Genomic DNA, 72089 nt, shown 5'->3' on the forward strand with positions numbered 1-72089 from the left:
ACTTCAGTTTGGTTTTAGCAATAATAGTAGTGCTGGTGTACCTGAGAAACAAAATTAATTCTGGAGTTGTTTTATTCAAATTACTGTTGTCCCTGAGATGCTTCGAGTAGAATTAATTCTGGTTGTTTGCTCCTAGAGCAGACCTGCCATATTGGATTAAAGAGTAAAGTCCGGAAGAGCAACACTTTATGGATTTCTTTATCGAAGCGAGAAGTGACTGCATGGTGCGGGTTGTCACTTCTTGCTTCTCTTAAATTGAGCGGCCTCAGCCATTGGATCTTTGTAGATTGTCACGGATGGGAAGTCACTTTCGCTTTGTCTAGGATTTCAGGGAGTGTTCCAGCCTTCCCTGTTGTTACATGCTTTGAAGTGTCGAGTTGCAAGCAACTGAGGAACCATTGAAGTTGCTTTTTCTGTGGATTTCTTGGAATTCCTTTGGAATGGAAGATCATAAGTCTTGCTCTTGAACAGTTGAAAATGCAAGTCCATATATATCGAAGCGTCAGCTGAGTTGCTGCGAGTCTCAAGCCATTATAGATTTATGCTGTTGCTCAAAAGTGAGAAGCTCACTCGCAAATGATGGGAATGATAACAGTTGCTACTAGTGAGGTTTGGGAATCTGGGGTTATCTGATCTGTATGCTGCGGTAAGATATGCGCTCATGGCATATACTTGGATAGCTTGACCGGTACATAAGCGCCTCATAGAACCTATCTATGTTTATAGGAATAGTAAAGAAACATCTGTATGCATTTGCTTGACCAACCCTGAATGTAAGGACTTACCAAGAGACCTTACATGCATATTTTTTCATTATCGTCTTTCTTCCCCTCCTTGGTCATATATTATGCTCTCTTTATTCATGCAAATTGTCAAGAAGTCTCTTAATGTACATGTGAAGTATTTATGTCAGATGGTTGTGTATTTCTCAGATGGGAGCCTCCCTCTTCAAGGTACGAAATGCCGAGGATGCAAGGCTTTCTTTTGGAGGGTGCGATACCGGTTATCCCTCTCTATATATACCTATAATATTATACATATGTAAAGAAGCTTTGCGTTTGGCGTAAGTTTGAATATTAATAAAAAAGCAAGTAGAGAAATTCTGACATTTAAACCTCAGTCTTACGTTGTAAATGTGATTATATACCCAAATTCTTTACTTGGATGCTGGTCAAGAAATTACTGGATGGTATTGACAAGACCTTCTTGTCCAAGAAGGAAAACCAAAAACTGGTTTTCAGTTATCTGCCAGTTTAGAAAGCTGATGCTACCTTTTTTATATTACACCAAATCAAGGGATAAGATGTTTCTCAACGTCTTCCCTCAATACTTGGCCTATTTTGAGTTCTTAGACTGATGTCAAAACTTATTAGCTTCCCAAGTTCCCTACTGAAAACGGGTGTGCAAAAGTTTTAGCAATGGATCATCCAAATCAGTTTTTGTGATTTGATTATAAAATAGGCACTGCTTTCTCATGTTTAATCAGCCCTTGGATGCTGTCCAAAACGCATAGATTTGTTATTGATATTAGAAGATTGACAATCATGTGATTAAGCCTCTAAACACACGAACTCTTCCAATGGCTGCAGAACCACGGAAGTGAACTGTCGAGCATGTGGTGACACATATGACATATAGCCTCAAAGTCTTGAAGTAGAGGTCAAGTAACCTGTAGATAAACAAAAAAATGGAAAAGAAATAAAAGGAAGAAAGTAAAGTAAAGTAAAAGTCTTTGCTAGTCAAAGGATCCTCGTAAACAGCTAAACCCCATTACTGTATCGGGGTTCCACCATCTAGTCTAGTCCATGGAAGACCACGAACAAAGCGTACCACCGACAGTTTTCGAAGGGCACCGCATTAGGCTATTTGAGAAGATTGTTGACAATCTTGGGTCTTAAACTCATTTCAATAATGTTAATCACGTTTTGAAACGAATTTAATAATGGTTGAATCAAAGACAAATCTTTAAGTGACAAGATTGTCGGTTCAGACATCAAATCCTTCCGTCCTTGGGAGCCATTACCAATATACGGAATCCAACTCAATGACATAATAATTCTTATTCCCACTTTGTTTTGTGTATCATTTTTAAGAAGGAAAGTGAATAGAAAAGAGGCCATGGACATTGATACCTACCCGAGAACAAGAGAAAGATTGTGATTATGATGCATTGATACCATCACCAACTTTGTATATCTCCATTAAGAAAATGTTAATAAAAGAAGATGGAAAATGAAAACAAATAACTCCACTGCAATTCAATGTGCAGAGAAATGCAAATTGCATTATTTGCTTTCTTCTTTCTTAGAAGAACACAAAATTTTGATGCGTTGATGAGTAAATTTATGGTGAGGACCTACTAAATATCTAGTTGTTGGTTCTTGATTTGCTATTTGCTATATGTAATACACCGGCCCAGCTTTGATTTCAGAAAGTAAGGAAAAGGTGATCAAGACATTACTATTAATCAGAAAAATAAAATAAAATGTTAAGCTTTTGTGTTACTTTGTGGTTATAGTCAAGAAGTACATAAAAACACTAGCATTATTAATCCTTTAGTCATGTCAATATGAGTGGTTTTGATTTGGCCTTTAGGCTTATGGAAGTGAAACTACCAGCATGTAATAATGAGCCATAGAGTAACTGCAGAGCATACAGAAGTATAAGGAGAAATTTTGATCGGCCAATCTTTTCTGTAAAATATATTTTGTACAGCTTGTCTTTGAGTATCTTAGTTTGGAACCGGGATGCAGTAGTTACTAACAGGCAGCTCCTCGTCCCCTTTTGTTTCCTTAACTTTCGTCACTCGAGGAAGGTTATTTTTTAATCCAATTTTCCCTTGCACTTTTTTTTTTTGACGGTGTATCTTTTCATTGTGAAAAAAACTGTTCGTTTTTTTTATCCTCTAATCAAAACACGCTGTTTGTTAGATCAAACGTCACAATTGTTTTTAATCAAACATCACAATTGTTTTTCAATCAAAGAAAAGTAACATTGTACTATATTTTTGAGTTCTTTAAAGAGGTGGAAAAGGCTTGTTATTAATTTAATTCAATGACTTTTTTTTTTCCAAAGTGGATATTTCATTATTTATTTTTTTGTAATGCAATTTTCATTAATGGAGATCATGATTACATGGATCTCGAGCACGTCGAATTCAAAAAGTAACAAGAAACAACACGCTTGTACGTAGCGGTACATGATTGAAAACTCCAACAAGGAAAAGAGAAGGAATTCCAAATACTGACCTACTACAAGAATGTAAGAACCGATTGAATCAGAGAGAAGATGGTCTTCATAATATTTATAGACCATTTGATAAATCGTCTTCCTCTTGAAGTAATGCTCCAACGGTATAAGAGTAATCTACAAATTTGTTGACCAGCGAATCGAGAGTAACGTGAATCCGGCGACGCACTCGAACAAACATATAATCAAGATCAAGTAACCATTAAAATAAAAGAAAATCACCATGAAGGTGAAGACAAAAATCACCCTAAAGGTGAAGACAAAAATCACCATAAAGGTGAAGAAAAGAAGACATGCAAAACCAAATTAAAACCCTAATATGAAATCCTGTTATTCTAAAACTAAAACATAAAAAAGAAACTAAGACTTGCTCAGATCTAGCCCCAAATAGACTAGATCTGAGCAAGAAGATGAAGTTGAGTTTTTTTTTTTTTTTTCTCTGGAAAAGTGGAGAGAGGGGGATGTTTCATAGATGATTAAAAGAAACCATCGTAGGAGAAGGAGGTCGTAGAAATAAAATGAAAAAAAAAATATAATGTCTACAACAATTCCACGATTTTACCAACAAATGTCAAAACATATTTCTGGCCAAAGTTTTTTGTTTTTTTTGTTTTTTTTTTGTTTTTTTTGGGAAGAGTAAGATTAATATTTTATTAAAGAGAAAAAAAATGTAATAAGACTAGAAGGTCCCTATTTTTGTATGTGTACAAAGTTTACATGTTATCAATGATTACTTACGAGTGTGTGATTAGTGATCTAAAAGGTAAGTCCCAGAACCATTTTTCTTCGCCGCTCTATTGGTATATCATTGCTTTCACTTCATTAATTATAACTCCTTCTGTTCTGGGTGATTTGTTTGCCATAATTCTGCGATTTCTTTCATCCTAAATGGCTCTGACAATAGCAAAAATGATTATAGGACATATTTGTCTTCCCCTGCTACGACCTCTTCTGAATTTCCATGCATGTAGATGAGCTTTAAGAAATCTAGTTTGAACCCATCTAACGTTGAATCCACCTAAGAAGTAACACCAGATTTTGTGCGAATAGTTGCAGTGGAGGAGAAGATGATTGGCAGTTTCTGGAGCTTGATTGCAGAGAGGCAACAGTTAATATGTTGTATGTTGCAGCCTCTTCTGACAAGGTTATTAGTGGTTGGTATTGCATTTTGATCTGCCATCCACATGAAGATCTGTATTTTTGGAGGCACATATTTCACCCATATGCACTGGGAAGGGGGAAGATTATCTGGAATTGGTTCTTGTTCTATAAGCCAGTTGTAGCAGTTTTTGGTAGAAAATCCTCCTGCAAGGTTGCATTTTAGAACGTCATCCTGATCAATGAGAAGAGGAGGAGATCCTAACCATTCAAAAAGCTGCATCATTTCCAACATCTCTGAATGATTTGGATTTCTTCTAAGTTTGATGTTCCAAGAATTATTTTCAACCATATCATGTATACTTGCATCCTTATGTGTAGAAATTTTGAAGAATTTTGGAAATCTGACCTTCAAAGTTTGATTGTCTTTCCATTTATCCCACCAGAAATATATGTCTCTGACACTTTTGATTTCTAGTGTAGAGGAATCTTCACTCACAAACTTTTGAAGTTGTATTCCCTTCCAAATACCCCTGCCATGAGGAAGATTAGAATCTTTCACCATCAAATGTGAGGTTTTCCCTTTCATTTTAGCATGGATGATCTTTCTCTACAAGTGATGCTTTTCAGTAGTGAATCTCCAAATCCATTTTGACAAAAGAGCTTTGTTGGTTTGTCCGAGGTTTCCGATGCCTAGACCACCAGCATTCTTGGGTCTACACATTCTGTTCCAAGCCGCCTAACTAATTTTTCTTTTGATTGCAGAAGAACACCATACAAAATCTCTCATAATTTGATTGAGTTTCTCATCCACTTGAACTGTCATGGGGAAAAGAGACATGAAATATATGGGTAAAGGAATTCTATCCAAAGTTAGAATTTCTTCTTTATATTATATATCCATTTTATTTTCATGTTAAAAACTAGCTGTTGAACTACATGTAATTTCTAGAATCATCAAGTAGTCTGGTGGTTCTCAAGCTTACTCCCATGGGGAGGTTTGGGATCGAATCCCTGTAATGGCATAAATCCTAAGCTAACATATCTAAGTGTAGTTCTAGGAGCCACTGCTCTATCCTATCAACAAAAAAGAAAAAAGAAACTCAATGTAATTTAAATGCATGGCATTGCTTCAAAAAATGAGTAATATATACTATATTGCATTCTTATTTCCGGTGTGTCAAATAGACCCTAGCTTCTTCCCACAATGCCAAACACCAGATGTTCTGCTCCTCCTACTACATTGATGCGAGTATATTTAAATCCAATATGGGTACCTCCATAATTCGATTTTTTAGTCCAATGCCTCCAGTTTTAGTGGTGTAGCACAAAGAGATATCATAATTTATCTTCACAATGTTCTCAGTAGGAGGTTCCTATTTTGGGTTTCTACGATTTTTTTTTTAACTTCCCCAAAATTCATGTTCAATGCCATTAAAGAATTGAATTCTACAAGAAAGACATGATTTTTGTTGAAGTTATCTCAGGATCTATGGAGTTGTTTGAATATTGTCAAAAATATTTCCTTCCAAAAAAACTACGCTATTGTGGTCATCTTAGCTCTAATTTTGTCATCAAATGAGTCTTGATCTAACCATGACATAATACAGTCACCAGGTGTACTAGAAGAAAATCTAAATCCAACAACTCGAAGCTAGACCACTTTAGAATATGGGCAATCCAGAATAATTCGCCTAAAAGTCTCTAAATGGTACTTGTATCTACACAACATTGATTATCTAGAGAAATGTCTTGACAATATTTCTCTAAAAGGAAGAATATCCTTCAATCACTTTAAAGTAAACAATCTTATTCTTGGAATTGTGTTCAAGGTGATTCTTGAGATTGATAGGATGATTTCACAGAGAAACGTCAATTTATAGTTCTTGTCCAGGTCAATTTGTTTTGATTGTTACAAGAATTCTCACATTTAAGATCTTCTGAGTTATATTCATATAAAAAGGATGAAGGACCAAATTTTGTTTCCATACATATGATTTTCATAGTCAATAAATTCTGACATATAAAGAAACTAAATGTATCGGTTGCAGTATCTATTGGTGTATGAGGATTGTCAAGATTAAGAACTCATTTATCTTCCCATATTAGAATTTGCTTGCTATAACCTAGAGACCAACAACTGATTTTGTGTTAGTGAAGTCAAATTCACTATTTATGCTCTTCCAGATCCATGTAAAACCCTTTCTTTTTGATAATGAAACGGTGATTTTTTTTTTTCTTTTTTGAAATACTTTGCCTTCAAGGATGAGACTCGGCAGTTATTTAGATATGCACAAACCCTCCAAACATATTTTACGAGAAGAGCATAGCAAATAAATTTAAATCTCTCAATTCAGACCTCCATCATTAGTATTTTCGAGTAAACTAGACTGAAAAGTTAGAAAACGACCTTTTTATCTTCATCCCACTAAAATCACATTTAGATTGAATGTAACTTGTTTGAAATAGTTTTTGCTAACTTGAATGGACGCATTTGATATTGAGAAAGGGTATTAATAATAGACTCCATCATAACTGACCTCCCAAGAGAGCATTTTCCCTTACATTTTGTTTATTTTTTGCATGTTCTCAATTAAGCTATTGTAAAACATTTTCTTTTTTTTTTGTTAATGATTGATGAGTTACCCAAGTACTTATTAGTTGAGTCCATCTTATTAACCTGAAGAATATGAGTAATTTTCCTGCAATCATCGCGAATTAGATTTCTCGTAGTTTATGAGTTATCACGAAAAATTATTTATTTTGTATAACAAAAGCACTAGCTTGTAACCCCACAAGACACAAGTTATTTTGTTCCTGTTATGGTATAAGAAAAGAAGCTGATAAAAGGCAAACAATGCATAGTAGGTAGTTTGTAGTATAATTTAGAATTTCGGCACCAACAAGAGTCCTGGTCCAGATGGTTTTACTATGTAATTACGCAAGTCTACTTGGGATGTTATCAGGGAGGTTTAATGAAGGTGGTTAAGGAGTTTGAAACTAAATGCACCCTGGGTTGGAGATTAGCTTTCATCAACATTACTTTATAACCAAAATATGACAATGTTGTTTGTTTGCACAATTATAGACTGATCTGTCTTATTGAAATATTAAAGTTAATTAGTTTTTCCTTGATTTTAGATTACCAACAGACATTTTCGCATGGAGGAAAGTTAATGATGGCCTTTTAAATAATTGCTTCTGAGCTCGTTGATTCAATGTTGAAACCGGTCTCATTTAGCATTGTATAACGTTAACTAAAATTGGAATTATAATGACATTAATTTAGTTAGATTTGGCTTTGGTAATGTTTGAAGTAGTTGGATATAATGGTGTGTCAGTGGTTATAAATGAGAAAATACTAAAATATTTTGGAGTCAGAAAGGTATTAATTAAATGGGAAAACCCAATCCAAAGTATTTTAACTCGCTCCAAGGTCCTACTCGGCAGGGATCTTTGAGCAATGAGTTCGTAATTGGAACTCGTCTCAACTTGGCCTAATACTCTGATGAACTTGTTAAAGGCTTAAAGTCCGTTGATCATAGATATTGCTACTAACATAACTGATATCTAATTAAAATCAAAATTTTAATATTATCATGTATTGATTTTACAACACCAAATTAAAACTATGTATAAGTTCAACATTAAAGTAACAAAAAATAAATTGGAACGGGATCAACCAAAAAATCTCATAAAGTCGGCCTTGGGCACTGATTTAATCACTCAAATTTTAATTCAGCTTGGAATCGAAAATCACCAAAATCATTTAGCGAGTAGCAATTAATTGCTTGGAAATCGGCCTTGGAGACATGTTTTAACTACTCTGTCCCAATCTCACATTTTCATTTGTGGAAATTTTAATGATGAAAATGGTTGTTGTTAATGATCTTATTCATGGTTTTAAAATATCTCATAATGACATTGTAATCAACCTCCTCAAATTTGCTGATGACCTGATTATTTTTCTTGATAATTACGAAGTGCAAGTTAGGATTTACAGCGCCATTCCTCTTGGGTTTGAACTGATTTTGCATGTGAATTTGTGGGACTTGGGAATATACGTGAAGGAAAAAGGTGTGCTGAAGTGTTTGTTTAAAACATCACTCAACAGCTTATAAATTATCTGAGTTTTCCTTTAGGCGATAGTTTAAGTCCAAAAGTGTTTGGAATGATATTTTGCAGAAATTTCAGCATAAATTATCGTCATGAAAAATAACTTACTTATCAAAGGAATGAAGATTGGTTATAATTAACAATGTTTTGTTTACATTTTCCAATTTAGTAACATTCACTATTCCAGATGCATATTTTTGTTAATATAGAGAGAGATAAAATAATGAAGATATATTTACGGGGGTTCTTCTAATGCTTATCAAAAAGAGAAATTGAGCGGCTTGGGCTAAACCTACCATTCCAAAACATTAATGTGGTCTTGGAGTTAGTAAATTAAAAGTGGTTGATAAGGCCTTACACTCTAAGGGTATGGAAATATGAAAGTAAGAAAAAAAGTTATATGGAGATAAATCATTTAGCGGAATTTTAGTATGTGTGATGGTGTTATTGTTCCTAACAACTCTTATATGTCAGTGGGTTCTAGCTTATAAATTGTTATCTTAAGTTAAAGGAGTTTGTCATCCGTAATACCGAATTTGAAATTTAAAATGACACAGTCGTTCTTTTTTGGAAAGATAAGCGGATATGTAATTGTCGATCGCAAATTTATTTTTCTTCTCTTTTTAAGATTTTAAGTTGAAGTATGGTGTTGTTAAGGATACAATTGCGAAAAATGATGTTTGAGCCTTAAATAACAGGAATCTTAACGAAGTTGAGTTGGGTGAAGTTTTAAACTTATTACAACTCATTGATGAACCATCTAACCATATTTCTGATAGTCCTGGATTTCCTGTGGTAATTTTTCTGTTAATAATGGCTACTTAGCTCTAGACGTTGATGGTTATCTCAGATTTTCTCACAAACAACTTTGGAATCATAAAGTACCTTTAAAGTTCTGTTTTCTTCTTTGGACACTGTTGGATGACCAAAGGGAGTCTTTATATATATTCCCACTTGAGAGCTAAAATGTGAATGGATGCTACTTTTTTTAATTATTGTTTTTAATTGATTCACTTGGATAAGAATTGATTGTTTTTATCCCAAAATTGATTTGATAAACAGAGAATTATAACCCCATCTATTGTTAAACACCATCACTTCGATCAAAACTCGAATTGGTCGTCAATTATTTCGACCTAAAAAACTTAAAAACAACCCGTGGTCTGTCTGAGTTTACTCGGTTTAATTCAATTCGATCAAATTGGATCTAAATTGATCATATTTTCATAAAATTTATTAGATAATCAAAACTTTAGGGACTCCAATAATGTATAAACTCCATTGGGTCGAAAGAATACCATCAATTTTATCTTCAGTTGCTTCAAATCAAAACAAAACTGAAACAATATGGTATAAGAAAAAACTGTTATATAAAACAAAGACATTTAGTAACAGATATATAGATTCCCAATTTGATATTCCTTCTAAAGTAGAAGATTTCAGTAAAAGTTAAATTGGATCGGATTCGATAAAATCTTCGGTCGGTCTCCACCTGCGCAGTAATCTAGTATATAACGGGGCTACCATTATGGAATATCTTTTCGGAGCTGACAAGGTGCAAAATGCTAACTGCTTCTTGGGATCTACTAATGTCGAGAGAATTGAGCATACTTTCTTGTGTTGCAACTACTCTTTTGAGGTTTGCTCTTAATCTTTTGATACTGTCAAGTTTATTTGGGTCTTACTTGATAAAATTAAGAGAACATACTCATTGGAAATGGGGAAAAAAGAAGATAAGGAGAAGAATCAAGAAAATCTGGACTTTATTGTTATTTGTTCAGATTTTTTTTTTAATAATTCGTAATCGGTGGTTGTGTAGCTATCTGAAAATAAGTATCGGTTTTGTGCAGTTAGCAGATGTAGTTAGTAAGGATAGTTTAGTATAAATTAGGAAAGTGTATTAACTAGGCCCTATCAGCGAGTAGATTATGATATCGCTCTCCTCGGATCATTTTTGCTCATCATTTTCCTTCTTCTTCACTGGATGACCAACAACCCTATCAAGTTAGTCAGGCTTATTCCCTAAAAAATAAAAAAATAAAAATTAATAAGGTTTATTCCTTCCATATTATTACGTAAAAGATATTTCTCAACTGTGTCATTAGAATGCCACATATCTTAAATTATAACAGTTCATAGGTTGAAATATTTTATGCGAATTAACATAATCAACCAATTTGATTTCTAAGAGCAAGTCCAATGGGACTAGTCTGATTTGATGGTTTGTTTCTCCATGTGAACGGGAAAATTGACTTTTGGGCAGTGGAAAACAGGTAAACGGATGGGAAAAATTTAACCATGAGTCCCTTTTTAATATTTGTTTATGATTTTGTGGGATCCATTTAATAAATTAAGTTATATAATCAGATAGTGTGACCAGGTACTAAATTATATAATATAATTTAATAATCAACTAAACTAACTTAAAAATATTAAAAAAATAGTCCCCGACTCTAGTTGAGTCTATGTTAGGATCAAGTTGATGTGGTCGTCCGAGGTTTAGCCGGGGTTTGGTTCAGGTTGGTATAGTCGTTCCTAGTTGATGTGGTTGTCTCAGTTTGAGACACTCATCTCAACCTGACGTCTTAACCTGAGACGGGATAGATGAACCTTTTGTTTGAGGGTTTATCCATCTATTTTGAGTGTTTGTCAATCTCAATATCAATGTAAAATAGACAAATCTGTTCGTTTTGCAGTCCTATTGGAGTTGCTCTAATTAATTTTAATCACAGTTTATTTACCTACGTAAAGGTTTCATAAAAAAACCCAATCGAAGGGAATGACAAACCCAAATCTTAACTTAAGGTTTTAAGGTTTTCTTTACGACCTCTTCTTTTACATCAGTAAAAAGCAAAAAACGTAATGTAGAAGTAGAAGTAGAAGAGCAAGGTGTATTCAACAGCTTCGGGAAGCCATCATTGATCCCAAATCAAGCATGAAAAGATCAAAGGTTTCTCTTACGACCTCTTCTTTTACATCAGTAAAAACAAAAGCGTAATGTAAAAGTGGAAGAGCAAGGTGTATTCAACGGCTTTAGAAAGCCATTGTTGTTCAAAAATCAAGCATGAAAAGATGATGATGATTAGAAATAGTACATAAATGAATTGAAAAATGATGAAAAAGAGGAAACTATTGTTTTTCTTTTGGATTTGATTTAGATTTAGTTTTTTTATTTATTTTAGATTTGTTGGCCGTCCGAGGCAACTTATGGCTTCCATGGTGAAGTTTCTGTTGGTCGGGGAATGAATGCGAGCTTTATATGACCAAATGAATGTACTTATAAAAGGAAGTTCTGTGCGAGTTTAGAAAATATTTTGAACAAGGACATATTAGTGAGTCGCCTAATATTTTTGTAGTCTTCCGACCATATTTTGCTCTCTCTAACAAAAATTATTTGTTATTCGATGGAAATGGTGGAAGAGAAAAATGATAGGATGCTTAGTTCAAATGAACTATTAATCCTGATATTTTGAGTTATTTTTCTCTTTCAATACTCATTTATAACTGAATGTTGTCATTAAAGCTTCTCCAATGGTTGTTGAATGTATTTTCGAGGTGTCTACATAAATAAAACATCCTCATTCCAATTTTCCCTTAAGTTTAGGTGAAAAAAGTAATTTATCTCCAATGGTGTTGTTTGTAATAAATATTTTATTAAATTTGAATTTTATATTTAGTAATATTAAGATTTTGTTAGAGCTAAAAATGATTATTTAGTATATTATAATTAATTTTAGTTAAGCAAAAGCATACTAGGATAGCTTGACATTGTCAAGATGAATGTATAAAACTAAACATTCACATTGACAATGTCTAACAAAAATTAAGCCATATCATATTCACATTGATTTAAGAAGTTGGGGTTGGAGAAGAATTTTAGAAAAATGAATGTCTTTCCTATGTGGAAAAATCGTGGATTGAGACATTTATCTTCACATACATTCCATTGGAGAAGCTCTTAGTAAGGATGACCATTTGCCTCACCCAAACACATTCCCGTGGGTACCCCCCTCCAGTTTGGGTAGGGTTTTACCTGCACAAATAGGGATGGGTTCGGGTATGGGTAATACCCGAAACGTAAGTTATGGGGATGGGACGGGATTCAAAGTCCCCGCCCCGTCCCTTTCATATTATAGGGGTTCGGACTTTTGTCAAGAATTTGTGTCGTATTTGTTTAGATTTATGATTCATCAATTAGCAATTATTCTCCAGTTGTCACATTCTTGATCGTTCTTGATTATTCATCACTTTCACTTTATTATAGTGATTATACACGTTCTCTAAAAGTTAAAATAGCAAAAAACCGAAACAGATTGTGAAAATGTGGATGAAGATAGAATGAGGCGGGAAAAAAGTAATAGTCATTTACATATTCTTTATGTTACTTTTAAGATGATTTTTTGAATTTAAGATTTTAGAATGCATTGTTTTTACGTTATTGTTTGAGTCATATTAATTTAAGTTTCTGAGGTATTTTGGTTATAACAAAAATCCTCATCAAAAGAATGAACCCTTTTCTTGACAATTTGATAGAAAAACTCATTCTACCTTCATCCTTGGGAGGCAGATTTTAGATAATGTTGTTGTTGTCAAAGAGCTTATCCACTCTATGAACAACTCCAATTCTATTTTAGGCTCCTTTGCCCTCAAACTGGATATGAGCAAAGCCTACGATAGAGTGGTTGAGTACAGTATTACATAGTTTTAGTATCAATGGTCATTGCCATAACTAGGGGTGTACATCGGGTCGGGCAGGCCATCCCAAGCCCGATTATAGCACAGACGGGCCGGATGGACTTGTAGTCTTTACTACCCATTAAGTTTAACAGGCCGGGCCGGACAATAGCAAAAATTTAATGCCCATGGCCCGTCCATACCCGTGAAACAATACAGGCCAGGCCAGGTCGGGCCGGGAAGGCCTCAGGTACAAAAAATAATTCAAAAAATTTAAAAGTATATAGGTTTGTCTTTTTCGCTTGATAAATAATGATATATTTGTAACTCGTTCAAATGATTGTTCAAGCAATTCATAATCATTACTGTGAATGTAATTCAAAATTTTCTCGAATCTCAATAAATTGTCCAAATTTGAAATTTAAGTTCTTGAGAAATCCATCACATTAGTAGAAAACTTTATTCTAGGCTATTGGCAATCAGGTAGGTCGGGTAACTAAACAGGCTACCGGACGGGCTAACAGGCTGGACTCCAATATTTGAACAAAAACCCTGGCCCGCCCAATTATAATTATCGGGCAGGCCGGGCAGGCTCATGACAGGCTATCGGGCGCCCATGGTCTCCTTCGTACCCGGGCAGTACATGGCAGGTCGCAGGCTTCCGGGCATTCTGTACACCCCTGGCCATAACCTCATCATGCAATGCGTTAAAACAACGTCTTTTCCATTCTTCTTAATGGTCATCCCGAAGGTTTTTCCTTGGTGATATAGGTATTCGACAAGTTTGTCCACTCTCGCGATATCTTTTTGTCCTTTGCTCACAAAGTTTATCTAGTATTATGCAGATAATGGAGAAAGATGGTCTTTATGCAGGATACATATTCCATGCATGGGATCCATCTTGTTGATGATGTCATACTTTTTGGTTCTCTAAACAACTCGACCATTGGCTCCATCACCACAATTATATAACAGTATTACAACTAGTCAGGTCAAAAGGTTAATTACAACAAATCAGTTGTATTCTTCAGCAAAGGAGTGCCAGAGGAAAAACAAGATGAAGATATTGCGGAATTGAGAGTTACTAAGACGAGAAATGAGGATAAATACTTGGGCATTCAGATTTTGAAGCAAGGAAATAGATGTGCATCCCACAAGTTCCTAATCGAGAAGTTTGATAACAAGTTAACAGGGTGGGAAAGACAATTCTTATCTGATGCAGGAACGGTTGTCCTTATTCAATCGGTATTGGCTCTTCTACCTATTTATTTTATGGATTCAAGTATGATACCAAAAATTATGCTCAATTAACTAACTCAGACCATCAGAATTTTTTGGTGGGGTCATTCTAATGATTTGAGAAAGATGTATTTTCTGAAATGGGATTGGTTTATCACGAGCAAAGATAAAGGAGGACTGGGGTTGAGATCTCTTGAGAAACTTAACAAAGCACTTATTTCCAAACTTGCTTGGAGATTTCCACATGACAGTTTATCTTTATGGAGTCGTTTTTCAAGAGCACAATACCTCAGAAATTCATCATTCTGGAGTGCCAAGAAACCACAAAAGTGCTCTAATACATGGGCTGCAATATTAGATAGTAGAACCCATCTCAAGAAAGGTTGCTTGTGGCTTGTTGGTAATGGTAATTCTATAAGAATCTGGACAGATCCATGGGTGCCTACTATTACTTGATATTAATTTTGATTGTTGTTGTAGTAATGAGGTTCAAACTCTCGGACTTGTGAAGGTTAAATTTAAAGATTTAATAAAATTATATACAAAAATATTAACAAAGTGGGCGAGAGGTAACCAAGACACTAGAATCCACTATTACACATGAAAGGTGTCAAATATTTCATAACTCTAATTATCCTTTTAATCCTTTATTTCTTAATCCACAAATAATCAAACATATTCTCAAAAATTAATTGTATCCCTTAAGCATAGATTATCTAACCAAATCATAACCTATCTAATTGAATCACAACTAATGAAGAAAATTATGTAAACTTTTAAGAACTCTGCAAAAGCAGTGATTGAGTGAATTATAATTAAATATTAGAGAAAATGAAATAGTTACCCATTGTTCATGTGTGAACAGCTTCATCCATTGCCTTGGTTACGAGAGAATTAGTCGCTCATCATGTTGGAAAACCTCTCAAAGAATTTCATTGATACTCAAAAATGGTTTACAAATGATGAGAATATGAGAAATACAATAAAACCGGGTTTGTAACAATTATATTTGTTACAAACCAGAGAACTACGACCCTCAGTGACAAAATAAGACTGCTGCAGCTGTGTTGCAAACGCTGTAGAAAATAAGTCTGCCTGATGTACGATCCACATGTGTGAGTCGTTATTACTGTAGGAAAACGACTGCTGGTGCAGGTCCGTTCTTCGTGTTCTTCAGTGTTCTTCAATGGCAGCAGCAGCAGCAGGTGGTCTCTCTGCAAATTCGATTTTTTTGACTCCATGGTGCTCTAAAATTCTCCCAATCTCTCCCTTCCGATTCTTTATGATCCCCTCAACATATTTATACTCCTTAGCCCCATTTAATTACGCCAAAATTCTCAATATTCTTCATTAAACTCGGCAATTAAAGAAAATATTTTCCGGATATTTTTTCTTCATCCGAGCATCTACAGCTGTCCAACCTTCCTTATTTTCCTTCTACACGGTCCAGAGTGTTGCTAGAGTCATCATACACGAGCAGAACACGCATAAATCTTCAAAAACTCGTGAATTATTCTTCTCATGCACGGGCTGCCCTGTTTTCTTGTCACGGATTTTCCAGCCAATTTTGATCGAAACAAACACCCATACCAGCTTTGTTAGGACATATCACAACTACCCATTAAGTTTCAGCCCTTTAGTCTACCCAGAAATCCTTCAAATTTCGATCGAAAAATTCACCAGAGAGCTGCCCTTTTTCCCCGCCAATTTTTAAGTTCAAACGAAGAAGGTGGTGTCCCCCTAACCAGCTGTGGGGTGCGAATAGCAGCTGCCTTTTTGGGGGTGCCCCTTAGCCAAATCTGGGCTCCTTATAACAAGTGTCCTCCGGGGGTGTTCCGAGTGATTTTTCGAGCCGATTTTTCCAACAATATTTATTTTCCAAAAATACCTAAAAATACACAAAACACCATAATAAGGACGAAAACGAGTACCAACAATACGAAACATTGAGGACAAATTAGACACATAAATGCGTCTATCATTACTGGATTCACTTCTATTATCAATGTTACTGCGGTAAATACCCCACAGATGGTGCATGAATTAATCACTGAAGATTGCAGGTGAAATTCAGAACTGATTACCCAAGTTTTGATGCTTATACAACAACTCAGATCATGGGCATCTACATCAACAAGAGAACTAATGACAAATTGATCTGGACCTGCACAACTCTTCACCGCCAAATCTTATTAGGTTCTTCTCAATTCAATCACTGGTGATACTTCTTATCTTAATGATAACAGTTTCCCTTGGAGGAAATTTTGGGCAGTTAAGAAACTGGTCCCTAAGATGCACAATTTTATGTGGAGGTTATTGCATGATGGATTGGGAGTATTAGATAAAGTGGGCAGATTTGTAGAAGACATTTCAACTAAGTGTCATATATGCAGTAATACTCCTGAGACGGCGAGTCATTTATTTCTTCAATGCCCTCTTACCCAAGCAATCATGTTTGCATCTCCTATTGATTTAAGAATAGACAACAACACTGAGGTAACTCTTAAATCACTGGTCTCTAGTTGGTTATCTTATAGTGATGATGATTACTACTTTTTTCACGGGCTCCTGTCTACTCTGGAGTGTACAGAAAGCCAGGAATGACTTAGTTTTTGAGAAGAAAAATGTTCAGGTTAATGCAGTGCTTCGAAAAGGGCTTTACTGGTTTAACATCTATTACAATAATGAGGTGGGACATGATTCTTCGTTGCCTGGCTCTCAGAACACTTCTCTAGATATTGCCATCATCAATTGGACGCCTCCACCTATGTACTCATATCAACATTGATGCCTATTAAAAATTGATTTTCGTCTAATGCTTCTGTTGTAAGAGATCACAAAGGCTCTTTCCAGAGTGCAAGCACTGCCATATATCCCTATCTGGACCCTCTATTTGTTGAAGCAAACATTTTCATCCTTGCTGTTAAATTTGCTGTTAGATTGGGTTTTCAAAACATCGTAATTGAAAGTGACTTTTCATCAATTGTTAAGATCCTGAATGGAGAAACTACAACAGTCCCCTAGAGAGTTATCAACAAAATTGCCAAAATGAAGGTCGTCCGTGTGAAGCAAATGATGTTGCTCACACACTCGCTCAATATGCCGTTAAGCACCATGTCCGAGACGTTTGGATATCTTCCACGCCACCCCTCTGCATCTCCAGTCTGCTTGAGGCTGAAGCTTTGTCCTAACTTTTCTTTCTTTTAGCTTCGCTGCTTGTTGTTTTTTATACAAGCTACAAAAAAAGAAAAAACTCAATGTTATGGGTAATCAATGAAAAATCCGTTCCATATGATTATTTCCCATACCTGTTTTGCCCTATTTCGTATTGGTAACGGGATGGATATGGGTATTCTTTTTACGAACGGGGGTGCCTGGGATTGGCATACCCCCATGACCATCCCTAGCTCTTAGTTCCTAATACGATTGTAATCTCTCCTTTATCACTGTTTTAGGGAGTAATCCCTAACAAAGTCATGCCCCTGCGCTTATAAAAGAAAATTTTACGGCAAAGAAAATACCAACCACGTTTTGGACAAGTTACACCTTCTTATTATATCCTAATTCTCACATCATCAACAAACATATGATGTAATGTAATGCTAATTAACATGTTGTAATAAATTAAACTCAAACAGAAACGTCTTTGTACAAGTGGTATCACGTAAAAGCCAAGTGGGAAGAGAGAGAATAAGAAAAGGAAACACCACCGACAAAAACTTCTGAAGCACTGTCCTCTCAAAAAGCCTAACCATGGTTATACTTAACCAGTTCACCTAATCCCGTCAGTGGTTTAAGTAACGGCGTCAAACAGCCCTCGTGAATATTAAAATCATGGAAGGAAGGAGAAACATCGCCGTCAAATGTCTCCGTTACTTCTCCTGGAATTATTTCTTACTTGCGATTTAGGGTTTCAGAAGAAATGTATATGGTTGGTGCTTTTTATTTAAGCCTACCCTTCCAGACAACTACAGCTCAGCTTGTTAAAGTAGACGCGACGACAACTCCCCCAGGTCCCATTGCCCTTAAACCCTAAAAGCCATTTTCTATGGAGCTTTTCTATGTCTCCGTAAAAATGTTTGTTGAATGGATTATATTTTTGTTACCGATTAAGGCCAACTACTTCATGATCTCAGACACAGACTCAGATCACAGCTCTCATTTAAACCCCCGAAACACCAACCAGAACTAAACTAAAGCAGTGGACTTAATAATGTGGACCCCACAACCCAGCCTGGTCTGAAAGGACTGCTTCGATATGACTTCACCTTCCTCTTTCCAGTTCCGCGTTTGGTTAGTCCCACAGTTTGCCAGGTAAGCAAATGCCGTCTAAATACAGCGGATTTCACGACTCACTACCAAACGCAATATAATATTCGCTTTCAAGTCCGCGTTTCTCATATAACCAAAACAAGCCAATGCCATTAAAACGAGAGAAACCAGAAATTCAGAGAGAAAAAAGAAATAAAAATCAAAGCCTTAACTCCTCCCTTTCAATAGTAAAAAAACCTGCTGTAAACAGGGGAGAGAAGTATAATAAAGCAGCTATCTCTCTTTGATACTTTGTTCTTCATTTCTCTCTTTGTTCTGAGGTTGTCTCTCTTAAATCGCCATGGACTCACAGATCTATGGCGTTTCTAAGCTTATCTTCATCATCTATATTGTCATCTCTGTGATATCTGTTATATTTTGTTCTGCATTACCAACAGAGAAATCAAGTAATGTTGTTGTTGTGAAATCAAATTCAACAAGTAGTCCAATCAGCTCAAATTCAGTGCTAGTAGCATTACTAGACTCACATTACACAGAACTGGCTGAACTAGTGGAAAAAGCATTACTCTTACAGAAACTTGAAGAAGCAGTTGGTAAACACAATATTACAATCTTTGCACCAAGAAATGAAGCTTTGGAAAGAGATCTTGACCCTGAGTTTAAGAGGTTTTTACTTGAGCCTGGTAATTTAAGATCTTTACAAACATTGTTGATGTTTCATATCATTCCTCAAAGAATCGGTTCTACTCAGTGGCCTCAATCTGTTGACTCATCATCAGTTGCTCACAAAACTTTGTCCAAGCAGCATGTAATCTTATCGTCAGATGATAAGGATTCCAGCAAGAAAGTTGATCTAGCGACTGTAATTCGTCCTGATGATGTGATTCGACCTGATGGTGTGATTCATGGAATCGAACGGTTGTTGATTCCTCGATCTGTTCAAGAGGATTTTAACCGGAGAAGAAATCTTAGATCTATTTCGGCTGTAATTCCAGAAGGAGCACCAGAAGTTGATCCAAGAACACATCGGCTGAAGAAACCAGTATCATCACCGGCACCTGCCGGTTCACCACCGGCTTTACCGATTTATGATGCTATGGCTCCAGGACCATCTCTTGCACCAGCTCCGGCACCTGGACCTGGTGGTCCTCGTCACCATTTTAATGGTGACTCTCAGGTTAAAGATTTTATCCAAACTCTTTTGCATTACGGTGGTTACAATGAAATGGCCGATATCTTGGTAAATTTAACGTCTCTAGCTACTGAAATGGGAAAATTAGTGTCAGAGGGTTATGTGATTACTGTATTAGCACCAAATGATGATGCCATGGCTAAGTTGACAACAGATCAATTGAGTGAACCCGGTGCACCAGAACAGATAATGTATTATCATATTATACCTGAATACCAAACTGAAGAGAGTATGTACAATGCCGTGAGAAGATTTGGGAAAGTCAGTTATGATACCTTGCGGTTGCCGCATAAAGTTGTTGCACAGGAAGCTGATGGATCAGTTAAGTTTGGTAATGGTGATGAATCTGCTTATTTGTTTGATCCTGATATTTATACGGATGGTCGGATATCGGTTCAAGGGATTGATAATGTGTTGTTCCCATTGAACGAGGAAACTAAACAAGTATCTGAAACTAAAACTGTTCAATCATCGTCGTCTAAGGTTGCTGTTAAGCCTAGAAGAGGTAATAATTTCTTAATTTTCTGATTTAATTTCTTTTTAGTTTGTTTCATTTTATTCGTTTCTTTTCAATTATCATCGTTTTTGTGAATTTGATAGGTATCCGGTTTAGTTTGTTTGAATTATGTTATTTATGATGTTTTAGAGTGTGATTATGATGCAAATTTGGGACTAGGTTAAGGTTAATTCTGTCGGTGGGTGGGTCTGATGAGCGTCACGGGTATAAATTAGCAAGTCATTTTCGTACACTCTGTGCTGGTTGGATAATTGCTTTTTGGCTGTCTTCCTTGTGTATTGATAGTGAGGTGTTTAGTGAATCAAGGAATTCATGATTAGCTGTTATAGTCTTTAGAGCATCTGAATGTCCAATTATCTCCCTCAAATTGGAATTACTAAATTATGACTGAAGTTCAACGCTTAGATCATGTGCAAGAAATTATGGGTGTTCTGAATTTAGACTTGTGAAAACATTAGACTAGTACCGGGCTTGGTAACTAATTGTCTTCCTAGGAAAACCGAAAATGAATAGTTGTTCTTGAGTTGCTTATCGGATTGTTTCCAGTCAATTATGACTAGTAGAAACCATGGTTACTGGCTTGTTTTCATTTTGTGTTGGTATCTTTGGGCGTTGTTGGCGTTTCATGCCCATATATTTTTTAAATCTAGTCTATACATCAGATAGAGGTACCATACTCAGTAGTAGAATCATAAGATAAGAGGAATAGGGACTATAAGGCGACTACTGACATTTGATATTCGTTCATGATTATATCAAGGATTGCCGAGTACATGGAAAGTGACTTGTGTTAATATCATGCTTATGGTTGATATGTGGTAGTTATTGCAATGGTTGTATGGGAGGCTTACTGTTTAACCCTCCTTAAAAGCAGCATACTCTTGAAACCTACGACTTAGAAATCTATTAAATATATCTCTTGAAAAGCTTGATTAGAGTATTGGTCTGTGGACACGGGTTGGAAAACAGGACAGCTTAGACACGCATAGAATACCTCTCTGACTCAATTATCAAATGAAGTTAGTAATTCATGTGGAGTAATAGATTGATTTAATAGTATTTAGAGGACATCCGATGAAATTGTAATCGTCCGCGGGGAAGTGTAATTAGTAAATAGAATTGAAGATAGAAAATTGATCTGATAAAGCTAAGAGGGTAAAGAAGTGATACTAGATGCCCGTAAATCCAGTTACGAAGATGCTGGGAAGGAGAAGGTTGTCTTAGTTTTGGGGTATATTGGAGAAAGAATATACACTACAATACTTCCCAATTGTTTACCTTTTCTTTTTCTGTTGATTTTTTTAATGATTTGATACTTTCATTTGTTTTGTATTTTCTCTTGTGATTATTCAATTTTATTAGAATAACATATGCTTTACAGTTGGCTATATAATTCAACTATTATTGTAAGGAAGAGACAACGAAACCGCCTTATGATTTGATTATTTATATTATTAGGGTCATAGTTGATTAATGATTATTGATTGTTATGGTTAACAAATTTTTTAATGGTTTTTCCTTTGTGAATTTTATGTGTTGCAGATAAGCTATTGGAAGTAGCATGTGGAATGTTAGGCGCCTTCTGCCCGTAAAAGCCTTTTCCTTACACTAAACCAATCTGGAAGGTAAATACAAAATTACCATTACTGGTTTAACCTTTCTTATTTGAATGCTTATGGTAGTTTCTGGAACAGTTGGGGTTGCATACATATTTAATGATGTCTATGCTTACTTAATTAAATGTAGATTGGCGACACAATACGGGAGAATCAGATTGATGTATAAATACTCCAGTCAGTGCATGGTTGAAGAAATATATATATAGGGTTTGTTCTTGATCTCTTTCTTTCTTCTTACTTCACCGCAAAAAGCATACTTAAGAAGAACGAGTTCAAAGTGCGGGGGTTGGCGATATAAGCAATTTTACTAGGATTTTGCATGGCAGAATCACATTGCCAACAAAGGAAGTAAAAAGAAGAAAGAAGAGATGGTGTTTAGTAGGCAGTTTACAGAACATATTAAGTACATAAGATATTTTTTTATTTTTTACTTTTCATTATTTTTAAAAAATTTATGTATGGAAGAATGAGGAGAATGTAACAATAAAGAAGAAGATATACATTTGGGAGGAGAGGGGGGTAAATTTTGTGTGGTAGTGTGGAAGAGAGGTAGGGTTTGTTGTCTATCCATGCATCTCTTTCCAACACAAGATGATAAATGCAATAAAGGAAACAGTACATCAGAAGTTTGGAGAACCAAAAAACAACAAAAAGAGAACAAAAAAAACAGATGGAATAAAAAAGATGATCTTTTGTGCTTGTATATTTCTTTGTCATTTGCACATTTGTAATTACATGGTGATATTTCATACCAACTGTGTTCTTGTCCTTGTAGAACTTAATTATCATTTTGTTTTTATTTTCTTGTGGGTTGTTTTTGTTTTCCCCGAAAAAAAAAAGCTGTCAAAACGAAAAGAAAAATCTTTTCTATTTTTTTCACTGCCGTTGGACTTGTCAAATACCGATGTCCCTTGTCAAGGTGGGAAGAAAACAAATTCTCTTAATTCATGGTCGGTTTTGGTTCGGTTTTTAGCCAAACCAAAACCAATACTATTGGTTTCTAAAAATCTAAATCAAACCAATCCATCAACTATTGGTTCGGTTTTCAAATGGTTCCAATTGGTTTCGGTTTGTCCTAGTGGATTTGGTTAACCAATAATTATGTAAAACCAAAAAAAAAAAAACACAAATTTACAGATATAAAAATCATAGTTGCGGATAATATTGGTTTACACAAATTTACAGACAAAGAAAAATAAAAAAAATATCAAGAATAGTTAAAGCTTACTCCAATTCTAAAGATCAAAAGAAGATATATAATATATCTTAATTTAGTTATTGACAAATAAAAAAGAAGGAAGACGGGAAGAAAAAAGTCGAGTAACAGCGGCCGTAGTTTGGGGTGGAGAAGGGAGGCGACTGAGAGAAGGAGAAAGAGAAAGAGGGAGAGTATCATAATGAAATATTAGATTTAGGGTTTCCATTTATCCTCTAAATCAATGGGTAGAATCTAATACTTGTAAATCAACGGTAGAAATTAAGTTTAAAAATTAGTTTTCCAATGGTTTTTGGTTCGGTTTTAGAGGTCAAACCAATCCAAAACCAGCACTATCGATTTTCCACTTTCTACACCGTAACCAATCCATTAGGAAATGGTTCGGTTTGGTTTCTTTCTAATTGGTCTGGTTTGGTCCGGTTCCAGCGAAAAATCGAAACCATATTCAGCCCTATCTATCACGGTATACTGTTTTCTCATATGGTCCCGACGTCTAGAAATGAGCTAATTTTCAGACAAAGGAATATAACACCCGAAGACATCTTACCGAAAGCCCTAAAAAAACAATATGAACTTGAGTAGGCAAAGAAAGTGGCAGTCCCCCCTGTAAATTATTTAGCTCATGGCTTGACCATGAAGACTGTAACAAAATCATTCTTGAGTGCCGAAAAAGAAGGTTGTATTACTCTTCTGCTTTCATCACCGTTAGAAAGTTAAAGGATGTCAAACTTTATGTCAAGGTATGTGACAAATAGGTGTATGAAAACATCAAAACTAATAATGAAAATTGCAAGAATTACTTAGATTGGTTGTCCAAGAATTACTTTCGAAGTGATAGGGGAAGATTCTTAACAATGCTAGGAAAAATTTCAGTGCGTGGTATGGCATTGAAAAGAAGTTCCAGAAAATTAAAAGCAGTGACTAGAACTATCATGATTGAAGATATAAACACAAAATACTTTCATATATCAACCAAAAATAACATTTGAATAAATATGATAGAGATCATCAAGGATGACAATGGTAACTGGATTACTGATATCAAGGAATTGCTTGTTGCTTTACCAACCACTTCACAAGAATAGATACAACTGAAACTGGCGTCTTAAACCCTGACAGAATCAACCTCATAACAACTAGTATTACCCAGCAAGAAAATGACATTCTAAATAGGATTTTGACCCCCTGAAATCAAATCCACAATATTCATTATGATCTGTGACAAATTTCTAGGACATGATGCCCCTCCCTAGACCCCACCCCCCACAAACCAAACTTCTTTTAAGCCAATTAGGATATAGATGGTGAGAACTTGGTCAAAATGGTTCAGGATTTTTCTCTTCTGGCCATCTCCCAAAAAAAATAATTCAACTTTCGTATCCCTTATACCCATCTTTGCGGGTAAAAACGACCTGCGAGAGTTCCTGGTAAAAAGTGGTGGAGGAGACAAGTGCTCGCTGAAGCAGGTGATCGAAGTTCCAAATCCCATGAACCTTTATAAAAATGTACTGCACGGGAGTACTTTGAGTTCGAGAGACTAATCTGTAGGACCCTGGCCTAATCCAACATAATGGTCGTTCCAGGTTCAATTTGGTCACAAGAGGAGGAGAAGGGTCAGTCTGTAGGGAGGGAAGCTGAGACTGTGTGGAGCCCAATGGAGATTGATCTGTTGGTGATGTGATGTGTTGAGGTGATGTGATGTGTTGAAGTGATGTGAGGATGATTCTCTATGTAGACGAGAGAAATCTACTGAAAGTGTTTGATAACTTGACAATGATGAGTCTTACTCGAAAGTCGTTGTTAATCTTATCAAAACATAGGTTTCAGAAACCCATTTATTGCAGTACATCAATCTCCTGTAAGTTGTGACAGTCGAAGGTAATAAAACAATGGGGAAGTGGGATATCATATCGAAACCATTTCCACGGTGCATAGAAGAAACCTACTTATTGCAGCACATCAATCTCCTGTAAGTGGTGATTGTTGAAGGTAGTGGAAGAATGGGGAAGTGGGAGATCGTGTCGAAACCATTTCCATGTTGCATGGAAGACTTGGTTGATCGATCATCCACTTTCCATTTTATCCTTTAACTGCCTTCATGACTTACCACAACTCTCATCGTGGATGTACCTCACATCGTGCGTGATGTAGGCCGCCGACTAAAACCCTAGTGATATCCCCTCATGTGACATGAATTGATGTCTGATGTGTGAGTCTGCTTTACAGACGTGTGGTTAATCTTTGACCTAAGACTACGAGTCTTATGAACTGAACATACAAAGTTCAAGGTTATAATGGATGAAGCATGGAATGTTGGAATATCAACATGATCTACAGACCATGGATGTTGAATTAGGTCATTGATGACCATGGCATATCCTTATGATAGTTGAAGCAGTAATGATAGTTGAATGACTTGGATATGGTTTGATAAAATTGTTGGATCGATCATAAACCATTATGTTGATGCACTGATCACTTATGAAAATAATCATTACTGCATGATCATAGAAGATATTTCTGGATCCCTGTGTCATGGGTCAGACGAATGACGAGGAAAGATTACAATATTAAAATAATGGTCGACTAATTAATCAAACGTTGGTTGATGAACCAATAATGATAGTTGGATCAGTGTGAAATTCTCAAATATTGATAGCTGAATCAACATGAGAAATACTGCGACTCAAATATTGATAGCCGAACCAATATGAGGAATATTTCTCTGAGAAGTTAAATATTGATAGTTGAATTAATATTTTCAGAAATGGTGGTTCTGAATCTTGTTGGCCGTGACCCATTGCTAGCTGAAGAAATTAGGGTATTGACAGATGGAGCATTGATGATCAGAGAAGATACTGCTAGTCAGAGCAAATACTGCTAGATCCATGAATAATTTGTAGTAAGTGTTAGAGCACTGCTCGGTCGAACTTGAAAGCGTTGATATCTCAATCTTGTTTGTCAAGTTTAGTTGCCAAAACTATAAGTATTGATTTCTAGTATAGTTGTAGCTATGTCTCGGATTAGGATAGATTGTGTAATTGAGCTTTATACTTCACGACGTTCATCGATTGAAGACGAAGAGCTACTAAGGGGAGCTTGTGGAACTTCATTAACAAAAGGTATGTGGAGACTTGAACTCATCTATCACTCAGAAGTTTTTTTCTATTTTGTCTCCTATTGAAACAAAAGTCGTACATATATATAGACTTTATACTATACACATTTGATATTTCGAGCCGAGTTTAAGAAATATGTATTCGTAAGCTTTCGCTTAACTAAGTTCATCTTTATTCTTGACGAAAGTCAAAGGATGATCATGTGAAAATCGCCTGGTAACATCTTACATGATTTTTGTGAGACAGTCATTTGATGTAGACTCGGAATGTTTCGTATTGATCTATTGATCACTTGAAAAATTTCTTTGAAGCTAATAGTTTGTATGAGACAACTATTCTCGTCTTCCAAGGATGTTTCAATGATTAACATGGAGTTTATAACGATTAACCATTGATTGGATATAACACAGTATGTGTACTTGTATGCTAACTGTTGCAAGTTATTCCAAGTCCGGGAACCATAGTATGCATACCCGTATGCGTACTGTTTGATAGCTGAAGTCCGGGAACTTAATATGCAAACCCGTATGCGTACCGGCTTAAAAGTTCAAGTCCGGGAATTCAACTGAGTTTGGTCATGTACTGGTAGAGCATAGCTCGGCTGAACCCACCAAGCGTTGGTATGTCAAGTTTGGTTGTCATATTTTAGTGAACCAAAACTCATTTAAAGAGTCACTTGATTATGTACTAGAGTCAACTTCGTATAGATTAGCTAGAAAGTTATTAGGATATGAGACATACAAGTATTACTCGAAGATTTGAAGAATGTGAAGAATTAAAGATCTACAACGATGACATCATCCTTCCTTTTGAGGTTAGTCATATTTTGACTTGAACTGTTTCATTCCTAATGTATCTTTCAAGTCGTGCTATATTGAAAACATAACTCCGAAGCTGTGAATGATTATACTCTAGTTAGACGTAGTATTAAGGAATTATAATACAAAGTATAACGCCTATCTTTTGAACTTCGTATATAAGACATCGACATAATCGTATGAATGTTATTGTGATTATGTGTATGGGTATGGGTGAAGATTTCGTCCTAGGAAATCATGTTTTACATTCTTTTAATGGAAGTACATTCATAAACTTGTTTTGTGAATCGAAAGGGAAATCGTTAGGTTTATTGGTATTGCCATTCATTGCAAATCTTTGGATTACCAATATGTGTGTTTAGTATAACCGCTCATAACTTGTTTATGTATCTTGGTAAAACTATTCACATTGCCTGACTTATGTATCAGTATGACTTTTATTAGTAAAGCCAATCTTAAGTAATCACCTGAGATGGTATGATCGATATTTGTAATTGGTGTGACCATTCCTAGTCATTGGGTAACCGATCCTAGAACTTGGTGGGACTAATCACAAGATGTATAATCGATCCTTATAGTAGGTTAACAAGGTTTAGTAATTGGTGTAACCGATCTTATAACTTGTGCAACCGATCACAAGCAAGTACCATAAATAGTGGTAACCGATCCTGGTACTTAGTTAGCCATCTTGTGGAAACTAGTGTAACCGATCCTAGTAGACACTTGGAGGTAGAACCGAACTTCTATTTGGTAGAACCATTAAACCCATTAATGGTGATTAAATGTTTTTGATTAATCACATAGTTCTTGAAAATCAGATGAACCAATTCTAAACTCGTTTGGAAGTGCGGCAAATCGTGTCCAAGATTGTAAATATGAAAAAGGATTAACAAAGTAAAGATGTAGACATACCTTGAACATGTGCAGTAATTCCTATCTATTATTGTTCAAAGATATTCCTTAATAACTAAAGGAGAATCCCGGATCGAAATAAATTGAGAATCTTTTAATTTTATATGCTTTTAATTTCCAGCAATTAAATGCATATCTTTAGGAAATAAAAATTGGTAATGTGCATTTCCTAATTGAAGATTTTCTACTGAGATTTCGGTCAATATTTGGACAGAGCGTTTCCAGGAATTATGAAAACCGATTTTGGCTTTATTGCATATCTTTGAGAATATTCAGTTTTGGAAATTCCTTGGTGTCCAAACTTCCTTGGTCTATATATATTGAAGCTTGCATTTCGAGAAAACATATCCTCAGACCCAGCAAAAGTGCAAAACTACCTAGTTGTGTTGTTACTGGTGGAGCCGTCTATTCAGAGAGGAAAGTAACCTAATTAGGCGAAATCTCTTACGACCGCTCGTTTTAGAGACTTCTTTGGGATTGAGAAGCTCCACGAGTACCGTTGGTGGGAAACTAGATAATTGAAGTTTATTATTAGTTTTCGATTGATTTGACTGACTAACGGTTTTTGAACTTTGGTTGCACCTAGTTTGTTTATGCTTGAGAATCTTCTCTTCTGATATAAGATTCACTCAAACTAGATCGAAGTATCGACGGGGATCTTTAGACTGTTTGTAGATCTAAAGACGTCTTGTGATAGTCCATCGTTAACAGACTTCGTTCTGTGTGTGATTGATCACAAGATATTCAAGTTGTTTCTCTGCAGGTGTTTATTGAAGATCTAAGAAGATTCGAATATAAAGAAGATTTCTTATTTGAGTTAATAATCTTTGGTGTGCACAAAACTTGATTGGTTGGGGATCCAACTATAATCGGTTTATCTTTTGATAGATTGGATTGATTAGTTGAGTAGATCGGCATCAATACATTTCTTTGTGATTAATAGTATTGATTGCATAGTCTAAGCAATTACTTTGGTGGTTGTTGAATAGATTGATCTAAGAACCCGACAAAGGAGTTTATTAGGATAAACGAAAGAGCCTTTTGTCAAACTCATATCACTTTGTTTGAAAAGAGTTGAAACTGAACATATTTGTTGTTCTTTTACTGTTTGGAATACGAACCAAAGGAATTGTTCCAAGTGCGTAACTTATTACAAGTTGGAGGCGCTGGGATACTGAGGGAACTAGGAGAACTATAGATTTAGTTGCTTGGTCTCAACTATACGAAGTTCGTTTAGATTTTGTATAGCGGATTAATTCTGAGAGTATTCAATTATGGACAAGGTCCCGGGGTTTTTCTGCATTTGCGTTTTCCTCATTAACAAAATCTTGATGTGTCTTTTATTTATCTATTTCCGCAATTATAATTGTTTTTATTATAATTAGAAGTAAAATACACAAACGTTCATTCCTAATTACTTGTAGCAATCCTATAGTGTTTGGTTAAGTCCGAACCTATTATCAAGTAATCATACTTCATTGTTGTATTGTCTCGATCTTATATCCATAGTCAATCACGCAAGTTAGCTTGTTGTCGTATTGTCTCAATCTCGTATCCATAGATGATCACACGAAGTGTGAACCGATTGGTTGTATTGTCTCGACTCAGTCCATAGACAATCACTTTCGGATAAAGGACTTATAGGTGGAAAAGTTTTAGATTGAGGTATATTTGGGTACCCTCATCTTTTCATGTACGACAGTATGCATACCCGTTTGCATACTGGCGAACCCAGAACAAGTCCGACTACTTAGGTATGTGTACCCGTTTGCATACTTGAGTGGTTTAGGTTCTAAAATCGGTTTGAACATGAACAACTACATTTATATAATAACGAATTCACTCTTTTTCAAACCGTGGCTATAATGTTCATGAATTAATTCAAGTGAATCAAAATCGATTTTGCTTCAATTGTGTCTTGTATACTTCTATGAGAATATAAACAATTGAACAACTCTAGAACTAGTTTCATTTGTGTTATTTGAACTAGTTGTGATTAAGATGAACAAGGTTGATATAAAAGTGTTCATATGGCCAACTTCGTTTAACTATTGTTGAGCCAATTATGTGTACACGTTTAGGTACGGTTACCCGTATCTAAATGAAGGCACATTTCATTTGTGTATAACAAGCTAAGTTGGATCTAACGGTTGAAAGATATTAGCTTGACTCTAATCAGGTTTCCATCTAACGGTGAATATTGAATGTTTTATTGCCAAGGTAGCACTGATTGCAAACCCTAATTTGAAGACTATATAAGGGAGAATTCTAGCAACTGGGAAAGCTAATCCCTACACGTCCTATGTGATACTAGTTGCGACTAGAGTCGATTCTCTTTTAACCTAGGTTTTTCCTAAAACCATCATAGGTTAACGACTTAAAGACTTCATTGGGATTTTGAACCCAGACCCAACTATTTTCTATGTAGTTGTGTGTTATGATCTTACTTTATTCTTCGTATTGAGTACTATCGTCTCTAAGATTTTCTCGAGATTTAATCTCCGATATGTAAGATAAAAAGTAGTCACACACATCTTCGTCTCATCGTTTGTGATTCCATAATATTTTGTTTCGCTACCATACGATTAAGATTATTGTGAGGTGATTGATATTACTAGGTTGTTTTTCGGGAATATAAGTCTGGTATATCAATTGGTTCCTGTTCACCTTGATTTATCAAAAGACGGAACAAAAAACTCGTAGGTATTTCTGTAAGAGATAAATTTATCTATTTAATAGACTTTTCTGTGTGAGACAGATTTGTTTATCAAGTCTTCGACTTTGGGTCGTAGCAACTCATAGTTGTGGGTGAGATCGGCTAAGGTAATCAAGTGTGCAGAATCCGGCATGGTTCAAAAGGCGTAAGGAACGCGACTGTACCTTAATCAGTATAAGATTGGCAGTGGAAGATTCAGAAATCGACACTGAGGGGGGATACTTTTTTTTTTTTGAAGAAACATGTAAACTTTGGTGGACTAAACCCTAGATATAGATGGGCTAAAACCTATTTATAGGATAAAATCAAAGATTTTTATGTAGTTAATAGAAATTTAAGGGGGATAGAGCAGGGTGAGTGAACCCTTGGCTCCACCACTGGGTGGTGGTGGATAAAGAATAGTATCATGCGGTTTTGTGGTGGTGATGCGTATTGGTGAGAAATAATATACTATGTTAAGTCTGTGACGCCACAAAACGTGTAATATTTTGAAAAATAAAATGTGTTGATCGTTCTAATGTTAAAATGATCTCGGTTAAAACGCATGACAATTAAAAAAATTGGAATCAATTGTCATGTTATTTAATAACTGCAGACAAACGACACGAATTAAAATCAGAACATATGAAATTACATATTCTTGAGTCGTGCCGTTACGGCATGGGTTATATTCTAGTAATAATAATAAAATAAGGAAAGGGGAGGGCTAGCTAGCCGTGTGGGTCCACCCTCACGGTTCCTTTATTATTTTATTTTTTTTCCCTTTCCTTCTTTGATCAGATTTTCAATCCTAGTCTTCCATGTATTTGGATGCTCCTTTGAGCATTGTTACTAAATACCGTGCCTCTTGCTCGAAGCTTACTCGAGGGTGCCCCAATGCCCGACAGGTGAGTATGCATTACTATTCCATGGAATTCGACCGAGAAAAGTCATGAATCCTGAGTAAATGAATATTAGGGTTTCATTAGTATATTTTCTCTAGGAATTCAACTGATGAATACATCATTAGAACTAATTAATTGGTTACTCTGCACTAGCATACCGCATGTTTAGGAACCTTTAGATATGATGTGATCAGCATCATATATGATTCTAGGTTAATTCAGACACCAGAGATGAATACCGAATTCAACAAATGTGCTGAGTCTTTCAGCCTTAATCATGAAATATATAGAATATTAAAAGTTTTCCTTGGAAACCCTAATATCACTGTCGTATATTATTACTGTCATGATATCACAGAACTGCTCCTTGTGAAGATATAAATTTCTTATGATTCCGATACCAGTCAGAGATACATAATTTCCGTTGTGATTTTACGAATATGACCTTCGTCAAAAATCCACCATCAACAACCCAAGACTGAAAACCATCCATCCCCAATCACTTTAGGAACATTAGTTTGTGCAACACCGCCTAAAATATTATCTCTGAGCTCATATCCCAAAGAATGAAACCTTTATTATACAAAATTATATCCATTTACCGGTCTGCTTTCTTTCCTGGAATAAAAATTCCTAACAATGTTGTTATTTCTCATGAGATAATTCATAATACAAGATACAAGATCTAAAGCTGTAAGAAAGCGGAAAATGACAGCATAAACATAAAATTTGATATGGAAAAGGCTTTCGGTAGGGTGGACTGGAGTTTCTTAATTGCTGTCATGAAAGAAATAAGATTCAATTAAAAATGGTGCAACAAAATTTATCAATGTATATCTACTCCTAAGTTTGTTGTCCTGATAAATAGTATTACAGGAAAGTTCTTTGCACCTTCTAAGGAGCTCAGGAAAGGGGATCATTTATCTCTTTACCTCTTTCTCTTCTGTATGGAAGCTCTTTCCAAAATTCTCATGCATGCTGAGAATATGAGTCTTAATAGGTATTAAAATATGTAAACAAATCCCCTTAATTAGTCACCTTCTGCAAGGCTAATAAAATGGAGGCCTAAACATTGTGGATATCTTCTCAGTGCTACTTTTGAGAAACTTATGAACTTCAACAAATTTGGAGTTTTCTTCAGTAACAAAAAATTGATGAGGACATCAATCTCTCTATAAGCAACAAAATGGAAGTTAAAACGATTGTTATGGATACTGAATTCTATATGAGCTCCCCACTATTTACTTATAGAAAGTAAGATTCGATCCTTGAGTTGCGATATAATAGTAAATTATATAAATATCACGGCTATTGATATATTGATAAAATTTACCAAAGGTAAGTCGATGTAATTTCATAACGAAGGGAGTTAAAAATCACACTAATTATCGACTGTCTTTGGCTGGGATGAGACTATGATGGTCGGATGTAACATTTGGCTCTCAAAATGTTATCTATCCATCCAAGTTCAAAATCCCATGCTCACCAACCAACTTATCATACATTTTGAGGTGCGCATACCCGCACAGACGCATGGATTCACCCGTGTTACATGATATCATGTTCTTTATTTATTTTTCTAGTAGAGATGCAGTTACATGAAATATAAATGATAAAATTATATGTAAGGGTTAATATATCTGCAGTTTTTTTACACATGGACATCTATGAATGAGTTATTTCAGTCAGTTTCTTTGCTTTAAAAAATATTACAGGTATTTGAGTTTTCTTAATGATAACTTATTTTATTTTACTTTTCATTTTTTTTGAATTTTTTTCGGTTTCTTAAAATGAAATAATTTTTTTGTTTTCTTATATAATTTTTTTCCTCCTATAAAATGAAAATGAAGTTTCTTATTGTTATGTTGTTCTTAGTCCTATACACAAGTTTGAAATTTTATTTTTTAAAAGAAGTTAAAGAAATTGGAGACTTGATCATGATACAAGGGTTCATGAATCTATCTTGTTAGTTTTATCTTGAGTAAAGATGCTCAATCTCACAACTTGTTTGTAAAACCCTACATTTTGGCAGTAGTAAAAGACTATTTACTTGGTACTGATGGAGAACGAATGCTTCCTAAGTTATTGAAGAATTATAAATATTTTGGTTATGTTTGGATATTTAGTTCTAGGATTTTCATTAGGACTCATCGTGTTGTGTTGTTTTCCTTCGTCAAGGTTTTATCCCTTTTTGGTTTAGGTTTCTCTTGTCAAGGTTTTTAATAAGGCAACACATGCATGTCCAACAACTTTTGATGGTTTTATCATTTACTTTCTATTGTCTGCCTATTACTTGCAATAGTAATGTCGTAACCATGGCTGTTAATACCTTAAGTTAGCTTCTTCAATGAATTACTGATTTACAAAGAAAAAAAGCAAAAAGAAAAATGCAGGTGGGATGATGAATAGTGTCTATGAGTCGGGCATGGTGAACAACCAAATTTTTGAGGTGAAGAAACGAAAAACATTTTTATCAATCCAAAAACATGTAGAGGAAAACCAATAAGAAAACCTGCACATTGACAAATATTATGTCATTCAGTGTTGCAATTTCTAAAAGCATGTTTGGCACCATAAAATTATATTTCCCAAATTGCAGTCGTTTAAAAAAAATAAATTTGTAAAAGTTTTGGGATGATAACAACATCTTACATGAGAGGTTATTTGGAAGGCTGCATGGACATTCGCGTAGGACTCATCATATTTAGTAAAGTTTTTATTTGCCTAAATGTACGGGATGGTTTTTTCTTTTTTTCCACCTCCCGACTGGTATAGGATTGATCTCCAAACTTACGGCTGACTTTTCAATTTAGTTAAACCAAAAAATTATTTCTTTTGTAGTATTCCAAACACCGCCACTAAGCTCGCTCGGCTGTACAAGAAAAACATTAGGCAATCCATCTCAGATTCGATGAGCTGCCCTTGTTCCTTTGTTAACGCGCCGTAGTGATGAGGAGGTACCAAATAGTCTACAAGTGGTTTTGTTGGACCATAAAATTAATTAGGTTGCATAATAATTGTATGAAGCACATGGCCGCAGAGGAAAGTTATGAAATGAAATAAGAAAAGAAAGGTCAGTATCAAAGCTGGTGGAAGGAATTTGACAAATTGCAGCTACTAGCTAATAATATAATAATAGCTGGACATAGCTTAGCTAAAAGACAAACAAATAGGACTTGAGAATATCACCGTGCATTACAGTTTTACTTACTTGTAGCTTACAATATCACCGTGCTTGTACTAATTATCGTTCATTCAGGTTTTAGTCAAAACATAAATGAATATAGGAAAAGGATCAAAAAAATTTCCAAATATTCGGCTCCTCGTTATGTTTTACGCATATTTCTTAGCATTGCTGCACATCCGTGATTATGGTCTCAAATCCATTTGAAACCCAACAATGACAATCGAATTGCCTAACAAGAAACATGGCCGCAAAACTTCCAACTTGATGCAGAAAATCATGAACTAAAGAACAATTCGACATGGAAAGTGTGCAATGAATGGCCTGCCTGTATGAGGCTCCATTACGAAAAACCAAAAGAACTGAAAAAGGCCATATTTATAGAGCAGGATCTAGTTCCAACTTACACCGCTAAACAAAAACTAAACGCAAAAGGAAATTTTAAAGGAAGAGGGAGGCAGCACCGAGTTGCAAGCCTTTACAGCTATCTCCGGAAAAAACAAAACTTGGCGGCAGCGATGAAATGCTACACAGACCAATAAGCTTTTCATCTCTTTCTCATCTCATCTCTTTCTCATCTCATCTCTTTCTCTTGGACGCAGAAGCAGCTGCAGCACTACCACCAGCATTACGACTACCTTTCTTTGCAGATGCAGAAGCAGATGCTGCTTTTGATTTGCTAGCAGGAGCTTTCTTTCCACTTGACTTACCAGTGTTCTTTAAATCAAGCTGTACTTGGATTCCTGATAAGTTGTCGAATTTAAAATTTAATTAAGACAAACTTAAAACAGGATGTAATATCGAGAAAAAAATACGCTTCTACTCGAATTTGCCCACCTTTCTTGCTATTACTTTGGAGATCCAGCTGCAGCTTTTTCTCACCATTATCAGGTCCATCTGAAAAAAGTACACAACATATCAGCCTTGTGGAGAAGTACACGACATATCACCCTTGCCATTAATAACAAAAGGTCCACCTGTAGTATTCCTCACCATGCAGGAGGTAGTCAGTAAAGACTCAAACATAGATATTAACAGGATGTCCAATCGGCCTGACCTTGTCCCAATATCTATCCTATATTATATAAAGGTAACTATCTTTTGAGACAGGGAATCCTAGCATTCATTTTACCCTCTTTTTATAGATATTTGAACATGATTAAACTAGGGCAGTGTCAATAGTATAATCTTATAAGAAGAGCCAAATCTCCATGGTATGATATGCACTTTGTGGGTGCACATGACCCAGTGGCGAATGAAACAAAAAGACTGTTGACCTGTCGAGAAATATAAATAAGTCAGTATTTAGGATGATCAAAAGTGCCCTTCAACGCCATTAAAGGAAGATAAGGTCTCAGAGTTTACTGTTTCCAACCTGGTGGAAACCTCTTTACTTGTCATTTTACTATTGCCAAAGGTCTTGGATCAACAGCTAGAAACGAGCTATCTTACCTGTGTCTTCAGTATCTGAAGCATTTTCTTCTTCACTTTCTGCTAGTGTGTCACCATTCTCTTCTGTCAGACCACCACTATCAACTGGCTCCAACATCGCTGCAATACGTTTCTTTGGAGCCTTCTTAAATCCTGGAAGCGTAATTAAATCGGCTGATCGTATAACACGCGAGCTGCTTCCTTGCTTATATGCCTTTGTCAGTGCACCTTTAACAGCTGGCGGTATTCCCTCGAGTGGATTTGGGTGCTTCTGTTACATATAACACAATCATGAAATAGTTAGGGCATTTGACACGAGAATATATATGATGAACCATACCACACAAGGATCTGTAGAGGCACCTTGAATTGTGATAACTCCATGATTGAGTCATAGTCCTCCTGACTTATTGAGTAAGCATCCATGAATTCCACAACCTTCTGAACTGCTTCATCCTGACAACAAAGTGCAAACACATAAGCAAATCTGCTTATCCCGGCTTTTCAGCCATTATAATGTATGAGATAGTGAGGCATCTACCTTATCCAGCGATCTAAGAGGATCAGTTAAGTGTATCCGAATAAGAGGGAAGTAATCTACTCGTAAGGTTTCCCTGCAACATTTTACAGAGTAGAAATTAGGTAACTGGCAAGGATAAGGAATACAAAGAAGAATCAATCAACTTAGTTTCATCCCCAGAACTGATTTCTTTTTCACCGCAGTTAACCATCTTGTGATTCTTATCTAAAGAAATTAGGTGTTGGCCACCCAAGCTCCTGCATATGAGCATTCAAGTTTGACCGACTCAACTAAGGGGCAACAGGAAACAACATCAAGTTCAAATCTTATCTTTGGCAACTAATTAATTAAATTCCAAAAAATTCTGAAGAAGGCCAAATGCTGGTTAATTAAATATGAATCTTGGAATTTAACAAATGCAAGGGTTCGGCAAGTTGTTTGATAACAAACAAAGATAACCAAAATCGATGAAATATTGAAAGATTGTCTGCTGAATACTAAACCTGTGTGAAATGGATTCTCGAGAAGCAAGAAGATGAAGATGCACATCCTCCAAAAGCCTCATATTCTTTCCCATTGTCGAGTTTTTCCCCAGCCACCCTCCAAATCTATTGAAATTGCGCTCCCCCTACCAAATATGTTTCTAAGCATCAATGATACATAAATACGCATATAGAGTGTAACAACTTCTGCTTGCATATATAACATAGAAATATTTGGATTCAGAATATTTTCATCCATGAATTCAGAACCAAATCCAAGTTTCCTTGGACGAACAACAAATCTTCTGATGAAGCGAAGCCATTAGAAGCAGAAGTGTTTGTATGTATCAAGAGGACTTGTTAAATCATTAATTCCTCCCTCAAGGATGTACTGAGATGTTCTAATCCCCATTTGGAAACATTTCCTAAGAATAACTACAAACATCACGCCTATTTGGAATCCAAACCGAGGATCATAGCCTTGCTGCAAGCCAAAAGATCAGATTTCTTCTACTTCTCTCTCCCAACCAGCCCATTTACGTATAGAATGCACTTTTTAGGTTCCATATTATATGACAGGAAGGAAGGTTCGGCAGACGTTGTAGGTGAATGCCTCCAATAATTCATTACGCTACCATCTCGAAGATGGCTTTATCAAGTTTAAGAGCAGGCAAAGTACCACTAAGCAGTCTTTAAATTTGTAACACGGGAGACGCAATACCTGTTCAAAGGTCTCCCTTCGCCCATGCAGCAAAGCAGCACTGAAAAACACAAAAAAGAGTTAATGGCCGCTCTATATAAGGTGAATAAAAACCGCACCAGGTAATCACTATTCTCGGTTGCAGAATTGAGGCAACTTACGGTATTATACTTGACACAAGGGAACTAGTTTGAAAGAGCTGCCACTGTTGGTATCTCCGAATCTGTACATTAACAATGTCTCCACTTCCAATAGATTCTGCCGCACGCGCAATCATGTTCATTCTCTTAATTCCATTCTCATCCTTACCAACAGCACTTGGTCGAAAATTAAGGTAGTTTTCCTGATAATAAAAAAGCACTAAGATATCCTTGCAGTAAAATAAGCCAGAGACATAAATCCATTCAAATATATCAAAGCATTACAGTAACTCTTGGAAATATCAGTGTGAAACAGTTTAATTAAATTAAGAACAATTCCAGTAAGATAGCCTCGCTGAGATTGGACTATCATACTCGGTAAAACCAGGCACACTTCCTAAGGTTCAAAACTACACGCAGAATTTTTAAGATATGAGATGCCCTACACCGCAGTTATGAAGCCAAGTGCAGCAACATATACTAACAACTAATCTTTATAGTCGAAACTAAATCTCACATGTAGCAAGCCAAAGGTGAAAATTAGTTGAAACTGTGCAAATAAACACAAAAGAAAACCTGTATTAGAAGAGGAACAAGGTCAGCGTCGCTCATGCACAAGTCAACCCTCTCATCCATTCTCAATTTTCCACCATTAAAATCAAACAGCCTGCATGCCAAATGCAAAATGTCAGCACGGCCATAAAATATCAGATAGATCCACTAATCTATAAACACAGCTTCAGTATTTATGCAGCTTGCCATATGCAAAAAAAAAGCAGCCGAAGTGTAACATCAATAATCATATGGATAGTAGCAACCAAAGTGTAAAACCGAATTACAGTGTAAACAATAGAAGCCCTCCTAATACATTACATGCTTACACTTGAAGTAATTCCTAACAGAAGAATGCCTTTCCTTACTGATCCTTAAAGAGAAAATGAGGAAGTCAGTTGAACTGGGTCTTTTATAGAAGGCTTTCACGTTGCAACTTGACTTGTGAGACTATTCTAAAACAAATACAAGACGAACATGGAGAAACTTGTTCGCTACCAATGTAAAAACCTGGAAAGCTATAATCTAAAGTAACATAACGAAAACAAAAAGCGAATAGTACAACAGTGAAACACCAATGAAACGGTATACCATTACCGAAGGGATAGAAAGAACGTAGAAACTAAGACATACTTGTCAACAGCAGTAAACGGCGAAATATCCTCATCCTTCGCACTACTAAGAAGGCGTCGCCGCACATCATCATATTGGATAACAGACATTGAGAGGCTCATGTACTGCAACTGATTAAGTGCCATACGCATATCTCCATTAACTCTATCCGCAAGTTCCTCAAGAGCCATCTATTTATGTAAAAAATATGTCAGTGGAATTGATGATTATTCTTTAGTTTGATAAAAGTAAATACAGATTATACAGAAATCATATTGCTGCGAGATCTGCTGGATATAATTTCAGAAAACGCAGATATTCTGACAAGCAAGTTTAGTTACATATGTACCTCATTATCAATCTTGATGCCTTCTGTAGTTGCAACTTGCATTAACCTCTTTGCCATCTATCATTCATTTGAAATAATGTCACTGTCAGCATATTCACATAGATTTAAATATTATAGTGGTAACGTAAAATAGATTCTATCACGCCATCAAGGGTTGCAGAGACGATTTTAGGAAAATTAATGAACAGATGATTTAGGTAAGATTTATCCAGGGTGGTTAAGACCTGTAGTTTTGTTGGTTTTCTGTAGTTGAGAAGCAAACAGTAGTTGAGAAGACTTTTCAGTTTCTGACTATGACGGTCATTGCAAATACAGATGATCGGGATTTTGGAAATTTTGATGCTGGCAATAAGGTCAGCCACCCCACCCCTATCTCCGGAGGACATGCCATCAACTTCATCCATAATCAACACAGTCTTTTGATGTTTTGACCTGCGAGATCAATTTTAAAGATTAAATCTTTTTTTCCCCAAGTAAGCGCACAAGGGGAATTGGTATTTACAGAAAAAGACCAACCGTTCCATCTTAACACTCAAAGATTCATTGCTGACAAGTTCTTTTATAGAGTTTGCCATGCTTCCACCAATTCCTTTAAGAATTTTCGAGTCAGCTTTTCCCCGGCTGTCACTAGCATTGACCTAAAATCCAGAAACAGGGTACAGAATTGCTAAGTCAAAAGTGGGAGCATTAGAAATGAACTCCACATGCGAGCGTTGGACAAGATAATGTTTTTCAATGGAGGATTAATCACGAATTCAGAACCTCTATGCCCTGGAAGCCAAGCATCTGGCTAACCAGTTTTGCTGATGTACTCTTTCCAATGCCAGGTGATCCACTTATCAAAACAGCTTTTTTAGCTCCATTGTCATTCTGTTTTTTTCCCTTTCCCTGCTGCTTAGTATGTAGAAAGTGATCATTCCAATGGGACAACCACTCGTGAAGCTGCTTAACCTACATATGACAAAAAATGGGGAGAACTGTTAGGAATTATTCCTCGTCCAACGAGGAAAATGTGTGCATGCCAAACAAAAGAATGAAGAAGCGAAAAAAAATAAAAATAAAAATAATGTCCATGAACCGATAATTAGATACATACAAGTGTCTGGTTGCCCAAGATATCATTGGGAGTCTTCGGTTTGTATTTTTCTGGCCATGTTAATGAGGAACCACCCGCAACTTGGGTTTTACGTTTAGCAGGAGAAACGCCTTGAGCCGAACCTTTTGGGGGGGTTTTCTTTTCAACAGAGGGCGAGACTTCGTTACCTAGAGCAACCCAGTCAATAAGGACAAAAACAACTTAACGTCAAGTACCTTACAGTCGCCAGGTTAAAGTAGTGAATTGAACTGACAGATAGTATGACCAAATAAGCAACCAGCACTGGTTATACCTTTTACTACTTTCAGAGGACTTCCTTTTGGTTGCAAGGTGGCACCCTTGCCTAAATTGTTTTTTAATTCTTCTGGGGGTGCTTTCGTGGGTTTTGATTTGCGAATGAGGTCGAACAACCCATCTTCAGTTAAAAATGCAGTGCTGCAAATAAGAACAGAATTAGAAAGAAGACAAAGCAAATGAAACCAACATTTAAATAACAAAAGAGAAGAGGAAGCAACAAACCCCAGTTCTTTAGCTTTTTCTGATTTTCGTCCCCCAATATCTTCATCAGCAAGAAGATAATTCTGCAGATGGACAATAAAAATCAGAATTTGAAAAATTGGTGAAACCTAGAGTAGGAAAGACATCTGTAAAACTGACCGTTTTTTTACTGACAGACCCAGTAACTCGACCTCCATGGCGCTTAATCAAGTCTTCTGCTTCCTCCCGTTCCAAACTAGAAGAAAATAAGAAAATCCGAAGAAAATTGTAATCCTCTGAAATTAAATTGCTAAATGACACGGGGTTACCAAGCATAAACTGTAACCAAAGGCTAGAACAAAAAGAAGACAGAAAAGGACAACAAACAAAGAAAGGGACTATTTGGTTTTCAAATATTTCTAAATTATAGTCCTAAAAACAGCAATTTTTTAGCAATTTTGAGCTGCTGCGCGAGTACCTGTCAAGGGTGCCACTAATAACAAAAGTTTTACCAAGTAAACAATTAGGCGCACCCTCTGGGACTTCCTGAAACAAACACAAGACGAATGCTTCAGTATAAAGATTAAAGAATAATTGTCAATTCAAGGAACAGATCCAGCTAGCAGCATTAAATTGTCATTTCATCAGTTCCTTTGAAGTACTAACCTTTTCTCCTTTGTGGGGAGGGTCTTTCCTTTCACCAAAATTCATGAACCCACCTCTTCCACCACCACCTCTCCCTCTCCCTCTTCCACCACCAGGGGCTGCTGCTGAACTTCTTCCACCACTACCTCTTCCAGCTGGTTTGCGAGGAGTACCACCCACTTCATCATCATCATCATCGTCCTCATCTATTTCAACAGATTTCTTTACTCCTTTACGAGGGGTACTCTTCAATTTTTTGGCAGGACTAGGCTCAAAGTCATCATCATCATCTTCATTATCATCTTCTTCTTTAGCCTTGAGAAGCTTCTTCACAGGTGGAGGTTTAGAACCACTATCTTTTTCTTCTTTAGCCTTGTGAAGCTTCTTCACAGGTGGAGGCTTTAAATCTTCGTCTAATGCCTTAGAACTTTCTTGGGGTTTTCTTTTAGCTACTGTTTTCTCAGCCTGCTGTTCATCTTTAGACTTATCTGGCTTAGTAGCAAAGTATCTACTAGTTTTCTTCCTTCCTGAGCTCTCTTGCCCTCCATTCGTCTATTCAATCATGCAAAACCAATTCAGAAAATGAAACATATCAATCTTATTAACAAGAAAAGTATACTAACACATTACGCATTGTTATTATTCTTCCTCATGAAAATCAGGAAACCAAATTCTTGTACCACACTTCCTTTCCACACTAGTAAAAAGAAAACAAAAACTAACTATATACTAATGTCTTACAGATTTTTCTGCGTGTGGGATAATCGCAGCCGGTTTAACAGGAGGTGAATCTGCAGCAGGGGGTTTAGCAGCAGGGGTTGTTGCATCATTCTTGGTATGTGCTTTCATGAACCATTTCCTGATATCCCCCTACAACGCAATAAAAAATTTAAAACCATAAGCTATATAAGTAACTAATTCATAATATTTATTTATTCCCAAGAAACAAACCCAGAAACCCTAACTCACCATGTCAAATATGCAACCACTGTTTGTCAAATTTTCAACTTTTCTGAAAACCCTAATTCAGAAATTTCATCAAGAACCACATGCACAAATCCCTCGATCAATATCTGCAGATTACTCCGTTAAATCAGAAAAACGAAATGTGGGCAATAGATATTGATTGCATGCAGAAAATCAGAGATAATGGAAATAGAGACTAACCAGGTATCGATGAGTTTCTGAGAAGTTTTTCTTCTACTTAGACGACTCAAGTAACCAAGAGTTCCTTCCTCTGTACAACCGAAGGATATCTTTTTTCTTTCGGGAAAAACAGAACCCAAAATAAACTTTTAATTAGACCGAGTCACTGAGTCGTCTATTTATTTTATTTTTTCACAACAACAGTAAAAATATAAGGATAAACCTATTGGGAACTATTTTATTTTATAGGGGCTCTCGTAGTTTCAATTTGGATTAACCATGTTTTACCCTAGAAAATAAACTTGTTAGACTAGAACACAAGGGACAAAAAAATAAAAAAAAAATCTACCATTGTGATATCAATATCCCAAACTCCCTAACTCATCTCTCACTGGATGTTGAGAGTTGCGCTTACTGTGTCTCCCATTTAGAGACAAATGGCAGCTTCCGAAAGGTTTAAAAAATGTTTATACTCTTTACAACTTGTATCCATTGTGTTTTTATATAATCATTTTTTTTTTATGGAAAAGTTAGCAATAGTATTAAGCAAGCAATATTACACAACTAGTAAGTAATTTTTTGCTTATTGAGATTTCTGATTCAAATGTATCGATATGTTTTGGAGATTTTAGATTCTTGCTTCTTTTACCATGGATTCTGCTGATATATTATGTTTCCTATTAGTATATTGAACCGGAGCTTATGAAAGATTTTCAAGAGTGGTTTTCGCCTCTTCGATGGTGTTCTCCGCTTTCCACTTAATTTTGATTTGTTTCTTCTTTTTTCTCAACCGAGTAAAAATATACGAAAATTCTTAATGAACCATGTTTTTGGACAACCCAAAAACCGTCCACATACAGGTGGGTCCCAAAAACTTGCACCTCCTGAAAATCCCAGAAGCATGGGCTCTGTTTGTTGTGTTTGTACGGTTTTTACCTTGTCTTCATCTAGAACCATTGAAAAATATAAGGATAAACCTATTGGGAATTATTTTATTTTACAGGGGCTCTAGTGTATTACTCCTTAGTTTCAAAAATTAACCATGTTTTATCCTAGAAAATACACCAAGGCACAAAAAAAAAAAATCTACCATTGTGATATCAATATCCCAAACTCCCTAACTCATTTCTCACTCCATATTGAGAGTTGTGTTTACCTTGTCTCCCATCTAGAGGTAAACAACAGCTTCTGAAAGATTTAAAAATTGTTTACACTTTCACATCTCGTGTCCATTGTACTTTTATAAAATCAATTCCATTTTTTTTTGTTTTTTTGGATGGAAAAGTTAGCAATTTTAATCAAGCAATATAACACAACAAGTAAGCAATTTCTTGGTTATTGAAATTTTTGATTCAAACGTGCCGACATGTGTTGGAGATTTTGGATTCTTGCTTCTTTTACCATGGATTCTGCTGATGTATTATATTTCCTATTGGTATACTGAACCCGAGCTTATGAAAGATTTTCAAGAGCGGTTTTCGCCTCTTCGATGGTGTTCTCCGCTTTCCACTTAATTTCATTTTTTTCATTGTGATTATATCCTCTAGTTGTTTGCAATTTGTAACTATTGACACTCTAGATAAAAATATTATTTGTTAGGTATTTGCCTGCATTGAGTAAGGTTTTTGCTTCTGCATCAAGCGTCGATGTTGCTCTGTCCAAACCTACCCGCTGAGTGCATAAAAGATTCTTGGTCCGCCGAAAAAAGAATGAATGCATAATCGATAGAAAAATCTTTTTCTTTGTAAGAAATGTCTATGAAAATTATCCAAACTGATTTTATTGAAGACCATGATGAACTACTAGGAATTCATAAGTTTTGCTTGGAAACCGGGATTTGTTCATTAAGTGGTATGGATTGTAAGATTCCTATTCTAACTAATAAAGCCTATCAGGTCTGGGGTAAGTTTATCAAAAATTGGTGGGAACCTATACTCGATACAAACCAAATTGTGGTTGTTATTATACTCAGGATATCCAGATTCTCATTAGATGAGATCTAATCTTTGGCCCAATTGTTGATAAAGTTTAACTGAAAAGAACATTGATATAAGAGATGTTGTTCAATTTTCTAAGCTTGTGAATTATACATTGGACACTCGGGAGAAATATTTGGTATATAAGTTGCAAATTGATTCAAGGTAGGGAGAGTTTTTTGCACTAGTTTCCACAAGAAAAGTTTGATTCTCTGAATGACCAACAACTTCCAAATCTTTTTTACGGGATATTTATGTCCTCTTCTTCTTCTCGTCCTTAAACTCAATTCGATCTCTGAATCCATATTAAAGGTAGCGCTCACCATTCTTTATATTGGGGTCGGCTAAACTCTTAGTCCTGATTGCTTGAGATTCGATTTCATATTCTTACACCACATTTACAATAACAACAACAAAAAAAAGGAAATCTGAACCGTCAAATTTGATACTTGTATTTTTGGCGAATTTAGACAAATTATATCTATTTATTCACTGTAAGAGACAAGTGTATTTTTCTCGTTGGATGGACATCTGCATTTTGGACACATACAGGACAGTCCAGGTTGAACTAGAGATGCACAAGAATCGACCCATCAAACTGAACCTGCCCACACCCGTTGAAACCGTGGGTTTTTAAACCGAACCCGTCCGTAGCGGCTTGGTATACGATTATAAATCTAGATCCCGATATAGATGGTTCGGTTTATGGTTTGATGTTAAAACCGGCCGAACCCTCCCATAGTAAAACGATAGTTACAGTCGTTGATGAAAATTAATCCTATCCCTCCAATTTTTCATATGCTATAATCTAAAACATGTGTATGGGCGTATGAATGATCATTGAAAATGAAAAGACGAGGGTACCCAAATACACCACAATTTTTTTATTTCAACATATAAGTCCTCTACCGAATGTAATCGTCTATGGACAAAGTTGAGACAATACGAAAATTCGGTTCACACTTCGTGTGATCGTCTATGGATACGAGATCGAGACAATACAACAACAAGATCACTTGTGTGATTGACTATGGATACAAGATCGAGACAATACGACTACCAAAGTGTGATTACTTGATAATAGCTTCAAAAATAACCAAAACTCTACAGGATCAATATCAAGTATTTCGGAGTTAACGTACTTGTGTATTTTACTTAATTATAATAACAATTATAATGCGGAAAACAAAGTAAAAGACACAGCAATATTTTGTTAACGAGGAAACCGCAAATGCAGAAAAACCCCGAGACCTAGTCCAGTTTTGGATACTCCTTGAATTAAGCCGCTATACAAAATCTAAACCAACTTCGTATAGTTGAAACCAAGCAGACTACCCCTAGCTACTTAGTTCCCTCAGTATCCCTGCGCCTTCGACTTCTAGAGCCACGCACGTGAATAACAAGTCCTTTGGATCGTATTCCAAACAGCAAAGGAAGAATCTATTTGGTAACCACTCTAATCAATCTTGTTACAAGATTATGATGAGTTGTTGACAAAGGCTCTTATGTTTAATCTAATAAACTCCTTTATCTGGTTAGATTAATCTATTCAATAACTACCAAAATAGTCAAGTATAGATTCACACTCAATCAATATAGATCTCAAAGAAAAATATAGAGAATGTCGATCTCACACAACTAATCAATCATATATATCAAAGATAAACTGATTCTAGTTGGATCCCAGCCGATCAAGGTTTGTGCACTAAATCCACAAGATACGAAAACTAATAAGAATTCTTCTTCGTCTTCAAATCTTTTATTGCCTTCAAATACCTGCACAACACCACTTGAATCTCTTGTGATCGATCACGCACAAAATGGAGTCTGTTAATAATGGATTATCACAAGATGTTTTTATATCTAATAACAGTTTTAAAGATCCCGTCGATACTTTGATCTAGTATGAGTGAATCTTATATATCAGAAGAAAATTTTCTAGAGAATAAACATGTTAGGTGCAATCAAAGTTTCAACAACCGAATCAAATCAAATCGAAAAATACTAAAACTGCAATTATCTAATTTCCCACCAATGGTAATCGTAAAGATTCTTGATCTCACATAAGTCTTTAAACGAGTGGTAGTAACTCGTAAGAGATTTCACCTAATTAGGATACTTTCCTCTCCGAATAGACGGCTCCACCAAAAACAAAAAGAAATGAAGTTTTCCTGGCTCTTAGGATAGTTTGCTAGAAATGCAAACTTAGATATTTATAGACCAAGGATGTTTAGACACCAAGGAATTTCCAAAACTGAAAGTATTCTCAAGATATGCAATGAATGCCCAAATTCGGTTTTCCTAATTCCAATAAATGTTGGTCCAATATTTTCCTAAATCTCTCATAGAAAATCTCCAATTAGTAAATGCACATTACTAATTTTTATTTCCTAGAGCTATGCATTAATTGCTGGTATTAAAGCATATAATACAAAAAAACCTTAATTAAAAGATTCTTAATTTATTTCGGCACAGGATCACCTTGAGTACCAAGGAATATCTTTGAACAGTAAATGATAAGAGTTATTGCTCGTGTTCAAAGTATGTTGACATCTTTTCACTGCAAATCCTTATTCTATATTTACATGGATTTGCATCTTGGAATCGGTTCTACTACACTTCCAAACAAGTCTAGAATTGGTTATACCAGTATTCCAAGACTACTATGTGATCGATCCTACCAAGTCACATACAGGGGTTCGGATCGGTTGTTGAAAAAGCGGGGGTCTAACAACAACACCCAATATTTCGCTTAGCAATCGGTATGGAACTTGAACGGGTACGCATACCTTCCAAACTCAGTTGAAATTCTGGAACTTGAAGTTCACGCCAGTACGCATACCGGTATGCATACCAAGTTACCGGACTTTCATTAACCAACCAGTACGCATACGGGTATGCATACTATGGTTCCTGCACTTGGAATATCTTGCAACAGTTAGCATACAAGTACGCATATTGTGTTATATCCAATCATGGTTAATAGTTCTAAACTCCTCATTTCAATCATTGAAACATTCTTGGAAGACGACAATATCTGTCTCACACAAACTATTAGCTTCAAAGCAATTTTCAAGTGATCTAATGATCAATACGAAACTTTCCGAGTTTGCATCAAATGGCTGTCTCACACAAATCATGTAAGATGTTACAATGCGATTTTCACATGATCATCTTTTGACTTTCATCAAGAATATAAGATGAACTTGGTTAAAGCGAAAGCTTACTAACACATATTTCGAGAAATATGTAAGGGAGTTAAACTCAGCTCGAAATATTAAATGTGTATAATCGAAGTCTATATAGCTATACGACTTTTGTCTCAAATAGGAGAGATATAGTAGATAGACTTTTGAGTGATAGATGAGTTCAAGTCTCCAAATACCTTTTGTTGATGAAGTTCCACAAGCTCCCCTTAGTAGTTCTTCGTCTTCAATCGATGAACGTCGTGAAGTATAATGCTCAACTACACTTTCTATCCTAATCCGAGACTTAGCTATAAGAAAACTAGAAAACAAGACTTATAGTTTTGCCAACTAAACTTGACAACAAGCTTGAGATAACAACGCTTGCCAGTTCGACCGAGCAGTGCTCTAATAGTTATACCAATCACTAGGATCGGTTCTACCTAAACATGGTATCTACTTGGGATCGGTCACACAACCACTTACGATCGGTCACACCAATTACAAGAATGGGTCACGCCAATTACAAGGATCGATAACATACTATCTCATGGTGATTACTTAGGATCGGTTACATCTGCCAGGACCGGTCATACCAAATCATAAGTCTAGGTATTGTGATCGGTTATACCAAGATACATAACCTGAGTTAAGATCGTTTATACCAACTCACACATATTGGTCTTCAAAGAATATGCAATGAATAGTCGGACCAATAAACCTATTGATTTCCCTTTCGAATCATAAAACAAGTTCACGAACGTACTTCCTTTAAACAAATATAAAACATTGTTTCCTAGGATGAAATCTTCACCATATACCCATACACATAATCATAAAACTATATACAAGATTATGTCGATGTCATATCTACGAAGTTCAAAAGATACGCGTTATACTTCGTAATATAATTCCTTAATACTATGACCATATTGTTATGATCATGTCTCTCTACTAGAGTATTATACACAATCTGTACAGTATATACAGCTTCGCATGTTATGTTTTCAATATAGCACGTCTTGAAAGATGGCACGACTTGAAAGATACGTTAGGAATGAAACAAGTCCAAGTCAATATTACTAACCCCAAGTGGAAGGATGATGTCGTCGTTGTTGTTCGTTACTTATTCTCATTCTTTAGGTCTTCAGAGTAATTCTTGTATGTCTAAACATTCCTAGACTTTCTAGTCTAACCTAAACGAAGTTGACTATAGTATTTAATCAAGCGACTCTAGATGAGTTTTGATACTAAAATATGACAACCAAACTTGACTTACCAACGCTTGGTGAGTTCAACTGAGCTATGCTTTCACAGAAAATATGGAAGGTACAACTATAGACATTATAGGTGAAAACTGGTAGGAAATACTGAAGTAGTCTTTCCAGGAAACATATGCCAATTGATAGGAAATACTGAAGTAGTCTTTTCAGGAAACATATGGCATGTACATTTTAAAATTTTTATTTTCTAGAACCTGAACCGGGTTAACCCTCGTTAAAACACAAAACCGACAGACCCGTATGTGGACGAGTTTAAACGAAAACGAAAATAAGTCGAGAGGGGTTTGAAAATGCGGGGTACAACAACCACACTCAATATTTCGTTCGGCAATTTGTATGTACTAAACTCTAATATAATTCCGAGATCACCAACTTAATGAGACCCAATCAAGAAAGATATCAAAGAGCTTTATCTCTTTCTCAATACAATCATCAAATCAAATAGATAGAAATCCGTTAACCTGATTGTTATGTGAATAACTCGAATGGTACCAAAGACCAATGTACGAGTGTCAATCAAGTTTTATCCAACTAAACAAGGTCGTATTTAAAAACTGTGATTGAACAACGCACAACTTGTAATATTTCAATTATATAAAGAAAAATATAATACGGAAAATAAATAACACAGACACCAAAAAATTTCTCAACGAGGAAACCGCAAATGCAGAACCCCGGGACCTCGTCCAGAGTTGAACACCACACTGTATTAAGCCGCTACAAACTCTAGCCTAGTACAAGTTAACTTCGGACTGGAATGTAGTTGAGCCCTAACCAAGTCTCACAACGATTAAGGTACAGTCACATTCCTTACGCCTCTTGAATCTCGCAAGACTCTGCGCACTTTATTCCCCTAGTTGACATCCTTTACAGCCTAGAAGTTGCTACGACCCAAAGTCGAAGACTTATAAACAAATATGTCTCCCACAAATAAGTCTATCCTATTTGTTGTTTTCATCTTAAGATAGAGATCAAGGTGAACAGGAAACTCAACTAATAATCCGGTCTTATACTCCCAAAGAGCAGCCTAGAAATATTAGTAAACTCACAATAACCTAACTGATTAACATAAAAAAGTTATTGCCAAATCACAAGAGTCTGAGACGAAGAAACTATTGTGATTACTTTTTGTATCTTACCTATCAGAGATAAATCTCGAGAAAACCTTAGAGAAGATAAAACTCAATATGATAGAAAAATTAAGATCAGAATACGCAACTACAGAGAAAATAGCTGGATCTGGCTTCATGAATCCCAAGCGAAATCTTTAAGTCGTTAAACCTAGTTATGGTTTTCAGAAGAACTGGAAACCTAGGTTAATGTAGAATCAACTCTAGTTTTCAACTAGGACACACGAGAGTGTCGAGATCAGGTTTCCCAGATGCCAGAGTTCCTCCTTATATAGTATTTCAAATCAGGTTTGCTTACAATCAAAATTAAGATAGCTTTTTAACAAAGCAATTAATATTCACCGTTGGTTGAACTCCTGATTTAAAATTCAAATTAAGTTTGCTTAGAAAATAAGCAATTAATCTCTACCGTTAGATGGTTTAGATTGACATACACAAATGAAATATACTTATATTGAACCGTACCTAAACGTGTATAACAAGTTGGCTCAATAACAGTTAGCCGAAGTTATCCATATGAACAAATTTGGCTCAGCTATTTTCATCACACACTTTTAAACTCAATATGATAATCAATCAATCATGATAGAAAATGTATCTTGTGTTTTAAGAGAGTTGTTCAAATGTTAACTATCTCATAGAAATATCCATGAAGTATTTGAAACAAAATCCACTTGGTTTGTATGTGTGCAAAGTAATTATACAAGAACCAATTCATGAACCTAATGACATGGTTTGCAAACCAAGTTCGCATACCTTAAAGGCATTGAAATTCAGGCACTTTAGTTCGCAAACAGAGTTCGCAAACGAACCTGAGTTCATGAGTATGGAAAATAGTTAGCATACGAAGTATGTGAACAAGTTGTCATACTTACGTATTTAGAACCTACCCACTGAGTTCGCAAACCCTGTTCGCAAACTACAGTTCCGGACCTTGCCTAGTCTTGCTGTTTGCAAACACAGTTCGTAAACAATAGTTCCGGATCCAACAGGTAAACATGTTTGAAAACGTGGGGGGTATAACAACCACACCCAACTATTTCGTTCGGAAATCTGTATGGACTAAAATCCAATATAAATATGAGAGCACCAAGTTACTGAGTCTCAATCAGAATAAATATTAAAGAGTTTTATCCATTTCTCAACACAATCAGTAAATCAAACAGATAGAAATCCATGAATCTGATTGTTATGAGAATAAATCGGATGGTACAAAAGACCAATGTGATCCGAATATCAATCAAGTCTTATCCAACAAACAAGGTCGGATTTATCAACTATGATTGAACTACGCACAACCTGCGATATTTTAATTATATAAACAAAATATAACGTGGAAAAGAAATAACATAGACACCAGAAATTTTGTAAACGAGGAAACCGCAAATGGAGAAAAATCCGGGGACCTAGTCCAGACTTGAATACCATATTGTATTAAGCTGCTACACACTTTAGCCTACAACAAGTTAACTTCGACTGGAATGTAGTTGATCCCTAACCAAGTCTCCCACCGATTAAGGTACAATCGCGTTCCTTACGCCTCTTGAATCCCAACAAGACTTTGCGCACTTGATTCCCTTAGCTGACCTCACCCACAACTAAGAGTTTCCACGACCCAAAGTCGAATACTGATAAACAAATCTGTCTCCCACAAATAAGTCTATTATGGTTGTTGTTTCTGTCTTAAGATAAAGATCAAGGTTTATAGGAAACTCAACTAATAATCTGGTTTTATACTCCCAAAGAGCAACCTAGAAATATTAGTCACCTCACAATAACCTAACTGATTAACAGAAGAAGTTATTGCGGAATTATAAGACTTTGAGACGAAGAATTGTTGTGATTACTTTTTATATCTTACCTATCAGAGATAAATCTCGAGAAAACCTTAGAGAAGATGAAACTCAATAGATAGAAAAAGTAAGATCAGAATACGCAATTACAGAGAAAATAGTTGGATCTAGCTTCATGAATACCAAATGAAGTTTTTAAGTCGTTAACCCTAATAATGGTTTTCAGAAGAACTGTAAACCCGGGTTAATGGAGAATCAACTCTAGTTTGAAACTAGAAGACACGAGAGTGTCGGGATTAGGTTTCCCAGATGTTCTCACTTTTATAGTCTTTCAAATCAGGGTTGCTTACAATCGAAGCTAAGATAGCTTAGTAACAAAACAATTATATTCACCGTTAGATGAACTCCATTTTTAAGATTCAAGCTAAGTCTGCTTAGAAAATAAGCAATCAATCTCCACCGTTAGATGGTATTAGATGGATACACATAAATGAAATATACATATATTTAGATATGGATGATCCGTACCTAAACGTGTATAACAAGTTGGCTCAATAACAGTTAACCGAAGTTAGCCATATGAACACTTTTAGTTTAGCCATATTCATCTAACATTTCTAGATTAAATATGATGATCAATCAACCATGATAGATAATCAAATGAATCTAAATGTGCTTTAAAAGAGTTATTCAAATGTTCACTATCTCATAGAAATATCCATGAACAATTTGAAACATATTCGGTTTGGTTTGTAGTTGTACAAAGTACTTATACAAGAACCAATTCATGAACTTAATGCCACGGTTTGAAAAACAAGTTCGCATGCCTTATTTCATTAAAGTTCCAGGAACTTTAGTTCGCAAACGAACCTGAGTTCATGAGTATGAGATGTCATACTTACCCATTTTAGAACCTAACCATTGTGTTCAAACTGAGTATGCGGACCACAGTTCAGGACCTAGCCTAGTCTTTCTGTTCGCAAACACTGTTCGCAAACCACAGTTCCGGACTTTTCACAGGCATACCCGTTCGCAAACACAGCTCGCAAACAAGAGTTCCATACCTGAACTAGAACTTCATAGTTCGTATACTAGATACACATACCGTAATATATCCAGACATTGGAAGTAGTTCTAAAATTCTCATCTAATCATTGAAACATCCTTAGAAGACAACAATGATAATGTTACACATACCACTAGCTTCAAGTAATTTTCAAGTGATTAATTGATCAATACAAAACTTCCCAAGTTAACATCAAATGATTGTCTCACACAAATCATGTAAGATGTTCAAGGTAATTTTCACATGATCATCTCTTGACTTAATATTTAGTTTCCAACAAATAAATTTTTTCCAACTAAACTCGTCAAGAATATGATGAACATAGCTAAAGCAAAAAGCTTCCAACACATATTTCGAGAAATAGATAAGAGAGATAAACTCGGCTCGAAATGTCAACTGTGTATAATGTAAAAGTATATACAGCTATACGACTTAGTCTCGTTATAAGATAAAATAGAATATACTTCTGAGTGATAGATAAGTTTTAGTCTCCACATATCTTTTGTTGATGAAGTTCCTTCAAGCTCTTCAGTAGTATTAGGGCCTTCTTCTTTCAAAATACTCAAAATTATGAAATAAGGGTATTTTGGTCAAAATCCTCTATGAACTCGTTTTTATTGAAGATTGGTGAGATAAAAGGGGTTTTAAAAGGTGTATAGAACCGTACAAGAGAATAGGGAGAGGCTCGGTGATAGACACATATTTGTGTCTAATTTGATCTCAATACTATATATTGTTGGCACTCGATTGTGTACTTATTATGGTATTTTATGTCTTTGTAGGTGTTTTGGGGCAATAAACATTTTTTGGAAAAATCGGCTCGAAAAGTTGTTAAAGGCACCCGAAGGACACGTGTTATTCGAGGGCACCTTCCTTACTATCTGATGGGGGCACCTTCCTTACTATCTGCACCCAGGGCGCCAACTTCTATTCGCGCCCCATCTCTGGTTTGGAGGTCACCATCTTCTTCACGGTCAAAGCAGAAAAAGGCGGGAAAAATGGTTTCAGCTGCGTAAAGTTTTTGGGTCAGGTTTGATGGAGTTGGCCGGGGTTTTCTCAACTGTTTGGACTCGAACCAACCTGTTTGGGTAAAACATGCTTGGTAATGGGCATTAATTCAAAAGAGAAGGGTTGTGTCACGTAGCTTTGATAAAACAAGGAAGTATTCTTATGAGAATATCTCGAGTTTGTTTGATTCACTGGCATTATGGGAAATATGTGGAGGATATCTTCTCTAGTTATTACACTCTATCAAGTGACAGAGAAAATGGGGATTAAAAAGGAAAATACGTGCCACTTATGATGAACAGAGTTGGATATTCACGAGTTTGTTTGTGGTTGGTTTGTGACTGGCGTATTTCCGGAGAGTTTTAACTATCTCTGAAACACATATTCAAATTACCGCATGCAGAGAAAGAGAAGAAGAATTATTCCCGTTAATGGCAGCATTGAAGAAGAGAGATTTTTGAGAGTTATACTGTGCGATTCTTGGGCCTGTGAGGGTATTTAAGGTGCTGAGTTGATTGGAGAAGGGGGATAGAGAGTTAGGGGAAGAAATCAGAGCAAGAATAGGAAGTTGTTGTGAGTTTTTATCATCAGCAGAGAGAGGAGAAGAAGAAGAACAAACAACGCCAGAAGACAGTCGTTTATTGGCTGTCATATTTCCTTCTCTCTGCGACTGTTGCTTCTGCGACAATTTTGTGCTATAATTTTGTAACAGCTTCTTTGCAACATTTGTAACATCCGTAGACCATTGCAAATCTCTGTTTTATCTTATTTTTTCCAATAAAAACACCATTTGAGCTATGAATTACCTTTTTGAGCGTGTTTTCACTATGTGGATCTAGATCATCACTGGAACGACGGAGGAAGTTGTTTTTCACCCATGTGGTAATTAAATTAATTCTTTTGTAACTATTTGCATATAATTTAATTGTCTTATGATTTCTATTTATTATTTTTTCTGATGTCGCATGCTTAGTTTTAATTACTTTTGATGCGTTATGCTCACAACTTACGACTAATGTTTTATGAAATCTACTTTGGTAAAGAATAGAGTTAATATTTCTTTTATTTTGAGCTATAATTGCCTAAGATTAATTTCTGAACCACTTGAATATGAAAAACAGTGAAATCCTGAGTCCCAGTAACTTCTTTATCTTTTGACATATTTTGTATATATTTTATTTATTTCTAGTATTTTTGCTTATTAATATTAGAAATATTTTCTAGTATTTCTTGTATATTTTGTTAACCGTTTCAAGATCATCAGTAGTAGAATTCGTGCCATCTTACAACTATTGCGGAGCATCCTGAACCTCACCATCAAATGATTGCTCGGTCTGACCCGATTCATTAGTGCGGGGAGACTCTTGATCAGTCTCCCCTATTAATTGCTAATATTTGCGTCGCCGATAAATGACCCTCCCCTATGCATCATGAATGGTCATAAAATTGGATCCTGGTCGTGATATGGTTCTTACGGCGTTTGACTGGTGTAGCAGGTGTTTTGACTGGTCCTGCTTTCGAAGATGGTGATGACGCGTCAGCAGCAGCTGCTTCGATGGTCTTCCAGCTCGGAAGTGGGGCGTTGTAAATCTTCTTGGAAGGTTCAGGGACGCTCCTATGGGACTCGACGAATTCAGCATCATAGGCCAGGGCATAAGGAGATGATGAAGCGGCTATGCGAACAATCTTATTGTTGAGTAAAGCCTTCATACATTGATGGTAGGTCGAGGGAACCACCTTGTTATCATGGATCCATGGTCGTCCAAGTATCATGTGATAGTCGGGTTCTTGCTCGATCACATGAAATTTCACTTTTGATTGAATCGGCCCTACTCTCAAATCTATATACGCATATCCATATGTATGGCTTTGGCTTCCTTCAAATCCTGTCATTAGAATGGGATGGCGAATGATTTTACCTTGTGGGAATCTGGCCATCCTGAGAGTTTTCATAGTGACGATGTTTGTGGAAGCGCCTGTGTCAACAAGAGCTCTCCTAAATTCGGTGCCTTTGATGAAACCAGTTACGTATAACGCACGATTATGTCCTTCATCTGCCATGCGATCTTCTTCTCCAAAAGTGATGTTGTCGATTGAATGTTCATACACCAGTGAGACCTCTTCAACTGCTGGGGTTGGTGGAGTTATTTGCATGTCAGGTGATATTTGGCTGAGTGCGGCAAACGTGTCTGTTCGCTGCTCTCTGGAAAAGTTTAAAAGTTCACACAAGCTTTCGATCAATTGTGCAACTTCCTGATCCACCGACTTCTCATAAGTAGTGAAACTATTGGCTTGAGGGTTGGGTGACAAATCAGTCCCCAATGTTGGGACTTCTGAAGCGGAGATGCCGCCTAACTCAGATGTCAGTTTGATGAGGAAATCAAGTATGTGGTCCATCTTATCCTTCATCAGATCCATATTTCTGGCGTGAATCTCCAGGGTTCGAGCCAACTCTTTCAGAGTCGAGGTTCTTCCGCCTTCCGTGCCGTCAGATGTAGCATTAGAAAGAGGAATGTTGTCGTTTGAAAGGTTCTGAATCGGGTTTGGATCAGTTAAATTAGTCCTAAGACCAACCATCTTATGAAACTATGAGATTGCAACCGAGAGATTAATCTCCCACTGTGGTCGCCAATCTGTAGATGGGGAAAAACGATTTGCTGGTTTTTACGGAATTGAGGAGACGTCCGTGTGGAGACTCCTTGAACCGAGAGAAATGTTGAACCTCACACAGATGCACTGTAAGAAGGGAGTGCTTTAAGTTCGAGAGATCAATCTGTAGGACTCCGGCCTAAACCAAGAACAATGGTCGTTCCAGAGTCAATTCGGTCACAAGAGAGGATGGGTTGATATGTAGGAGGGAAGATGAGAAATGTGTGGGATAAATGGTGATCTGAGATTGTAGGTGTGTTGTGAATTCAGCGTAAGAACGCTCTGAATGATTGAATTTTGCTCAATTGAGAGTGATTGCTCAGACGATGAGTTCGTGTAGACGAAAGATTGTCCGTATGAACTTGCCGAGAAATTCCTTGTTTAGACGAATGTTCGATTATTCGAATCTTATCCTTTCAATCATGATTCAGAAGTCTTTTTATATTATTAAATTAAAAACACCATGATCCCATGAAGTGTGACAGTTGCTGGAATCAGAGAGTGGGGAAGGGGGAAATCGTGTTAAAACCAGTTGCTCATCGTGCGAAGACTTGGTTAATTTTCCACCCACTACTTTGCTGACTCTTCCAACTGATTGCACGACTTGCTCACATTCTCGTCGTGGGTGAACACACGTGCCGTAGACCGCCAGACCAAAACCCTAGTTAATATCCCCCCATGTGACACGATTGATATCTCGTGATTGTGGAGTCAGTTGATGACTTTATGGGACGATGAGTCCATGTATTGCTGAGTTGAACATGATTTGCAAATGTTCTGAAACTCATGAATTAAATATGTCTGCTGAGACGAGGTATTATTATGTTGATTACCTAAGACGAGCAAACTGTGTTGCTGAATTGTTGAATATTGATAGTTGAACCAATATTCTTGCATCTGAGCAAATATTGCTGGTTCGAGCAAATATTGCTAATTCGAGCAAATATTGTCGGTTTGAGTGAATATTGCTCATTTGATGAATTGTTGGTAGCAGGACCAAATAAAATATTAATTTAAGATATTGACTGCTAGGTCGAGTATAATAAATAAAAATGTTGATCATGGAATCAACATAAAATTATCAGTTTTTTAATCTGCTCAGAATCATGTTTTTGCAGAGCCCTGGATTCAAAAACCCTAATTTTAATGAAATGATGATTTATTCAAAATCAACTGCCGAGTGAAGCAGGGACCGGCTACATGGGATGATGACTCCACCATGTAACGCCCAGATGCTCGAATGAGAAAAATACCAAAGTCTCTTGAGGACCAGTTGGTGAAAGAATGATTAAATGTTGGTTTAATCATTTATTAAAATAGTGCTCCTGTGAGCGACAAATAATAAAACCTAGCCATAAAAAGATGAGGGACCGACCAAGAGGTCATGGGACCGGCTCTTGGTGTCCGTGGGACCAATTGATGGTCGTTTGAGCAAACCCCCAATTGTTTGGAAAGAGTTTGAACCTAATACGAGCAATTGAGCAAATTAGGTTAAAATCATTAAAACGTGTGGGACCGGATGTTTGCAAGCCTTAGGGTCACCCTTGGTCGGTCAAGGGGATGTTCCCGTGTCACTATAGTGTCCGTGTCTCAGTCCTGAGAGTTTCAATATTTTCCGATGCGCGTTTGAGCAACATTTTGAGAAAATATGTAGAATCCAGGGTTTTGCCGAAACTAGAAAAAATACATAAGATGATGAAAAATAATAAATAAAACAGGGAATTGCAAGGTGCGGGACTGTCCACGGCTAGGGAACGACCGACCGGCTGACAAGCACGGTCCCACACTTTCCCAGTTTTATGTAATTTTGCGTATTTTCTCTGAATTGAGGGAAATCCCATGAAACCGGAGAGTTTTATGAAATTAGGGAACTTCCATGAGATGAAAGAAATAAAATAATAATAAAATAGGGAATGATGGAGTGTGGGACCGGCAATGGACAAGGCATGGCCGGCCCGCCAACGGGCACGTTCCCAGAGTACTCTTCCCAATTTTATGTAATTTTCATGATTTTAGAGAATTTTCATAAAATCAGAGAGATTTGTTGAAACCAAGGTATTTTGTTGAAATCGGAGAGTTTTCATGGAATGAGGAAAACAAAACAAATAACAATAATAAAATAAGACGCGTGTGGGACCGGCCAGGGCATGACGTCCGGCCAGGGCCCGGTCCTACGAGTTTTCTTAATTTTATAATATTATGGGTTTAGGGAAAATTCATGAAATCGCGAAATTTTCATGGCTTTAGGGAAAATTCATGAAATCGGGGAATTTTCACGGATTGAGAGAAATAATAAAATAATGGGGACATGAGGTGTGGGATCGGCCACGGCTAGGCCATGGCCGGCCGGCTGGTGCTCGGTCCCGTGACACCTTTCCCTAATTTTATTATTTTCTTGACATAAAGAAATATCATGAGATTAAAGAATTTCCTCGAATCGAAGGAGATTTGCTCGAACGAGAGAATTTTCATGAGATCAGGGAAAAATAATAAAATATGATAAAATATAAAATTGGGCGTGGGACCGGTCACGGCATGACCGGACGGCTGGTGAGCCCAGTCCCTGGCGCCTTTGCTAATATTTCATTATTATTATTTTTCCTTCCTATTTTGCATAGGTTCATCATTCATTCGTATTTTTGAAATGCTCGTTTCGCATTCAAATGCTGGTCTGTGCATTATTGCTAAGTACACTTGCACCATTTTGGTCAGGGCTTATTCGATGATCAGATGCATATTTCGTTGAATATTTATCACTAACCCGTGGAATTATGCTGGGAAGAACCACGAATTAAAAAATGACGAAATATAACGAAGAATCGTAGAATATTGATGGATAGTCAGGCGATTAGAGATAATTAACTGATGGCTCTATACTAGCAGGGCTTCCTATCTAGGAGCATTAATTATCTGAGAGTTGAGCAATATGAACTTGCTGGAGTATCATATTTCTCCTATGAACTTGTCGCTCTATACTAGCAGGCATGCTGTCTAGGAGTCGTCCAATCTTTCGATTCTATATAGAAATAATTACTGAAATCGCATTCATGAGATGTGCCGTGGCCTCAGCTGGGAGACTACACATCTACAGATACTCTGAGAGACAGCCTTCTCAGTCAGAGATTTTATGGCATGAGCTTTCACGCTTTGTTGAGAGACATGAGTCTCAATACTCATCCGATTGCCGAATCCGGAGTATGCATAATTATGGTTTTACGATTTTACCCTTGTCGAAAATCCACCATCTAAAAGTTGGGATCGTGAGAGTTCTCCAATAGGCAAGATAAAGAAGTCACAAACATCTTCGTCTCACCGTTTGTGATTCCTCGACGTCTACTTGTTTATACAAGTAAGACTGCTGTGAGGTGATTGATTAATCTAGGCTGTTCTTCGGGAATATAAGACCGGGTTATCAATTGGTTCCTGTTTACCTTGATTTCATATCATAAGATGGAACAAAAACCTAAGGTTCTTCTGTGGGAGACATATTTATCCTTTGATAGACTTTTCTGTGTGAGACAGATTTGTTTATTATCAAGTCTGCGATTTTGGGTTGCAGCAACTCTTGGTTGTGGGTGAGATCAGCTAAGGGAATCAAGTGCGCAGTTTCCTGCTGGGATTAGAGGCGTAGGAGTTCAACTGTACCTTGAATTAGTGGGAGACTGATTGGGGTTCAACTATAGTCCAGTCCGAAGTTAGCTTGGAGTAGGCTAGTGTCTGTAGCGGCTTAATACAGTGTGTATTCAATCTGGACTAGGTCCCGGGGTTTTTCTGCATTTGCGGTTTCGTCGTTAAGAAAATTCTGGTATTTGTGTTATTTTTATTTCCGCATTATATTTGTTATATAATTGAAATAATACAGGTTGTGCGTTTGTGATCATCAATTGGAAATCCGACCTTTGGTTGTTGATTGATATTGATTGCTCCTTAGACATTGGTCTTTGGTACCGTCCAAGTATTCCTTGTGTTTGATTAGGACTCGTTGATTTCTATTAGCTTGAGTAATATCAAAAACAAGAGAGAGATATTAACTCCTTGAGATACTTTTATCTAGATTGAGTCTGACTGTCTAGTTGATTCTCTAGCAACGTATTTCGGAGTTAGTCCATACAGATTGCTAAGAGAAATATTGGGTGGTGGTGTTAGACCCCGCTTTTTCAAGAACTATTTTCCAAATATTTTGGGCGTGCACTAAGTATGGAGGTCGGTCCATTCTTCTTTCACATGTTATGTTTGTATTAGGACTCTTCGTTTGGGTGATCGTCGGAAAACTTCAGTTTTGAGAAACTTGCGTAGAATGGTTGTAAACTCTTCATATGAACTCCGATTTGAGTCCCCGGCACCAACTTTGAAAGATAATAGGATAAGATTTCTAATTAAAAAGAACAAATCGATTCTGAGTTTATTTGGTCAATCAAATACGTGTATACTTTTGACTTCAGAAATCCCGTATAAAAACTTCAAGAGTTTCTCAGATTGCACTTACTTCGGTGTTGGGACCACATCTGTCCGTTTGATACACCCTTTTGATATGTTTTAACAGAGACATAGGGGAACATATTTTCTCAAGAGAGTACCCAAAAATTCCTTATGGATTATCACCAGTTAGCACGTCTTCACGCTGTTGTGTACAACAATCCTAATTGTAAGAGGAATCCTTACGTTCCTTAAACTATTAGCATGTCCCGACTCTTCAAGCATGACCCTTGGAGTATTATGAATTCATTGCCCTTCGTTAGATTAAAATAGGTCGTGATTTTTTGCCTCCCTAGGTCAGAGACATGCCCATCCTTTGTTTTTACGTTTGTACCCTTTGTTGTGAAGAATACGTATTTTTCCTTGATCCTTTGTGAAATTGTGGACCCAAACAAATCCTCGAGTGTCCAATGAGATGTGAGATGAAATTATTGATAAGAAAATGACTATAGGCATGACGTTAGGCTTGAAGAGATTAATAGAGGACAAGGCTTGGAGGAATTGTATGAGAAAAAACTTTAAGGGATTGTATAAGGACAAGATTTTAGGTGGAAGGCCGATCCTCATATAGAGAAAAACTTAGTCGTGTGTTGTTGCTCCCTTGATTTTAACTTATGTAATTTGATCCATGTAGCCTTGTTTGATCTATTCTTTGATAATAGATGTCATAGACACTTCTCAGAAGACCTATGTTGAAGAGAGAACGATTGAGCTTATATTTAACAGGGGCTCGAGTGTAAGGTAGTCCCATGTTGTTATGAACGGCCTTGCTTCCTAAATCTTGGCAACTTTATGACAACAGTGAGAATCTTCGCTTCAATATGATGTGGTTGCAAGAATGACTATATTCTGCCAGGGTCCGTCGGAGTGAGTTAAGTTGAGAGAGGTTCTTAATCTGGAGGTATGTATGGTAGATAAAGAATTGGAACATGCTAAGAAGGCGGCTCGAGCATCTAAACATGAATCAAGAGATTTTCTCTAGGGGGCTCTGTCAGATGATTTTCTTCAGTTGATATTTTCTGTCTCTCTGAACCTTTCCCGTATGCATCTGGTAAAGAAATGGGACCCTCATGAGTTCGAACTTGATGCAAACCCTAGATTGCTCCGTCGGGCATGCGAGTAGGTGAATAAGTTAAATTCGTACTGCGCGGCCTTCACTCCAGAGGCTGTAGAAACTTCGTTTGACGTCCGATTTCAGTGGTTGACCCTAACTATCGAACAAAAAAGAAATGCCTTTCATCTATTAAAGTAAAATTAGGATTTGGAGCTTGTTTTTACGGTGATAAATCCACGTGAAGTTAATCTCGGGAATTCAGAAATTTTCAACAATAATTTCTTCAAGTGTTTTGATGATATCTTGGACCATATTTCGAAACATCATTCCCTTTTAAAACATGGTAGAAGAATCATAGACAACTATTTTTCATCAAGGGCGTGTTGTCGAATTCTCTACCCATTTGTTTCAGTTCGTCGAGTTATGTGACTAAAGTATGAGTCGTATCTGAGTAGAATGGAAACTATAGACTCCTCTTTAAATTGATTGCGAACCCTAGTTTGTCTCCAACATGTGTTTATTGTCGAAGGATAATTTGAATGCTTCTTCTACTTGATATAGTCATGTTGCACGCGTATAAAACCCTAAAACATGTTATCTTCAGTTAGGATCCGGGATATAGTTGCAATTGCTGGGTACATAGAAGATCCTGATGGAGGAGAATTCGACAAGACCAGAGAGATATGCGAGATTTCTCGAGTCACAGATAAGTCCCCTTCACGATTTTGAAGGCCGATCTCCACACCTAATCCCAAGTAATAATATGTTGTGATGTGGGTTTGAGGAGTTGAATGGTCTTGATGTGTCCCGATATTTTGAGATTCTTGTGTTGATCGTTTCTAAATCTGTTATCTGAAAACTGGATGTTTGGGCCACCTCCTATTGGCCATGCAAGTATGTGACACATGATTCTTTTTTAGTCCCCGGTTTGATATAAGACTAGGGATTCCCATTGACTCGGGACGCTTGGAAAATGAAGTAAGACCCTTGTACGAGATTGAGTCTTCAAGGCGGGCAAGCGATAATCTGTGGTTTGGAGACGTCTGTGGAGAGTCGTGTCGAGATATTGCCGCATGTTTCTTTGTGGACAAGATGAAGTTGTTGTTCCGCCTCTACTAGGTGTCTTGACAGGGATTCATATGAACTTCTGTAGCAAAATTATCCGTTAAGAATTATTCTTCTTTCGGGAGGATGTTCAACCAAACTTGGGAGTAGTATATGCCTTCTGGTACCAGTAAGGTAATAGATACACTCAGTTCTAACTGCGTAGTCGATTTTTGTTTGCTTTATTGATGGGAGAGTTCTCTAGGAATCCGCTAGGTAATTCTTCACGTGGAGGAGTCATGTTTTGACATGAGGAAATTGTATGTGATAATCATATCTTTTCCTTCGCTCATCGCGTCTGAATATGACTCTGACTCATGGGATAACATGTCGAGCATATGTTTTTTGACAGAGGAGGCTTTGACTGAGGGAAATGCAAGTAGGCCTCCAGATAAGTAGCGTGTGGCCTGTAGCTACGATCTCGGTTTCTTCCCCTGTTTACTTCAGTGAAAATAGCTAGTTATGTTTGTACGTTGAGTATTGGTTCTTTATCTAAACGGTTGACCTCACGAGTATCACTACAAATTTCTTTTCCCTTGACAGGTTCGGATGTGAAGGTATTACCCTTTTCCGTCTTGGGTGAACTGAGGTCCCGTCGGAAAATGATACTGGATAATCGTTGGTGTAGCCGATATGGAGGCTCATCGATACTTGGTCGTACAATTTCTAGGACTCCTCTTCTTTCTAACGGGACGGGCGTTGAGATAACATATCGACCGACGACTTTGAATCTTCGAATAAGTATGATCTTTGGCCGAGCAATGTCTTGGAACCTAGTCTCATATTATACTTTAACGCGTTCTGGTCATGATCCTCTGAAAGAGGAAAACGACAAGATGCATCTCGGCTGGAGATTTATGACCTTATGTGGCTCTATAACGCTTTTGTCTAAGTCGCAATTTTTTGGAACCTTTCCATTTTTTCGCTAAGTTTATCCTGTAGATAGCGAAAATACAAATCCGACGGAAAAATAACTAGGTCAATCTGATACAAAATGAAAGAGTTATACGTAAAATAGTAACGTGAAGTAAACTTCCCGAGTCCCCTGTGATCAGGCTGAGGGCCTTTGACCTAAACGAATTTTGGAGCAAATATTCGTCAGAATCTCCAAGTTTAGATCATCATCTGGTCCTGGAGAGAGATGGGGTCAGCTAGATGGTTGCTCCTTTACTCTGTCACGTTTTTAATGAGCTACATCTTCTCTGGTGAAGCCGATTGCGGATAGACTGGATCCCGTCCGTGCTATTCCCAACAGTTTTAGTATTCCTTCTCTAGAGAACAGTTTTAGTATTCCTACTGGTAACTTTAAAGACGTTTTCAAATTAGCCTGTATGTCGACCTGAGATTTTTTCAAGATTTTGTTGAGTCTCCGATAGTTCTCAGGTCTTTAGCCAACGTTTTTAGGGTTGGAAGTAGGTTTTTTTGGAAGTAGGTTGACGGGACGTTTTATTATGCAAGAAGAGATCCAGGTGATATGGGACGCACTAACTTATTCACTAAGGTCAAATTCGAAAGAGAGAAAAAGTGTCGGTAGGGATAACTCTCTCGACTAAGTCTGTAATGGATTTACAGAGACTGAATCAATGGAACGTTTTTGTGTCTGGATTGGTGGAATTGTCTTCCTTCCTAATAGTGACCATGATTGACAGTGGATAATCCAGAACATAAGTTTAATAGGGGCACAACTTACTTTCGGAGATCATAGCTAAAAATGTAACAAGATTGTTTTTCTTTTCCATACGCCAATATAGAAGTAAACTAAATAACATATGTTTCCTTCAAGATGGGAAAGGAATACGATATGCTGGTCATGTTTGTACCTAGCTCATATACCAGGTACAACACCACACAGCTCTTGAGAACACGGGTGCCATCATTTCGACAAACATACATAGAATAATTTTTTTAAAGTTTTTGAAAGAGAATGTAACAGAAAGAATATAAGAAGACCTCTTAGTGATGGTTCAATACCTTGTGGATGGAGGATCAGTAATAAAACTTGTAAAGAAAGGTCTAATCACCCAATGTCATAATACACCCAATTTTAACAATTAGAAAAAAGAGAACAATACAGAAAAAACTGAGAAATTTGAGGAGTAAAAAACCCTAATTTGAAAATGAAATCGATGAAGAGGATAACATGATTTATCTTTATTTGTTGATGTATACACTCTAAGTCATCTCTGTTAGCAGTAAAATAGGGATTTTGGGTTAAAAAATCCTTGATTTTAAGGTAGTTTGATGGTTCGTGGGAGTGAGATAGACTGATGGAGGAAAAAGAGATGAGTAAGCTTTTGTGTTATGTTGGTAAAGCCGTAAAGGTGTAAATATCTTTGGGGCCTTCGAGATATATCAACGAGAAACATATATTTGTTCTTTTTATAAAACTTGTGAGGGAAGGCGACCCCGGGTGTACCCCTGTAGATTTGCCCCTGATGATTGAAATGTGTAATTGAGTGAACAACCTCCCACCGTGGTCGCCAAAATGTAGTTACCTAAAATAAGTGAGAGGATAAAATGGTATTCTTGGGTTTCTGAAATTCAGGTATAGGAGGTTGAGCACGAACAATATTCTCCTAAACCATGCACATCGGCCATTCAAAGGCTGCTTCAGTCACAGGGAAGGAGGCTTAGGTCCGGTCTTATGGAGGGAAGCAGATGAAGAGATATCATACAACTTGTAATTGCTCTGAGAGCTTATGAAAAAGTTGTTGATCGCTTGGAGAAATAGAGGACCTATTTATAGCTGAATTCTCCAATCTCAGGTCGATGAAGATAAGGACTGTTTTCCGTGCCGTGCGGAGCAATTATCCCGTCTCTTCAGGAATATGTATAGATGAACTAGGTTGAGTTAATATCATTATTCCACCACCTTTACTCTCTTATACAGTGAAGAATGGGTCGGGTATTTCTTACACGTGCCGTAAACCGCAGACCAAAACCTTAATTGATATCCCCCCATTGGTGTAAAGCTGAGTCAGCCTTTGTGATTATGTGTTGAGAGATAGAAATATTCTCTTTATTCGAGTTGTCCAAGATAGAGAGATATTCTCTGATTTGTGAGAATGACTAGGATGAGTCACGTGAAAAGGCATGGAATGCCTCATAAATCGTGTGTAGAGTGTCATAGGAGCTGAGGTTGATCTCCCTCTCTCTATGGTCGGTCACATATGTCACGTGGAGACCGTATTATTGCTTGTGTGTCCCTTTGTTGAGCATGTTGATCTCTAGAGAAGTTATCCACGTTTTTGGATAAACGTGTGTAGTTCATGCCCAATTTACTAGCCGTGAGTGTGTTTGAGAAGCTGAGAAAGAGGCATGAGGCCTAGATGAGTCTTGTGCCTAAGTCTTGTACTTGCGTAAGACTCTTCTGACGAGATGGCTCCGCTTGGATGAGGCCACTTGAGATTTATCCTACGCAGCTGAGCCTGTCTGAGATTTGGCCGACGCGTCTGGAGCTGTCTGAGATTTGGTTGACGCGTCTGGAGCCGTCTGAAATTTGGATGAGGCGTCTGAGATTCGTCTGACGTGTTTGAGGCTGTCAGAGATTTGGCTGACGGGTTTGAGACCATATGATATTTGGCTGACGGGTTTTAAATCGTCAGAGATTTGGCTGCCAGGTTTGAGACTGTCAGAGATTTGGCCGACGGGATGGAGTCTGTTCAAGACTCGTCCAACACGATGAAATCTCTCCGAAGTCAGCTGGGACATGTTTGGGAGAGAAAAGAAGGCTTGCACGCCTGATAATATCTCTGTGAGACTTTGGCTCACTTGTCTCTGACCAACGTATCTTGCAGAGATATGCTAGGACCAATTGTGTCCATATTTATGGGGCCGACATGACCAATGTATCTCGTAAGGATGTTCTAGGAGTTTGTCGAAATGGCCCATAAGCAGAATAACCAGCGTATCTCGCAGGATGTCCTAGGAATTATTATGAAGCCTCGGTAAATCGAGTCAGAGCCTAGAGTATACATGACCAGTGTATCTCGTGATGATGTACTAGGAATTAGTCTTTGATCTCAAATAGGATGAATCGTGCTTACATGAGACATGTATGTCTCCACTCTGGGTCATAAGTCCGCCGGAGACGTTTTTACGTATGCATCTACAAAGCCTATATGACCACCGGTATATCGTCGAGGATGTATACTAGGAATCATGGCATCACAATCAGCTGCGTCTCGCGAAGACATGATGGAATTTTGGCTTTTCTGGTTCATAAGTCCGTCGGGGACGCTTTTACGCTCTACAGAACCTATGTGACCAGCAGTATCTCGTCGAGGATGTACGCTAGGAATCACGACATCATGACCAGCAGTGTCTTGCGGGGGTGGGGTGGAGGGGGTGGGTGGGTGGGGGGTATATGATGAGTGCCAAATATTGTATATATTTATCCCTTTTTGTTGGCATTTAACTCATCTTTTGTGCAGTAATTCTACATTTTATCCCATATTCTGTATTTTCATTGTTTTCAAGAATAAATATTTTTATTAATTAATTTTGCATTCTTAGGTAATAAATAAAGTTCGGATGAGTCGCGGAGCGAAAAGAGCAGAAAAGTAGTGAAAAGCCGGGAGAAATCACGCAAGGAAGCCGCGAAGAATGGTGCGCACAACCTCATTTTCTACACACAAAAACGCCTCCGTTCTCAGCCATCAGATCAGTTCTCAGAAGCATCCGACGGTCGCTCCTTCATAGAGCATCAAAATCTGAAGTCTCTGCCGAGCACCACAGCGCTGAAATTCCAAGCCTTCAGATTAGATGGTAGTTGAATCCAACGGTCGCTCCCTTGCTGTTCATCAACGTTTGATATCTCCGCCTTACACTACAACACCTAACCCCATCTAGAGCCGTTAACTTCGTTGTATCAAAAAATCTGACGGTCGCTACCAACCTCATCAGGAGGAACCATCCGATCCACCTACCAGCTTCGCATCCAGTGACTCAGCGTCGCAGAACATCAAACTCGATACGCCCGACTAACACCCAAATACATAATACCCTTCTTCCCAAAACAGTCGACCTCTCCTCCCTCACTTCTCCACAGCAGAGAACCACCTCCTTCACCTGCCGCACCACCATCATCACCACCACTCCCTGACGCCACCAAACACCACCAACTCTCCACAACAACCACAACCCATCACTACTATCATCACCCCCCTTTTTCTAGCCCCCTATTTGATTGATTTTTCTTCTCACCTTTCTCTGAAACCCTAGAAGAAAAATCAATCGATTAGGCGAGTCTAGAGTAGCAATTGGCGCGTGGGAATGGAGCAGGAGAGTCAGAGGAAGAATGGGTCGACGCATGGGGGAGAAATTGTGCCATAAAATTAGGTAATTTGAAAAACCTAATTTCACTGATTTTGGGGGAAAATTGGGTAGAACCCTAATTGTGTTGTGGACTATAAATAGGAACTATGGGTGTGTTGTAAAAGTATGCTTGGAATAGCCAACATCCAGGACTTTCATGTCCTGTTAATGTTTTAAATTTCAGTTCAGTTTCATGTTCATGTCTACTATGTTCTGTTGATGTTACTGTTAATCCTTTTGCTTCTTGTTAGTGTTAGTTTATCATGTTAGGTTAAATTAATTCCTGTTAGTGTTTCTGTTAATGTGTTCATTGTTAATTTCAGTTGGTTATGTTAATGTTAAATGTTGTAATGCTCCTGTTGATGTTTGTTAATGTTCACTGTCATGTTTAAACTGCTGTCACAATTGATGGAATGCTAGGCTAGATATCTGTGAAGCATTGATGTGATTGTGCAATGGAAGAAATCAGTGCTCATAGCAAGCTGATTTTCTTGCCATTCCTTGTGTATGCTTAGGTTGCAGTGTTGATTGAGCATTGGGAGAAACTAGTGCTCATAGCAAGCTAGTTCTCTTCCCATTCTATAGGAATGCCTGTATTCTTGCCTTAGTATTGCTTCATTTTAGTTTTTCCACAACCCTGCCCTTGGCCTTAGGCCTTGGTTCATCTTGCACTGTTTTATGCTTGTAGTTGCTGTGTTCTTTCCCTTTGCTGTTTTGCATTGCTCTCTGCTTGTTTAGTCCTTGTCCTGTAATTGTTCTTCATTGTCATCTTTGCTTGCTGTTATCTTGTTGTTTCCCTACCTTGCTTCTCCACTGCTTGTGCAGCTGTGTACAGTGCTGCAGTCTTCTTTTTTTGCACTGCTGCATTGCATTCCCTGCTGTGCAGCACTTGTGCTGCTGCTACTTCTTCTGTTGTTGTTTTCCTTCCCCTGCAGCTGCTGCTGCTGCCCTTCTGCTGTGCAGTCTTGCTACTGCTGCTGCCTTCCAAAGCTAGCTGAGCCCAATCCAGTTTTTTGAAACCAAAGGTTCAAAGCCCAAGGCCCAGTGCAATTCCAAAACAAAAGCCCAAGGTTTAGTTCACTGAGGCCCATTTCATTAAGGCTCAAAGCCCAGTTTAGGTTAAGTTTAAAAGCCCAATCCAATCAACTGTGGGCTTAATCAAAAGCCTAAGTTTAAGGCCAAAGCCCATTCACACTTCAAAGACTAACTGAGCCCAAGCTCAGTTCATTTTATTGTGAACAAACCCATTAGCACTCAAAGCCCAATTTAAGCCAAAAGGCTTCAAAGCCCAACAGCAATTTAGGAACCCAAATAGTTAGAACACTACAAAACACACCCGATCTCTGTGGATCGACCCGTACTTGCACGAGCTACAACTGACGACCGTGCACTTGCGGTATTACTGTAGGCCCCCGTTTTCATTGCGCTTAATTTTATACATATCTCCGGGCCCACCAAGTTTTTGGCCGGGGATAATTTTTTACACCTCTTTGAGGCCTACCAAGTTTTTGGCGCCGTTGCCGGGGATTGGTGCTGTGTTTTTCTTGTTGTTTTATTAGCTATTTTTGCATTTCACTGCATAGCATTTGCATCTGCATCTGCTTCACTTCAATTGCTGTTGGACCTGCTGTTCTGAACCTGTTTTTCCTCTGCTGGGACGCCACCAAGGAAAAGAACCAAAACCCAACTGGGTTTTTGCAACAATATCAGAGCAGCTGGGCTGTGCTAAAAAGGTAAGCCTAAACTCATTCCATTAAGAGAACCCAACCTGTGGGCTTCCAAATTTCTTTAATTGTGGGCTTGTAATAATTAACCCAATTTTTTGGGCTTTTTATTTTTCTATTTTGGGTCTGTAATAATTTATTTGTGGGCTTGTTTGTTTAATTTGTGGGCTTGTATTTAATTTTTGAGCTTGTTTAATTTGGACTTGTATTTTGTATTCTGGGTTTTTAAACCCAGCTGAGCTTGTAACCGACCACGCTAGTTGAACTCGTTAGTGGGCCGAGTACCCAAATTCTAGGCCGAGATTTTGGACTCAGTTCCACCAAAAGTTTTCAACCAAGCGGAGCCAAAGCAAACACAAAAGGCTTGCACAGTGGGCTTGCTCCCATTCAAAAACCAAATTTTATTTTCTTTTTCAAAAAAAAAAAAAAAAAAAAACCAAATTTTATTTTCTTCATTTTATTTTCTTTCTTAAAAAAAAAAAAAAACCAAATCTTCTTGTAGATAATGTGTTAGTTAAATTTCCTTTTGTATATATTTTGCTAATCCAATATGATCTCGGCTGAAATATGTTGGATTTTTGCCCTGAATAACGGAGTTTTAATTCAGCTTTCGCCGAAATCGGGTATTCTCTCTCCTTTTACTCTACTCAGCATGTCCCTTTCCATATGTTGCATTTTAATTCTTTCCATATTTTGAAACATTGAGGACAATGTTTAGTTTAGGTTTGGGGGTATAGAGTAGATACCATGATAATTTGCCATAATTGAAAACGAACTCCTTCTTCTTTTTGAAAAAAAATTGAAAAATTCCAAAAAAAATTGAAAAATCAAAATTCAAAAAAAATTAAAAAATTGAAAAAAATCATAAAAATGGAGCTCATTTACCTTGAAATGTTGACTCTTGTGCAAATATGTATTTTTATTAGGAGTCTTAGTCTAGATATTTAGGCACCCTGATTCTAGCACAATTCACATTGTGATAAGAAATTTGCACGCGCACGATCTACCAATACATGTATGGCCTCGATCTTCAAGGTGTTGGATAGGAAGTTACGATTGCCAATCACTTTAAAATACTGAACGAAACTGGACTAGCTTGTTCTTTGGTTGGTTGGGATAGAAGATGGAGGTTACATTAAGAAAGACAACCATCGAATTTAACTGGGTGCATCAAAAAGGGCTACCTCTTGCAAAGTGTCATGTAATTTTTGTTTCCTTTTGTATATGTATCAAAAGTGTTTCATTGAATCAAAAAAAAAAAAAAAAAAAAAAAATCAGAAAAAAAAAAAAAATCAGAAAAATAAAAAAAAAAAATATTTATCAATTCCATCATCTCTTGTTCCAAAAATA

General features: G+C 36.8%; 3 protein-coding genes across 3 annotated transcripts in view; 2 read left to right on the top strand and 1 right to left on the bottom strand.

The window, feature by feature from the left end:
• Nucleotides 1-1182, top strand: part of LOC113309563 (E3 ubiquitin-protein ligase RHF2A-like) — a 5132-nt gene extending 3950 nt beyond the window's left edge. Inside the window, exon 9 of the transcript XR_003340666.1 lies at nucleotides 933-1182. The gene's annotated coding sequence lies outside the window, so the exon portion shown is untranslated. The remainder of the gene's footprint in view (nucleotides 1-932) is intronic.
• Nucleotides 1183-18780: 17598 nt separating this feature from the next.
• On the top strand, nucleotides 18781-22744 carry LOC113311063 (fasciclin-like arabinogalactan protein 16). Its single transcript, XM_026559911.1, has 3 exons — nucleotides 18781-20345; nucleotides 21900-21982; nucleotides 22104-22744. Exons 1-2 carry the CDS (start codon nucleotides 18989-18991, stop codon nucleotides 21947-21949), a joined length of 1407 nt encoding a protein of 468 aa, XP_026415696.1. The 5' UTR covers nucleotides 18781-18988; the 3' UTR covers nucleotides 21950-21982; nucleotides 22104-22744.
• Nucleotides 22745-35070: 12326 nt separating this feature from the next.
• Nucleotides 35071-43109, bottom strand: LOC113309711 (replication factor C subunit 1-like). The gene is made up of 23 exons (XM_026558219.1): nucleotides 42997-43109; nucleotides 42799-42902; nucleotides 42571-42699; nucleotides 41851-42381; nucleotides 41663-41730; nucleotides 41365-41440; nucleotides 41227-41288; nucleotides 41000-41142; nucleotides 40708-40874; nucleotides 40374-40562; nucleotides 40128-40249; nucleotides 39836-40043; nucleotides 39612-39668; nucleotides 39284-39453; nucleotides 38675-38765; nucleotides 38120-38301; nucleotides 37980-38019; nucleotides 37280-37404; nucleotides 36798-36870; nucleotides 36620-36712; nucleotides 36278-36527; nucleotides 35663-35722; nucleotides 35071-35568 (listed from the first exon to the last, which is right to left on the bottom strand). The coding sequence occupies exons 2-23, from the start codon at nucleotides 42799-42801 to the stop codon at nucleotides 35405-35407; spliced, it is 3003 nt and encodes a 1000-aa protein (XP_026414004.1). The 5' UTR covers nucleotides 42802-42902; nucleotides 42997-43109; the 3' UTR covers nucleotides 35071-35404.
• Nucleotides 43110-72089: the final 28980 nt, after the last annotated feature.

The sequence above is a fragment of the Papaver somniferum genome, chromosome 9 (genome assembly GCF_003573695.1).
Source record: "Papaver somniferum cultivar HN1 chromosome 9, ASM357369v1, whole genome shotgun sequence".
NCBI lineage: Eukaryota > Viridiplantae > Streptophyta > Magnoliopsida > Ranunculales > Papaveraceae > Papaver > Papaver somniferum.

What these genes read in the sequence shown, in the direction of transcription:
- LOC113309711 (XM_026558219.1), bottom strand. An exon ending in GAAAACCAACAAAACTACAG is followed by an intron (nt 39,669 to 39,835) that starts GTCTTAACCACC and finishes AATGAATGATAG; the next exon opens with ATGGCAAAGAGGTTAATGCA. An exon ending in TGGAGTTATCACAATTCAAG is followed by an intron (nt 36,528 to 36,619) that starts GTGCCTCTACAG and finishes TATATGTAACAG; the next exon opens with AAGCACCCAAATCCACTCGA.
- LOC113311063 (XM_026559911.1), top strand. Translation starts at nt 18,989, where the DNA reads ATGGACTCACAGATCTATGGCGTTTCTAAGCTTATCTTCATCATCTAT. An exon ending in TGCTGTTAAGCCTAGAAGAG is followed by an intron (nt 20,346 to 21,899) that starts GTAATAATTTCT and finishes TATGTGTTGCAG; the next exon opens with ATAAGCTATTGGAAGTAGCA.